General features: G+C 48.3%; 2 protein-coding genes across 9 annotated transcripts in view; one reads left to right on the forward strand and one right to left on the reverse strand.

Moving 5' to 3' along the window:
* The window catches only part of SLX4IP (SLX4 interacting protein), a 189,727-nt gene extending 178,384 nt beyond the window's left edge, over nt 1-11,343 (forward strand). For all 8 annotated transcript variants that reach the window (XM_025876005.2, XM_073878397.1, XM_073878394.1 and 5 more), the window contains 2 exons: nt 5,191-5,291; nt 6,453-11,343. In XM_025876005.2, coding sequence (XP_025731790.1) covers nt 5,191-5,291; nt 6,453-7,173 — 822 coding nt within the window. In that variant the 3' untranslated portion in view covers nt 7,174-11,343. The remainder of the gene's footprint in view (nt 1-5,190; nt 5,292-6,452) is intronic.
* Nucleotides 11,344-21,140: 9,797 nt separating this feature from the next.
* On the reverse strand, nt 21,141-56,660 carry JAG1 (jagged canonical Notch ligand 1). Its single transcript, XM_073878393.1, has 26 exons — nt 56,073-56,660; nt 55,337-55,642; nt 46,673-46,724; nt 41,105-41,359; nt 39,304-39,364; nt 35,365-35,495; nt 34,973-35,092; nt 34,414-34,527; nt 33,067-33,180; nt 32,343-32,456; nt 31,878-31,924; nt 31,360-31,533; nt 30,772-30,922; nt 29,775-29,939; nt 29,195-29,308; nt 28,512-28,625; nt 28,286-28,399; nt 28,006-28,122; nt 27,492-27,519; nt 26,935-27,020; nt 25,699-25,812; nt 24,977-25,086; nt 24,636-24,869; nt 24,308-24,439; nt 23,969-24,119; nt 21,141-23,126 (listed from the first exon to the last, which is right to left on the reverse strand). Exons 1-26 carry the CDS (start codon nt 56,151-56,153, stop codon nt 22,669-22,671), a joined length of 3,657 nt encoding a protein of 1,218 aa, XP_073734494.1. The 5' UTR covers nt 56,154-56,660; the 3' UTR covers nt 21,141-22,668.
* Nucleotides 56,661-70,958: the final 14,298 nt, after the last annotated feature.

Raw genomic sequence — 70,958 nt, forward strand, 5'->3', positions numbered from 1 at the left:
CATCCCAAACAGGCTTCGGTCCCAGCACTTCACCAAAAAGAGCCTTTGTCAAGTCGCCTTCCTCTGGTCAGTTCTCCCTCCTAACTGCTCAGCCACATTTGACGTGGTTGTCACTTTCAATGAAACACTTTGTTCTCTCATGATCTCTTTTCCTGAATCCTCCTCATTTTCTTGACTTCTTTTTTTCCTCATCCAAACTCACCCTGTAGTGGAGTTATCCTGACTGATGACTTTCTATACCATCTGCATGGACTTCCCAGCTTTGTGTCTGTAGCCCAGACCTCTCTCTTCCTGGAACCTGTATCTTAACTTCCTGCTCAACATCTCCATTTAGATACCCAGGAGGACTCTTCAAGTTTACATATCTAAGGTTGGTTTCTTGGTTCCACTTCCCCAAGGCTGTCCCTCCCCCAGTACTTCCTGTGTTGGTAAAGGCTAACTTCCTTCACCCACTTATTTAAACCACAAATCTTGGAGTCATCCTTGACTTTTCTTCTGACCAACTATATCCAATCCATTGACACATTCCATGGGGCCTCCCTTCAAATTATATTTCCAATCTAACCATTTCTTACCATCACCAGCTCCTCGTCTCTGAGTGGACTATTGCAGTAGTCTCATTACTGGTCTCCCCATGTCCATCTGTCCCTCTGCGGCACCCAGAGTGATCCTTTTAACATGCCAAGTGACTTTTCCCCTTAGAACCTTCCAGAGGCACATCATTGTCCTTAGAATAAAATGTGCCATCCTTATGAAAGCCATATGTGATTTGCCCCCCTCACCACCACCAATACACACACACCCCTGCTACCTGCCCTCCAAACCCCTCCCCTGGATTGCTGTCCTGTTCTTCTCCCCCCAGGCACACACCATCTCCAGAGCCTAGGTGTTCATGCTTCTCCCTGTCTGAAATGCACTGTGTTCACATGGCTCACCCTCCACTCAGATCTCTAGGTAAAGCTCATCTTCGTACCTACTACAGCCTTCCCCCCCCAACGAACATATCTAAAACAGACACTTGGGACGTTTATTTCTCCTCATAACATCACAACCTTCTGACGCATCATATGTTTATTTGTTTCTTGTCTTCCCCATGGGATGGAGATTCCGTGAGAGCAGGGATGTTTTCTGTGAGTCCACATCCTTTTCCACAAAGGCCTCAGAACAGTGTTCGGTACAGAGCTCAGTGTTGCCTGATTGGATGATTCTGCCGGACTCTGCTCAGTTATCAAGTCTGTCCGTGCCCCATTAGAGTGGGCAGAAGTTCATTAACTCTGCTGGGTATCAGAATCACTGGGGAAATTGCTTAAAATGCATATGCTTTGACTCTACCCCCTAGAGATCCAAATGCAGTAGATCCTGGGGTAGAATCTGGAACATTTTTGAACAAGCTCCCCCGATAATTTTGATGCCTGAGGTAACTGGACCACACTTTGCCAAACAGTGCCTCCAGTGGACTGGTTTACATTTGTTTATCTGTTGCTCTGTTCTGTCAAGTATTATTTCATGTATATCAGCAGTGCTTGAATCACCTGGGAACCTAAATATAGATCTCATAGCCCCACCCTAGGTCTGGTGAATCAGAACTTCCAGGGATGGGTCTTGGGAATCTATATTTTTTGAAAAGCTCCCTTGGTGACAGTCTTCCCAACAGCCTGTGGGAGCCTCAGCTGTGTTTTACAGGCTCCTTGAGGAGGTTATAAACTCAAGAGCAGGTGTTTCTTATGTCTTTTTAGGCCAACTTCTCTTCCCATCCCTCATTAATCCAACAGTGTTCTACTCTAAACTGGTATTCAGTAAGTCACCATGGAGCGAACACCTTGATTTATCCACAGTTTCTATTTGCCTTTGTAACTTGAACATCAGCCAGTATTTCTAACTATATTTAAATCCAGCCCATTCTCTGATTAGAGGCAGGAAGCAAGTCTTAGCTGCCTTGCTAATTCTGGTGGGGATTCTCTTTGCAGTCTTTTCTATCCACAATTTAAGATGTGTTTCCCAAGTCAGACCAGACAGCATTGAGGTAACATCACTGATCTTCATACTTAAACATTCACCCATTCACCCTTCCTTTTGGACCTGTACTAGGGTGCACGTCCTTAGCCTCAGGGTGCATCCACTAGACTCCACAGCATCCCTGGGGATGGCGACAAGACCTGACCCCTTGCTCTGGGAGCTTTCCTGGGCTGCTCAATCTGCCAAGGAAGGTGTCCCCCTGGATTAGATTCCCTTTGGGGCCTGTGGCCCTGCCCTACTTCTTTTTGGTTTTGTCCTGGAACTATATATAGACACTCTTTGTTTAAAACTAAAATCAAAGCATTACCAAAAATTAAAAAGTAAATGGGTGGGGAGTGGACGGGGCAGGTGATGATACTTGGAGGATTTTATTCCTTGGCTAGACTCAGAGCTAGCTTCTAGGTTAAGAAGAATCACTGATGAAGGCCCAAAGAGAGCCCTTTGGTTAACCTGTTTCTTTTCTTTTCTTTTTTTTTTTTTTAGTGGTATTTTGAGATTTTGAGATTTAAAAAAAAAAGATTTATTTTAGAGAGCGAGCAGGGGGAGGGGCCAAAGGAGAGGGAGAGAGAGAATCCCATGTGGACTGCCCGCTGAGCACCGAGCCTGATGTGGGGCTCAGTCCCACGACCCTGGGACCACGACCTGAGCCAAAATCAAGAGTCAGATGCTTAACTGACTGAGCCACCCAGGCGCCCCTTGGTTAACCTCTTTCTTAAATAACTGAGTCCCCGTGGAGTGTGCACTCTGGACTTTGGATGGCCAACTGGTAACCTTTTTTAATATATTGAGTTTGTGTGTCTTCTTTGCAGAAGATGTCTGGGTCATTATTCAAGGCAGAATCTAAAAAGGAGTAGTGTCATTTAGGTAAACCCAAGAAGCACTTCCGAGCACGCACAGTCTGTACCTTAGAGTTTTGCCTCTGGATAAGCCACAGATTACATTTTGGTGCCAGATGCGAGAAGCCATTAGTAATCAGGACAACTCCCCTGGGAAATCCTGTTCCCAGTCCCTGTTCCAGAGGATCACTGCTTCCTCTGGAATATTTCTTTGGGGGGCTCTGGAGGCTGCGATTTAGTGACAAAGGGGAATGACTTGACCCTAGAAAAATAAGAATGAGAGATTTCTAATGAGATCTGACAGTTCAAGGACTGAAGAAGGAATCTAAGCTTTTTTTTTTTTTTCCTGCCCACCCAGTCTTCATACAAATGTAAATATGCCTCCTTCAACAAATTGCCAAATGTGGTTTTAATTTGTAAGCAGGAGACCCTGCCTTGCCATTTTCTTTTCTTTTTCTCTCTTTTTTAAACCAAAGTCACAGGTTTTGCCCTTTTTGAACTGGACATTTCCTTATGTCACTCCATCATGTTTTCTGTTGTCCTTTTCCTTCCAAGGACATTTTCCCCCATTGTTTGTGATCAGGGGAATTTGGGACGAGAGTCAGTTGTCATGTTTCTTAAAGAAGTTTTTGAAGTTCCCATAGGAAATACATAGTGCTCTTTAAACTGAGTTTAAAAAATAAATAAATAAAGGCAGAGATTGGATCTAGTATGAGATTTGAAGAGTGTCACTATCGCGGCATCATACTTTATGTGGTCTACGCAGTATCCATTGTTGTTATTTATGACCCTGTCTGCCTTCCATTGTGGACTTCTTCAAGCCTTGGGGAATTTACATCATTCCTAATAGCAAAAGGCTTTCTGGTTCCCACAGAGTTGTTCAAAGCCTGACTCATGCTCCTTATGTTAATTGTTCAGCTCTGAAAATACAGCACTTACAGGGTGTGGTCGTAAGGGGAAAATCTACTGTACTTATAGGGCATGTTTAGAAGTGTTTCACACATAAATCTCAGTCTCTCTCTCTCTCTCTCTCTCTCTCTCTCTCATTTCTCCCTCTCTCCCTATACCCCTCTCTCTCTCCTCCTTCCTTCCTCCTCCCCTCCATCTCTCTCTCTCTTTCTCTCTCTCACTTAACTTTAAAACTGTAGCTCTATTTAGTCGACTAGTAAGTCTTATGGGGAGAAAGGGAGAAGCATCAAAATGCAGTATAATCCAATAAAACCTACAATATCCTGTTCACTGACTCTTAAAACTGACTTAGGTTATAACTGGATATGACTATGAGTGACATTGATCCAGGTCTGAAACCATAGGCGGGATTAGCGGGAGCTAAAGACTCATACTCGGGGCTGCAGGGTAGTGATTGCACAAAGGTCAGAGCACCGGCCTGTGGGGCACCCAGGCATCATACTGATGGCTGCTGTCTACCAGACATTCTGGGACTGCCATTGTTAAATTCCAATGTAAGTCTAAAGCAAGGGACCTACTGATAATTTCCCAAAATTGTTCCTCATGGCCTCAACATTTTACTGTGGAATTTGGTGGAGAAGGGCACTTACTGTCCCAGGAAATGAGAAGAGTTAACACCTTGTCTGGATTATCTCCTTAACAAAAAGGAAATGATTCCAAAACTATGAAATAGGTCAATGTTGGCAAAGATTGGGAGTTTTTGACATTTTATGAGTACTTCTGTATGAAGCTTCCTTGGGAACATATAACGATAGATACACAGATAATCTCTGAATTATGTAAAAACTGTGGTAGTGCTGTTAGGTCTAAGAAAAAACTCCCAGTTTTCTGGAAGCCAAGAATCACAAACTTCAGTTTTCAAAGTACCAGTATTCAAAGGCTTAACTCACTTATGTAGCCTTGAGTTTTGCAAAGGCCGCGTTCTATATTTTTGTAAATAGAGAAAATGTGTGGAATTCTTAGGCTAATCAGGGTACAGACCACAGTGCCACCAGGTCTCTCTGGAAGATCAGAGCTCACACACATGCCGCTGCCTGGCACCGTGATTCTGGGCTTCAACACACTTGGGGCCACAAAGTTAGCAGATATTGGCCAAGAGTTCCCAGATGGTTTGGAACCAACATCCTTTCTCTTACAGTCTTTTATGTCTGTGGTGCAGATTAACGTATGAACTGCGTTGGGTAGGGGTCCAAAAAAAGTGACATTTACTGAAAAGTTCTAGATTTAAAAAAATTAAAATAGCTTAACACTAAGTGGTTTCATCTAGTCTTCACAAAAATCCGTTCACTGGGGCATTCAGAGCAGAACTGTTTTTTCTCATGTTCAGCTAATAGATTTCTAGTTGAACCTTTGTTATCTTTTGGAGTAGACGGAAGGAGCTCTCCACGGAGCGTCTGATTATTTTGCTGAGTGTGCGGAGAGTTCACTTCCTCCCAGTGCAAGGCGCAAGAGAAACGCTCGGAAAGAAATGTAGGTCCGACAAGTTTTCTTTTCCTTCTTTTTGATTGTGTGTGTGTGGATATGTGACATGAAGTCTGGAACTCAACAGGAGTTCATGGAAATTAATCACAAACCCCCTCTGGCACTGACCTTACCCTAAGTCTTATGCTTACCCTTCTGCCTTCCTGACTGTCTCTTGCATTCTGGACAGTGGGGAGCGAGTCCTTTCTTCACAGGTGTGTTGCAAGGAGTAATTAATTACAAGCACTTTGAAGATGAAAAGCACCTGTTTGGTGGTGTGTTTCATACAACTTTCCAAGTGACTACAGACCCATCTAAAAAAACACATTCCTTTGCTAAAATGCAGGTTCTGATTCTAATAATTATGATAATTCTCATGCCTCTGATTAGGAACAATAAGAAGGTGTGTGTGTGTGTATGTGTGTGTGTGTGTGTGTGTGTGTGTGTGTGTGTTTCCAGACTAAAGCTTAGCCAAAGTAAATATTTCAGCTTCAGTGTTTTGAGTTTGGTGGTTTAAGAAATTTCTTGTTATTCACAAGCCTGCAAATCGGTGTTGAAGTTAAAGTCTCCAGTCTCTCAATTCTCCCCATGCCGCTCCTGCCCTGCCCCTCAAAGTGAATTTTACAATTAGACTGAAGTTTGCATTGCCTTTTGTATGTGCTATAGAAAAGGTGTGTGTATGTGTGTGTAAGCACATCCTTGTGTGCACACGTGCTCATACACACATGCGCGCGCATGCACGGCCTGTGCTTTGGATGTATCTGATCATTTACTTCTGCAGTAATAAAAACAATATATCAAATTTAGGCAATGTTGACCCTTCACTTCTGAAATGAACACCTGCCTGCCTTAGTTAAAATAGATCCATCATAACTCCAATATAACTACATTGCCAACCCAGTGATCAAGAAACAAAGCCTGTCCTCGTGTATCTTAATAACTAATACTCGTGTGTTGGAAAATGTGATGGCTATTGCTTGATCCAGTCTGAATTTAAACATAACACTAAGGGATTGTTCTAGATTTGCCAGGGAGGTAAGGGAGAAGGAAAGGTAGCACGTGCCTCCTTTTTGAGGTCTAGGAAACATGACAAGGGGTATAGGAACTGGAGGGCAGCATGCCATTACAGCTTTACAAAATGAAACAAAACAAAATCTTTCTTTGTTTTAGTGCAAAAAGAACTGAAACAAAAGACAGCGTTGTGAGCAAATCATGGAGCAGCAGGGACATTGTGGGAACTTCTAGTGACCCAGTGATGGCGGAGATAACGAGGAGGAGGGGTGACAGTTGGGCTTCAACCAGTCCCCCATCAGAGTCCACAGGACAAGCAGAAGATTACATAAAGGCAGCCAAGAGCCACTGGGGGCTTCCTGTTCAAAAGCTGGAAAATGTTCATCAGACCCAGCCAGAAGACACTAGCAGCCAGCAAAAACCTCATTTCGGGGAGTGGTTAGAGACAGGGCTTCTAGGCAGGAGCCCTGTCTGTAGCTGTGAGTCAGCATCACCAGGTCCAAAACAAAGTCCACAAGGGGCCAGAACACAACAGAAACGCAGGAACCGGGGCTCTGCAGAAGACGTCGACCACCACAAGAGAGTTTCTCTTGGAAGTGATCGATTAGTCCCAAGAGAAATAATAGTGGAAAAAAGCAAAGCTGTCAGGGTTTTGCCAACCTCAGAGCTGTCAGATCCGGGGTTACTTTTGAAACAAGGTTTGGCAAAAACGGCATCTAATGAAGAGTTGCATGTTGGGGAAAATCTCTCCTCCGGACATCTTACAAAAAATCAGCCAGGGCAGGCACAGCAAACCGGCTCAGCCACAAACACTGAAAGATTATCTGCAATCCGGAGCAGCCCAACCAAGAAAAGAAAGAAGTACGAAAGAGGCCACTAACTTACTTAACGGGGATTGCAGACTTGTAGTTGGGTATATAATGGCTGAAGGTGCGGAAAGAGAGCGGTGTGTTTAGCTGTCCTGATGTTAAAGGAATTAGAGTGATGATTTTGTATAGAAAGTAGAGCTCCGTGTGAGGGTTAATTTTTAACGCATTCATCTGCAAGAGGCTATGTGCTTTTTCTAACAACATTGCTACTTTCTCATCATACTTTTTTGTCTTCAGAGCCATTCACCTTGTCAAGGTTGACCCCATTCTTGAACGAACTGCATGAAGAAACCAGGCATGTGCCTTTGTGACTCATCACTGGGCAGACCATACAATGGGCCACATGAAGACAGTGCTGTATCTAGGGGTACAATTTCTCCTCCTGTTCCTCAGCCTGAGTTGGGCAGAAGTGAAGGAACAGGTCCTCAATATCTGGTTCTGGGCCCAGCATCACCGTCTGAAAATGTGTTAGAAATGCAGACCTTGGGCCCCACCCCAGATCTACTGAATGAGAAACTCTGGGCGATTCTGAAACATGCTCAAGTTTGAGAACCACTGGACTAATTGGAGACTCCCTAGTGTTTGTTTCCTCCAGCCTGACTCGCATGGCCTCCAGCTCATCTGCCTGAGGCCCACATGTGGACAGGCACCCCCTCGTGCCCCCTCAGACTTGTAAAACACCTGGGTTCGGCATCTGAGCTGCTCTGTTCCTGGTTTCTCTACAGCATGGTGGCCACAGCACCCACAAAACTGTTACTTACCCTAAGAAGTGCTAGAAGTTTATGGGTAATTTGACTCAGCATTAGAGGAAGACAGTAGAGGGAGAGGCTTGTTCTCCCTTGTAGCCCAGGCATGTCCCTGTCCCTGCCCTTGCCCCCACCTCTAAGATTTTGGTTAGGTTCAGGAAAGATTAGAACCCAAGGGGAACTCAGTGGCCAGAGTTTCCAGTTTCCCAGTTGGAAGGCATCACAAACAGTTTGAATTTCAAAACAGGAGCCTTCCATTTGCAGTATCACCCACTAATGTCTCCAGTGGGCTTGCTGAAATGTCACAGAGTGAATCATTGCAATGACTTATTTTGGATGGACACCTACTAAAGATTTTCTTAACCCAACTTCATTCTAAAATAGGGGAAAAACCATATTCAAAGGCCACCCATCAAATACATCTTTTTTTTTTTTCTGTTCAACATTGTGTGGTCCTTTGAAGTAGCACCTCCCTAGTAACAAGGAAAATCAAGTATATTCCCAGAGTGTTGGAGTTAGCAGAAAAATAACCCAGAAGAGGCCCAATGAAATAAAAGAATATGGAAACAGACACAGTGTAGGTGGTTCAGAATGCTTAAAACTAATTGTGGTTTTGTTTCTCTAGCTCATTCTATACTTGCCTCTGACTTCTTTCCCACTTGAAGGGTAGGACTCCTTAAGAGGCAACCATACTCCCTGACACCATTTTGGGTCATGCAGTTCAGTGTTGGTCACTACCCTTGGCCATGAACGTAGATGCTATTCCTTTGCTGTTCCCCACACTGCCTGGACACCTGTCCCCTTCTCGTGGTCCCAGCCTCACCCCCCCCCCCCCCCGGAACATGGCCTGCCCACCGGTGACCTTTCCTCTTCCCGCAGGTTTTTCCCTGCTCTTAGCTGATTCCAGTCAAAGCATTCTGTAGGAGAAGAGGGAGCCCAACAGAATACTAACCACAGTCGAGCAGATTGTATTCATCCATTTGGGAGTAGACTGCACAGAATGGAAATGCTCCACTGTGGGCCCCCTCTCTTGGAGTGACAACTGTTCTAGGTGTGCTCTTCACCGAAGTCAGGGGCAGAGTGTGTCACTGAATATTCTTGAACAGAATTCTTGGAACAGTTTAAACAGAGGGGGGCCCAAAGAATAACCCGGGTGATCGGCCAAAAAACAATAAGCTCCCTGGAACGGAATCTCAAATAAAAAAGACAACCATTTCAGAACACTAGCTGTTAACCCAGCACTAGAAGGAGATGTTTGGAATGGAGGCACCAGAGAAAAGCTTTTAATTGAAAAGTTTTTATTTCATTTATTAACTGGGGCCTGCACAGTGGGTAAAGCCAATCCTTGTGATTTAATGATTTTCTCTCAAGAACAGCCTTGGCTTTAGAGTTTGGTGTATTTGTGGAGATAACAATTACTGTGACCTCAAAGGGAAAATAGCACATTTGGTTGTAGGTTGATAGGGTCTTTCTCACAGCGCACATGTACGTGGGATTGTGACAGGATTAACGGAGCGAAGAGCTCTCTGGTTCTGCACTGTGGCCTGTGTCTGAGGAATTTTGCCTTTAAGCATTTTCTCCCACATGTCTGAAACACCCCTGGATCTCTTAGTACTGGAGTGGTTGTGTAATTCTTTGGATGTTTGAAAGTACAAAGGGGAAAATGGCTGCCAGGTTTTATTGTTGCTTATTAGCTGGGAAATGCAGAGTTCTCCACGACTGGGAGTGGTATGTGTGTTGACATTCTTAATAATCTTATTAATTACGCATCTGAAAATCTGAGAGCCTATCAATATTCTTAGACAAAAAGAACAAATTCTTCAACCACTTAATAACCCAAACTCAATTTATATTCAAGTCCCTGTAATTCTGATGCTTGGAAGAAATGTGGGTCCAATTCTGTTAATGTTACAACTTTGAGCTCCCTATCTCAGTGTCATGGCTTCTAAGTCACATCCATGTGCTTTCAGATGACTTTTTAATAGATTGATGTTGAGTGTTGTGTTTTTGTTGTTGTTGTTTAATGTCTATAAACAAATCTCTGAGAACAGTCAGTGTGATTTTTCTTACACTTTTTTTTTTCTTTGCCACTGGAGGATAACTGTTGTCCAGATATGCATGTAAATTGTTAAATGCAAAGGAGCAACTATTTGGGGAGAGAGGCGTGAGTGCTTTAGCTTTTTTGTTTATTTATGTTAAAGAAGTAAGAAAATGTATTTCATTTTATAAAAAGCAAGAATCATTAAAACCTCTATAGTTTGATTTATGGAGAATATAGCTTATTTCTTATCTCAATATATGTCTTAGGGGTAACAGTGGGATCCCAGTTAATTGTTTGCTTCTGGTGTCATGTTTGGATTTTAGCATGAATTGTTTTGCATCGCACGGTCTTTGATTTTAGCAAGAGCTTGGTAAAGGCAAAGCACCTAAGGGAAGGAAACCTCTACGCCCAACAGTCGGCCTGGGATCACAGTGCTGCCATTCCCAGTTTCCTTGAATTCCTTCTTGGCAGGCCCCACTGTCCTATTTCCACAGAATTTTAGTGAGTGGCCTTCCTTTTGAGGTAACAGATGCCTCTCCTAGGAGCCAAAACTCCTCTCTTCGGTGTTCCATGACTTGAATATGGAAATCATTTCAATTTCTTCTTTTCTCTTATGAGGAAATTTCCATGTTCGTTTTGTTAAGACGATAGAGTTCATTCCTTGTTATTGAAACACTAATGAATTGAAACACGGTGGAGCAAGTGAAAAATCGAAATTATGCTGATTTCTGTTAAGTAGTTTAAAATCTTCCTTAAGTAAATTAAGCATTATAAAATGAAGTTAATGCAGATAATTACTCAGGACAGAAGTAACTATATAGATCATTGGTACTGCAATTTAATGATATAGTTAAATTCTCAGAAATCTGCAGAACTCCTTCTAATTTGGTTTCTGTATTTATTTAACAAGACAAGGAACAAATGTATGTCAATGTGTGTGCTTAACAGAGGGGACTTGAGTGGATGAAATTATTACCTTTAATTGTGGAGAACTAACTCAATACTGGACTTGAATCACATTCAAGTAAGTTTTGTACAGCATAATATTGCCATGTATTACTTTATAATTGCCGTTAGAATTACTTATCAAAAATCTTGATTCTTAAGTTAAACAAGAATCAGGAAAACCATACGTTTGGCCCCAAAGCATCTGATCAGGTGACTGTAGTTGTGGATTTGACAGAACCCCAGAAAAAGTTTTATTAGTCAAGTTAGGAAGCCAGACGTTGCAGTCATCACCGGGAGAGTTCTTTTTTCCCCATCGCAGTTACCCTGTCGTTTGTTTTGTTTAAACTGCTTAAATAGTTTAATGTGTCTGAAAGTACATGGGTCAAAGTAGTATGTAGAGGAAACGAACCTGCTTTATAAATAAAAAGTAAAATTGTTTAAAAAAATTAAATGAGTGTGTATCACTTTTCTCCAAAACAAGTGAGTTAGCCCCAAAGAATATACATCCAAAATGCCCTTTTCTGAACATGCGATTTAAAATTATATTCTCTTAGAGATTTTTTTTCCTTCTTGAAGCAACTCTGAGGTTTTGAGCACTATGTTAAAATAATCCCAAGGAGCTCTGCTTCTGAACATTTAGGTCTGGAGAACCCTGTGTGGGGTGTTATGATTAAATTGGCCCATAAGATTCCGGGGTGGTCTTTACAATTCAGATATGTTCCCATTTCTTCCAGTTGTGAGCTAAGAGAGATCCCTCTTGTGAGAGGTTAAAGTATGCAACCTTGACTCCTTTCCAGAAAAACCTTGATATTTCCCAAGTGGATTCATTTCCATTTTCTAAGTGGATCTAGTCCTTGTTCACCACTGAATGAAGTCCTGGGCCAACTCTTTGTCTACACTGCCTGTTATGATGGGATCTCAGGCCCCTTTGATTGCTTGTATGTGTATCTCCCCTCAGATCTGTACCTAATCTTTCAGAGGCATTTCAATATGAGGTTGGGATAATACATTTGAAAAGCTGTGTGTGAAATGCTGAGAACCACTGCAGTCGATGAAGCAAAGCGCCTTTCTTAGTGGTTTGCCCCTGCCGGCATGCTGGCTGGCCTGGCCCACGGGGAAGCTGACCTGCCCTGGGCCTGGGGTTTGGGCTGGGGATCCATAGCCTGGAGATGGCGTGGTGCTCCAGGCTGCAAACCCCGGGTTCAGGCTGCCGCTTTGCCACTAGTTGGTTTGTGTGTTTTGGGACAAGTCTCTTAAACTCCTGGGCCTCAGTTTCTTCCTTTGTCAAATAAAATTCTCTCTCCTATTTTAAGTGCCACACTGAAGGTAAACACCACTCCCATGTGGTAATTTCTATATCCATTTAAAAAACAGGTTCTTCCCACTGGCCGCACTTGGAATTACCTGAGTAGCTTCTAGTTAAATCAGAATCCTTGAAATTTGTCCTGAGTATCAGCAGTTTTAAAAACGCTTCAAACACTGATTCTAGTGAGAAGCCATAGTTAAAAATTGTTTTAAAATGTAGGGGGTTTGGTGGGTGTGTTTAAATAGTGGATGTTAAAAGAGGCAGGGTGTGCTCAGAGCTGAGTGTCCTTTATAAGGGGGGCGTGTAAGGAGTGTGCCTACTTTCAAATGAATGAGAAACACTTTGGTGACAAGGTGTCAATAGGCGTACATTTTAATCACACAAAGAGATGTGTTTTGTTTTTCCCTTCAGGCCCTCTATGTCAGTACTGCTGCTTTAGACCCAGCACATCAGAGCAGCTTCGTCTTTGCCAACACTGAGAAATTGTTGCCCTCATACAGAAGACGGGTTTTTAAAGCACCTAAGTAATTGTCTAGGGTTTGCCTTTGATCCATGATCATTAATATCACTAATAAGCTCTCGAAAAGTGCGTGTGAATCTCAAGTTCACATTTGGCAGGGCTGTGGAAGAATGAACGCTTTTAAAATAGTTTGGCTCAGAAAGCACATCTGAAATAACCCTGTGGGAAAATCAGGAGAATTTCTCATCCTCCAAAGGATTACCTAGGATGAGATGCTGACCTTGTATTTTAAGTTCGGTTACATTTCTTAAAACCTCATTCATTACCCAGCCTGATTTATTTTAGTGGGCGAAGTAGGCTGTGGGAGGGGACTCCAGTGATGTACAGTGTTCTTGTTGGCCTTTTGTTTTCTCCACAGTTCCCAAAAGATCATCACGTAAATATATTTCTTTAAAACACACATGCAGACCAGCTTCCTCACGAGATTTACTACAGCTTTTCTCTCAGAAATTAGAGCTGAAGATTCTCTCGTCTTCAGGCTTCTGAGGCGATCAAGCCCCAGAAGGCCGAGTGTGTGCAGGGTGAGCAGAGCGCTGACCTCTGCCGGGGAGAGGTCAGCTCAGCACACAAGACTCAAAAGGGAGGAAGAAAAAGCAACTCCTCAGCAGGGAGTTTGACTTGCTTTAGGGCAGAAGAGATTTTATAAATAAGTTCCCAGTCTCCCACGCCCTCTCACCGGCTCTTCTATTACTGGTCCTGTCTCCGCGCTTAGATACACACACACACACTGTCTCTCTCTCTCTCTCTCTCTCTCTCTCTCTCTCTCTCTCTCTCTCTGACGTGGGGACACAGACACACAGCTCTTACTTCCACTTGCTGCCTCACATCCCTCTCTCCACCTGCCCCGGGAACTGTGCGTTGCACTGCAGACCCTTCTCAGGAGGAGGCAGGTGATGGATTGACTGGGAATTTTTCTAAGCCCAGTGGCTCATAAGGCCTTTTCTCTTCCTCCTTAACAGGCTCAGCTGGTGAGAAGCATGCAGAAGGCTCTTTCCCAAACCCACTGTGGGTGCCTGGGAGGATTAATACCAGCCCATCCATTCCTGTTGTCACAGGGAGAAGGTGGAATGGTGAATTAGGGCGACCTCCAGCCTTGATGTGGCAGACTGGGTGTTTGGGATGTGTCCCAGTAGGAGGAGCCCAGAAGGCCCTTTTGTAACAATGCCAGAATGAATCGAGGCTTGTGAAGCTACAGCACTGCTTTGATTTGTATGTTCCCCTTAAAATGCTTCCCTGGTGAGCCTTTTCCCAGTGTCTTCTGCTTGGTGCGGTGACCATCTAGAGCAGAGTGGTGACTGCATGGGCAGACCCCGGGACAGCTAGTAAAGTGTCCTCCGGTGGCTCCCCAGTGAAAAGTGCCCATCAATACGAAGGTACTTCTGGGAGAAGAGCTCTCCATGTCAAAGATTCAGGGGATCTGCTATTGGGGTTCTTGTTTTGCTGCTAATTATCTCTAGCTAGAAGAACCTTCTGGATCTCAACTAAAATCTCTATCCAGGCTCAAAGACAAGAATACTGTCCATCTGTGAATTTTCCACATCAAATTGGCTTTGTTTTCTCTTGAAGATAGTATTCCTCAACACCGGTTTATCAAATTGCGTGTTTTGGATCCTGGTTGTAGAGACGATTTTGGCTGTTGTTCTGCAAGTTTATAAGGTCTCATTCTAGGCCCTGGTAACATTTTAGAAAACCTCGCTGAACTTAAGAGAAACCTAAACTTTCTGTCACTGGCTATGCATGTTCACCTAAGCCAGCTGCCCCTCTGAGGGCAGGCTCAGGACAGAGCAGATGGTACGAGAGGAAGTTGGGCTTGATATTTAGCTCTGACTCAGTCCAGAGCAAATGGCCACTGCGCGGTGAGGACAGCCGAGGAGGGAACTTCCTTCTAGGGAAAGGCTGCTTGGTGGGAGGGGGCCATTACCAGGTATTTCTGGGATGTCCAGTCCTCTGAAAACCTCCTCAAGAAAATGAATCAAACATTATCACACAAGGAGAGAAAACTGACCCAAGACCATGTGTCCTGGAGTCCTGCAAGGCCAAGCACCTGGGCTTACCTCATCTGGCTCTAACTGTATAAAAGGGTAGGGAGGTTGGATGTGGAAGACAGAACCATGTTCTATTACTTTTAGAGGCTCTCGAGAGCTGTCTACACTGGCAGACCACTCACTTTTGTAGAATTTAATTGGGAACCAAGTTTTTTTGTGGTCCTCTAGTTCATTCTTGTCTTGAATGCACTTTTCTTTCTGCTACACTGTTAGGTAGCAGGCACTGAACTGATTGGGGAAAAGCTGATGATTTGTATAGCCAGGACCCACACCACCACATGATGGAGCCTGGGACAGCTCCCTTTGGAGGAGGACTTTGCTGTTGCTGTATAACAACCATACGTTTAGCAGCTTGCAACAGTGCAAATTGATTATCTCACAGGTTCTGACACTTTTTAGCTGGATCCTCTGCTCTGGGTCTCATGAGGCTCTGAGACCTTAGGGTATCAGTCAGGCTGTATCTTTATCTGGAGGCTCAACTAAGGAAAAACCTACTCCCAAGCTCCCTTGGGCTTTTGAGAAAATTCAGTTCCTTGCCGTTTTAAGACTGTGGGCTCCATTGTCCTGTTGGGGATTGGCCAGGGGAATTCACTCAGCAACTGGAGCCCATTCTCGCTTCCTTGCCACATAGCCTCCTCCATCTCAAGAATGAAGAAATGTCCCTTGTGCCGAATCTCTCACATTTTGTATCTCTGACTTCTCCTGTGACCAGCCAGAGAAAAAACTCTGCTTTTAAAGAGCTCCTGTGATTAGGTCAGCCCCACTTGGAAAATCTCCATAATTTAAGGCCAGCTAATTGGGGACTTTAATGACATCTGCAAAATCCCTTCACAGCAGTACTTGGATTAGTGTTTGATCAAATAACCAGGGCCCAGGAATCTCTGGGGGCCATCTTGGATTTCTGTCAACCCCCAGATCCAACAACCCTTCCTTAGCTCTTCTCAGGCCCGGGGCCCAGTTAGTGGCGAGAACAGAGACTGTCATTGGAATCTAGCTGGATTCCTTAACCTTTTAGTGGACTCTATATCCTATCCCACAGAGCAGTGTTCTTTCTTCTTCCCGCAGCGCTTTTCATGAATACAAACAGTGGCACACATTTATTATCACCATTTCACGGATGAGGAAACTAAGATGCAAAGAATGTCAGAAACTTTCCAAAGTAAGTAGCAGAGCCTAGAATCCAGGTCTGTCCAACCCCAAGGCCAGAATTTCTGCTGTTGGGCTGCAGCTGTGTGAGGTTAACACTGCACAGGCAAAAAACACCATGCCAGAAATCGGGAAGGAAGAGCTGTGATTGGAATCAAGGAAGTCTGGCTCCAGAGCATATGCCTTTGCCACTCAGCAGACAGCCTGGCTTTGCACACTGAGAAGGTGAAAACAACAGGCCACCCATCAGGCCCATGTGGAGGCACAGCGCCCTGGAGGAAATGTTCAGGACCTCTTTTGCTGAGTGTTGTGCCAAGAGCTCCCAGGAAACGCAGAAATTCTGGGGTCATGGCTGTGTGGGGAGAGCCCAAGGCTGTGGTGAGGCCTTGCCCACCCCCTTCAGGCCCCTTCCCACTGGCTTTCCTTTTGCTCACAGACACTTCTGTAGTTTTGTGCAAACCTGTAGCTGTTTCACATTCGTGCTCTCCCTTTTTGTGTTGGGCCTTGATTCCATTTAAAAAACACTTCCACACACCAACCGGCAGAGCCAGAGAGAGCCCCCAGAGAGAGAATATCTGTTTGTTAACATCCTGAACTTGGAGGGCTTACATTTTGGTCTCCAGGACAGGGTTTTTCCTAGTCATTCAGTGTGGGTGCCTCAGCACATGGGAAATTTTTGCATAATGTGTAGTTCTGGCCTACCCTGACACGACAAACAGGTTGAAGATGACTTGTGGGATATGTTCCTAATCCCTCCGTGGTGGGTGGGGAGAGCACGGGGGAGTAGGCTTTTTGGGGTGTTGGGTGGAGGAAGGAGAGCTGCCCACAGACAGTGCCAGGAACTCCCAGATCTGCCTGGGCTGGCCCAGCTGCACGCTGGACGGGGCGAACTGCATCGCATTCAGGCTACTAGGATGTTAGTATTTTTCAATGCTCAGGTGATTTTTTTCCATGAATAACCTGGAAGTAGCCTGTCGGGTGAAGCAGGAGTGTTTAGGGAATGTGGGATGAAGCCGAATCACATTGGCATAACCTGACACTGGCCAGGACCCTCCCAACTCCCTTTCATACACCGAGAGCAGCACCAACGCCCTGAGAGGTGTAAAGTGTGCGTGCCTGCCGTGCGCGTGCGCAGAGGAGTAGGCTGTAGTGAGTGGGGCTGTCGATTTCCTTTCTGAGCCTCTTTTCCTGCAGGCTTATGTTCTAGTTCTGTGAAGCAGAAACTGAGAAGGAAATCTGAAGCTGCCCAAGAACAAAGGAACCACCTCTGAAGGGACGGGGCTTAGCCTTTGATTCAGAAAATACCTGTTGCTGTCAGATTTATAAAGATGACACTTTCTAGGCAAAACCTGCAGGAGGCACCACTCAGACTGGGGACAGTGTCTCTGTGGCAGCTCTCTGCATCCTCCCTTGAGGCTTTGCAGCCCCTTTTCGTTAACCGCTGTTTTCCCAATTCTGTACCTTTGAAATTCACACCAAAGGCAGGATTGGGACATAAATCTGGCAAATTCCCAGAAACTGCAGCAACCGAAGCAGCAGGAGCCCGAGGTTCTAGTTCCGGCTGTTGCTAACCCTCTGTGTGGCCTTAGGCAAGTCCTCCAACCTCTCTAGGCCTCAGTTTCTCCTCCTGGGTTGGAGCCTTTAACGGGTAAGGTCTCCAATTGCAACCCTGTCCAGAGAATCTTAAGACGGAGGCTTTTCAACTATGCATGTCTCAGCACTGATGAAATGAAGCAGCTCTGCACTCTTCAGGGGCAGAGTGGGAGCCAAGCCATTTGGTTGCCTGAGTAGTCATTAGGAAGCCAGCTGCAAACTTGGATTCCCCTCAAGGACCACGGAGGAGCCCCACTGGCCGTGCCAAGAGAGCTTCTCTTTAAAACAAAGCTGTTACTTTCATGTTGCTGGCATCTGCTTTTGCTCTCAGGATAATTCAACCCTCGGGTGCCCTGGTGTGGATACTGCAGGGGAAGGGGCGGGGGTGGGGTCCGGGAGGCAGCAGGCAGGCCTCAGGTCCAGGTTCTTATTGGTTTAAGAGCCTTCACTCTCTCTAAGGTAATTTTCCCGACTTGCGCGTATCACAGGTTAATACCAGACCCATGCCTAATGATACATAATTTAAGACTTGTAAAAGCTGCCTGGGACTTGAAAGAAACACACTCTAAGCCAGGAAGGTTGTGCCCGGCATGCAAGAGCAAGTAACACAGGTGGAATTTATGTCCAAAGCAAGGGAGCCGCGCCCTTTTGACACGCTCTCAAAAGGTGCCATGCAGGAGTGTCATGAGACCCGGGGCCCCGTGAGCAGCACCTCCACTTGCCCTTACTCCCTAACCACCATCGGAAGGCAGCTGTTCACAAAGGGAAATTCGTTATTTTTAATAGTCCCAGAAATATCTCATGGATTCGAAGTGATGCAACAAGATTGCCCTAATGGTTTCTAACCTTTGTTTTTAACACTTCTGGGGCCGGCACCCTATAGAACTGCTGCAGGGCACCCTTCTGCCTCCAGTAACCAAGCTGTCTGTTGGCATTGTTGGAGACTGACATAGCCCAGGCCGGGATGTTTAGCTGCTTGTGGGGTTGGAAAAAAAAAATGTTAAGAAAAATAATTGTTGTTTTTGCAAACTATCTATTTAAAAACAGAACCTCAGGAAGCAGATTTCTGTTCCAATGCTAGGATGAATCAGAGCTCACAAAGTATAAATACACATTAGCAGGAGGAGGCTTCCCATAACCCAGTGCTTGTGTGTCTTCCCAGACCAGGAACCTCTGAACTCCTGCTTCTCATTCCCAGTAGAGGCAAGGAGCCGCAGCCGAGGCGGAAATGATAGAACATTGCCCAGCCCAAGTTGCAAGCTTCTGTAGGTCCGTAGGACCTTTTTACTCTTTAAAGGCAACTGGCCTTTAGCTACACACTGGCTCACCTTTGGATAGACAGGTGTTCACCGTTGAGGAAGGTGGGAAACCCATGCTCTTGTTCCTTGGGCTCTTGGGCATCTAAGAACTCTTACCAAATAAGTTAACTTTGACTCACTGACCCCTCAGATCAGCCAATAAACATGAAGCACTTAGACCACAACTTGCTCAAGGGGCAGTATAATTATTTTACTTAAAAATGATGTCAGGTGGCAATTTAGCAACAAACTGGCTTGTAGGCTACTTAATTCAGTTTAAGAGGGAAGAAAAACATTATAATTAATGAAGAGCTTATACTTTAGTACTTTAGTAGAGTTGTTCTTAAATTTTACTATACATAAGCCAGAGAGGAAGGGGAGGGAGGGGAGAGAGCTTGTTGAAAATACAGATTCCCTGGCCTTGGACTCTTGGACTGGGCCTGGGAATCTGCATGGAGAGAAACCTGCTTCCAAGTTATGCTTCTGAGTGTTGTCCAGTCTCACTGGACTTGTCATCAATTAAAATAGAGCCACCCACCCCCTTTTCTGATTTTACATTGTCTAAGTCTGGAATCTCAGCACAGTCAGCTTCAAGTTAATTCCTTACTGGAGTTTTGTGGTATGGTCTAATGCTAGGGTTCGAGTTGGTCAAATTTCTGGACTAAAAATTCTTTGTCTTCCAGGGTCTGCTTAAAGAGGGCCCAGGACATTGATGGGGAATAGGAAAGGTGTGGAGTCCCTTCTTTTCCACCTCGTCCCTGAGATAACCAGGGCTTCCTTGCCCGATTACCTCTACCTGGAGAAGGGGAAAAACTGCCCTTTACAATTCAGGGCCTGGCTTTGAGCCATGCCCAGAGGAGCCTGATCTCTGCCTTCTCACTACTGAGAAGACTTCTTAAAACAACAAATGTGAATCTCAAGATCACTTCCCTCCTGGAATAAAGAATTGCAGAGGCTCATTAAACTTTTTTTTCTCTTGGCACAAAAGCACTTGGCAACTACCCAAGGAATTCTGGGGTCCTGAAGAATCCAAGTTCACAAACCACCGGAGCAAGATATTGCTTCAGAAGGGTGTTTGAGTTGAGCACTGCTAAATCGGACGGTGCCCTGGCTCACTGGGTCTGTACCGGAACACTTCTCCCTGTCACCCCACCTTGCAGAAACCAGCTGTCCACCGGCAGAGATTAGGGAAAGTACTGCTATACCAGAGCAGGGAGATGTCGTGGGAACCCAGACTCGCCAGTGTCCAGGTCCTCCGGGCTGCCTTCCCAACAAGCCCAAACGGACTGCTCTGGATTCTGACTCCTCAGTGCTCTGCTCATGCACAGGAAGCTAGGGATATTTTTAAAGCCCATTGCCCCTTCTTAAACAGACGCCCATCAGAGAACATAGTTCCTAGCCTGGTAGAAGAAAACTTTCCCAAGGAAGAAAAAAAACCTATGCAAACCAGAGGTGGGCAGATGGCCCGACTGTGCAGCGCTGAGGGACAGTTCCAGGGAAGGTAAGCTTTGGCTTGCTCATCAACAGGGAACTCCTGGCAGCTTCACACAGCTGCTGGAAGCCATCCATGTGCCCGTCCCCGTAGCTCATCCCTGGCTACAGAGGTGCTAGAGGCAAAGCTTCCCCAACCCCACCTGTGATGTGGGGGCAGGGCCGTTTTGGCCTCTGGAACCTCCTCAGAGGCCGGCTACCTGGCACCCACAGCTGCAATGGTGAGGCCACCCAAACACGGACTCCCTGGGCACAAGGTGATGAGTAGATGGCTCTAACCCCAGAAGCTTCTACCTACCACCTCCTGTGCAGCGAGGAAAACCACTCTGGAGGTGGAAGCGTGCACAGAAGCCACAAGGGTGTGGTCCAGAATGATGGCAGAACATTAATATTAATCCAAGTAGCCGGGGAGGGGGGGCTGGGGGGGGGAGATTGAAAGGACCGAATCTCCTTCTTCCTCCCCCAACACTAATTCCAAGCTTTTTAAAAACCCTTTTAGTGTGGTGGGCATTTCCCGTGAGTGCTCACAAACAATTCACCTCCACACTACAGGCCATTAATCCAGTGGTGTTTATTCAAGCAGTATTCACACTTGCTGTTGAATAACAAGGGAATCAATGCCCCCAAGATGGGGCTCTCTCACAGCTCTGGCTTCACAGCAGCCCATGGTTTTTTGAGAACTTCAGCTGAATTTTGTGGCTGAAAAGGCTTTCAGGTTTTCTTCCTTGCCCCTGTCAGGCGAGGCCTACTTAGCACACCCCGCTTACCAGAACAGACTCGGTGGGGTGGCAAAGAGCAAGACAGAGCCAAGCAAAACTACATAAGCTCAGAAGAGGCCACACTGTTCCGTCTTTCATACAAAAAATTTAATAAATAGTACTTTTCAAAATTTATTGCCAGGAACAACACATCAAAGATGCATTTTTATGTTCATAACACTAATAGGACAATACAAAGTATCTTCACGGTCTCAATGGTGAACCAACAAAATTAACTGTTTTATAAGCCTTTTTGATCTTCAACTTTGTAATAGCATTTTGATTTCCTCATTTAAGGCAGGCAGTGTACTCTATGGCAAATCTAAACAGTGATCTTACTGGACATTTTAAGGTTCAAGTATTCAACTAGCTTATAAGAATACTCCCTAAATGCAGTAGACAACAAAAAAATCAAATCTACAAGTGGTTCAGTATTACATACGAATGGTGAAAAGAAATCAGAATTTACAAAATAAGATTGTGTGAAGTTGGAAGCACACCAATTCGGTATTTTTAATGATATTCAACCACTCACATTTTGGCTACGTAAAGTCGAAGCTCAAACTTGTTACCTTAAACTGCTGTGTAGCTGATCACCTGCCTGTCTCTTTTCAAGTCTAAAGCAGACAAAAAAAAAAAAAAAGGAACCTGCTGTTCTAGACTAATTTTCAAACTGCCTTAGTCAGTCCTTAAAACGTGTTTTAAAGTGATGCTATAGAAGGTGTTTTAAACATCTGACGTCGTACAAAAAAAAATTCCACCAGTATTCCAGGCACTGAAGCCCATCCTATTGTTTTAAACTATTTTCAAACACCTTAATTTTGGCTTATAGGCAACACGTAGTAAGAAAATAAGTTCAAAAAAAAAAAAAAAGCCATACACTTACAATGCTATCAAAAACCTTCAACTCTAAACACGTACATATAAATAAAAAGGAATGATGTTTTAAGGCTCTTGATTATTAAGTTAATAAATCAAATATACACAGTGATTAATAAAAAAGAATTATTTACATAACTATACAAAATTCTACTTTTGACACATTTTTCCTCTTTAAATTCTTCATTTTACCAGCAACTGCTGACATCAAAGTCCCCCCTCCCCCAACAACAAAATACAATAAAAAAAATAAATAATAAACTCATTTGTGATAGTTGCTGTGGTTCTGAGCTGCAAAGGCACTTTCAAATACAGAACTACTTGTACGTCATCATAAAACCAATATACACAAACAACTCAAGAGTCAATAAATATAAATAAAAACTATGATCCTAAGACTGCATCACCATCGGGACATCTGGCAGAAGTTGGGAGCTCAAGGCCCAGGGGTCGGGCGACCTCCGGGGAGCCTGGTCCGAGAGCTGGCGGCTGTGGGGGGACGTGTGCCGGGGCACTTTGGACTGGTTTTTTGCATAGCTGTGAGATGCAGCATTTGATTTCCCAGCCAACCACAGAAACTACCATTGCCAGTGTAAGCCAGCTTGTCAGAACTTAAATGAACACAGGGTTCTTAAGTCAGCGACAGCCTCCGCCTGGACTAGGATACAACAGCTGGAGAACTACAAGCCCCAGCACCCTCAGACTCTACCTAGCGGCGGCAGCGCCCGCTGTCTGCTATACGATGTACTCCATCCGGTTTAAGCTCTGGGCACTTTCCAGGTCTCTGTTGTCCTGTTTGTTTGTCCAGTTTGGGTGTTTGGCTGGCGTGCCGTTGGGGGGCTTCTCCTCTCGGTCTACCAGCGTGTACGCCGGCTGTTTGGCAAACCGGGCTTTCTGCTGGTGCTTGTCCATGTCATCCTCCTCTACCTCAGAGTTGTGTGTCCTGATTTTTGACATTTTGGAGTTTTTGTTCTCATAATCCTTGATGGGGACCGTGTTGGCCCCGTGCTTCTCGATGGGGTTTTTGATCTGGTTCAGCTGCTCCCGCACGTTGTTGGTGGTGTTGTCCTCGGAGGCCGAGTGAGCGTGGCTGCCGGGCTTCCGCCGCTTCCGCACACACCAGTAGAAGGCCGTCACCAGGCAACAGATCCAAGCCACAGTTAAGACGGAGCTCAGCAGAGGAACCAGGAAATCTGTAAGGCGGGCACGAAACCAATTAACTCTCCAAAAAAAAAAAAAAAAAAAAAAAAAAAACCCACAAAAAAAAAAAAAAAAAAAAAAAAAAAAGCCATCACACGAACAAAAGAATACCAGCAGTGGTGTGCTCCTGCCCGTAATTCCTAAAAGGGGTGCCATGGGGACAAGTCCCTTTTCACAACCCCATATTGTCACTTCACAGCTTGATAAGTACAGAACCAGGGCCCTTGGGGACCCTGACACCTCTGTCCCCAGAGACCAGGCACAGCAGCCGCTCAAGGCTCCTGGCTCCTCGGGCAGCAGCTCATTCGAGGATCTGGTTTTCAGCATTACAGGTGACCCGATCTGAGCATGCATAGCTCAAATGTCCCATATTCTCGCCTAGCTAGAACAACGGTGGTTAAAAGGGGAGTGTGGATGTCCTGCAGGGCCATCGGGCTGCCTATCCAACCTGTGTCTCCGGTACTTAGGCCGGGCTGTCCCACGACACCGGAATGCCACAGCAGGATTTGTCCGGCCATGAGCTCAAGGTGCAGCAATGCTCTGCCCTAGGGCTTTGCAGTGGATCTAGAGACAGTGCATGTTCTACAGGGATGCCAGCTTCCGAGAGCACAGCTTGGCACCAGGGAAAAAAGGTACCTCTACCCATCATCATAGGACCTTGCACATAGCAGCTGGCCCGTTTTTTTCACCAGTTAAATGGTGGGGCAGCTGGAGAGGGGGGAGGGCGGGGGTGGTCCTCAAGAGGGGAAACTGTCAGCTAATGCCCCACCTGTTGAATGGTGAGCCGAGATCGGATAGTTCTCCCCCAAGGGGACTGTCCCCACCTGCCACCTACCCGTTCTGTTCTTCAGAGGCCGCCTTTGCACTCGCACTTCGGCCACGGCAGCGATAAGCGAGCTATTCCCATCACGTTTACTAACGAGATCTATGATTTTGTCGGTGATCTCCTTGATAGGGTTTCCATCATCCCGTATGTCTTCGGCAGACTGGAAAAAGGAGAACGGTCAGATGCAGGGGCCGGGCGACACTCTCCACAGTAGCCGTTACTGAAAGTTACTGAATGCATGTGCCAAGCTCGGTTTCAGCGTCCTCCCTCTATTTGGATAGTGGCTAACTGAAGTTTGTGAACCACCCAGCAATCATGTAATGGAGTGTGACTGGGCCTCATACTTACAATGGCCACGTGTATTTCATTGTTCGCAGAAGGGGAAGGCTCACAAGCTATGTAGATTGAATATTCGGCAGAAACATTCTTTAAAATGTTCAAATTCCTCAATTCACTGCAAATATGCTCCGTGGTGAGACCCTAGAATCACATTTAAAAACCATACATGTAAGATACTGGAAGAAGTAAGTCGGGGCGGGGGGGAAGGCTGATGTTTCCTTGGAAGTTAGGAACTTAAGCTAAGGAGAACAAGATCCTAGCTGGGGATGCTCCTGCTTTGGAACAAGCAGACACACATCGCCATTCATTCCAAACTAAAAAAGATGTTGTTCCATACCGGTGACATCATCTCCTTGTTGAAGGTGAACGTGATGTTGGCACAATTCTCCTGGTAGTAGGGGTCAGAGGTACACTTGGTCTTCATGGGCTGGAGACTGGAAGACCGACACTCGCCCACACCCGTGCAGGGGCGGACGAAGCACTGGGCATCCAGGATCGGGATGCAGCTCTGCCCGCTGGGGCACTCGCTGTGCCCTTTGTGGAGCAGGCAAGGTCGAGGGCCACACCATACCTGGAGAGGGAGAGGGGGAGGGAGGGGGGATGGAGCACACAGCTCAGGAGAAGCACCTGGCAGCAACTCCAGAAAGCAGGTGAGCCGCGGAGGCCCTCCCGCTGTACCTTGGAGCAGGCGATCCTTCCATTCAAGCACCGGCAGGTGTTGCAGTCATCGTCCCACTTGGCCCCGTCCGGTATCACACTCCCCATAGTGATACAAGGTCTCCCTGAAACTGAAAGGTAGGATGCCTGAGTGGAAGGGGTTTCCTTTTCTATAGACCACTCTCTCTTCACCCCCTCTGGGAGTTAGGGAAGGATTATACCTCTGCCCTGTGCCATGGGACAACAGGTCTCCTTCCCTCACCTGCTGCCTTTGCACGTGGCCACATGACCACCTGGCTGGGCCAGTGCAGCCTTTGGGGAGGTGATGTGAGCAGAGTCTCACAGTTGGGCTTGGCCTCTTGCAAGCCTGCCATTTGCCAGATACGGCTGCTGGTCCAGGGAGAGTGAGGAAGCACACAGAACAGACCAGAGCCCAGCCTGCAGCACATTCTCACTCTGCCTGCCCTGCATGCCCACAAGCAAGACAAATCAATGCCTGCTCTAAGCCATGTTTTGGGATGGTCTGTCACACAGCAACACTGCCCAAGAGCTGGACTGAAAACCGCTTCCCTCTTTGTAGGGGACCCCTTCAATTTCCCCAGTCCCCGTGGCCCCCTCTGCATATCCCCTCCATGTTCTCTCCCTTAGCACAGTGCCCACTCAGGATCAAAGGGTAACTGTAGTGACTGTAGTGCCTGCTCACCCCACAAGACCCATTAGCAGCTGCAGCCTAACCCACATACCTTCCTGGCACTTGGCACCGCTGTGCCCTGGGGGACAGATGCACCGGTAGCCATTAATCTCATCCACACAGGTTGCCCCAAAGGCACATGGGGAAGACTGGCATTCATTGATGTCTAGGGAAAATGGAGATCAAGTTTAGGCTCCGGTGGGAAGCAATGATGTTTTTTCTAAGTTTTTACTCACCTCATATAAGCCAGAAAAGCATACAAACGGTAAGCATAAGCTTGATGAATTATGTAACCAGCACCCAAATAAAGGTACCGATCAGTACCCCAAAAACCCCTAGTCACTGCCCCCACCAATCATCATTAGCCTGACTTTTGAGCAGCTGAGAGTCAGTTCAGGAGGCAGCAATATTTGATTAAATAGGCTCCTTTTTATCAGATAGTACAACTTAGAACAAGGGCTGGCAAAGTTCTTGGGTCAAATATTTTAACCTTTGCGGACTATGTGGGCTTTGTCATGACTACGGAACTCTGTTGTAGCATGAAAGCAGCTTTAGACAGTACATAAAGGAGTAGCTGTGTGCCAATAAAACTTTATTTACAAAAAGAGGCAGTGGGCCAAGGCAACAGCTTGCCAACACAATTTAGAAACATGGAATAGACCAAATCTACCCCAACTTAGTGCCGAAGACCAGTCAGTCCCAGACCTAGGGATCTCAAGCACTAGTAAAATTTCAAATAACTTGGGGATGAGAACAACAACAAATACAGCTATCACTTACCCCCCCCCAAACTAAAGGGCATATAAAAAAAAAAAAGTAGGAAAAGCCTCACAATAAAGACTTTTTAAGCACCCTGAAAAACGATATTGCATGTCTCCTGTTTTAATCATTTCACCAAGGCCTGATCAAACCTTTGGAAACCACAACCCATCCTATCCACTGCCGTTAGCTCTGTTTTCTGGGGCTAATGTCCACTTGCCCATAATTCCAGGGCAGTCATGGGGAAAAGCATGGTTTCCTTGGGGCCTCAGAATTAGATTAATCATCCAATTCTGTGGCTGGTACTCCCTCCCCTAGAAGAGGGCTGGCTGTGCCACGGGGGGAAGGACCAGCAGGTACCTGGGAGGTTCCAGCCAGGGCTGTTTTCAGCCCAGCTGAAAACGGGGTGGGAGGTTATGTGCCTCTCAGGCCTAAAGGGATCAGTGACCTTAACCATTTTCAAGATGAAAAAGTGTCAGAGTTGGGGGAGAGAACACCACTGGCGAAACCAAATCGGGCTGCTCCTTACTTATTCTGCAATCAGGTCCAGCAAAGCCGGGGGCACACTCACACCGGTACCAGTTGTCCCCATCCACGCACGTGCCACTGTTGTAACTAAGAAGAAAGCAAAGACCGTTACTGACCTCCCAATCCACGGATCCATGACTCCACAACTCCACCAGCCAATTCACCACAGGGAGCCATGCCAGTTACGTTCGACGGCTCTCACCCTGGCTGCAATCCCCATTGCCTGGGGAGCTTTAAAAATAATGGTGCCCGGGTCCCACCCCCAGAGTGTCTCAATCACAGGTCTCCATTGCAGTCCAGGCACTGGGACTTCTAAAAGCACCCCCAGTGATCCTCGTGCACAGCCCAGGTGGAGAATCACAGCTTGCAATGGAGACACAGCCGGCTAATTAAAGTGTGGTCCACGGACCAGCATCACTTGGCGCTTGTTCGGCAGGCAGGATCTGCAGCCCCACCCAGACCTCCTGTAGCAGAACCTGTGTTCTAGACAAGATCCCTGGGAGATGCCCATGCACGCTGCGGCCAACAAGGGCTGGCTTCGAAGGTAGTGATGCTTACCAGGGATGAGGACTGCAGTCATTGGTATCTGCAAAGTAAAAAGACAACTTAATACAATGAGGCCTTCACCAGGCAAAGCAGTTTTAACCCGAAGAAGAAACCCCCCTTATTCCCCTAATACCCATACGATAGAGCTGTAGTTTATACGAGCAAAAGGCGCTGAAGGCTCTGTTCAATTGGAACCAGGCCCGCACCACCCGTTTGTTCCCTGTGCCGTGGGACACTACACAGGAAGAGGCCCCGCTCAGGGCGGGCAGGGGCTGTGAGACAGGCTGCTGGTCAGACCCACGCTGGGAACCGAGACACCATCTGTCTCCACTTATCTCCTCGGCGACTTTCTCATGCCCAGGTCAGGGCTGCAGTCCATCAAGTGCGTTAGAACAGACCCAGGTGATGCAGAAGCAGACATCAAACAGCTCTGCTTCTGGTTTCCATCGCCAGTCCCTGAGGCTGTCAGGCTGTGCTCCTGCAGCCCTCACAGAGTTCAAGGCGCGTGGGGCAGGGGGACACTCACTCTGAGTACAGATGGGCCCTTCCCAGCCTTCTTTGCAGACACACGTGAAGGAGTCCCCATTGATCACACAGGTGGCCCCGTTATGGCAAGGGTTGGGCAGGCAGCTACTGTTTCGGGCTACAAGACAAGAACAGACAGGACCACCCTCCCTGAGGATCCAAGGACAGTTCGGGGAGCCAAGGACAGTTCGGGGAGCCAAGAACCAGACCCACCACGACAACAGTCCTAGGTGTTGAGATGGCCATGCCCACAGCCAACCCCGCATGGGACAGAAAGCTACCTATGTTGCAGGTCGTCCCTTCCCAGCCTCCAGGACACATGCACTTGAAAGCGTCCCCTTCATCAGAGCAGGTGCCACCGTTGTTGCACGTGGCTTCGTCACACTGGCTGTCACCTGGAGGAGGGGGACCTCTGTGTAAGCCCCTGGCCAGCCCCCCTCACAGGAGACAGAGGGTGGGGGGGGGCCCGTGGGGGGGGGGGGGTCCTCCCAGCCAGCTACCACTTACGCGAGTGGCAGGTCTTTCCTTTCCACCCGTTTTTACAGTCACAGTAAAAGTCATTGACAAGGTCACGACACGAGCCCCCGTTGTGGCAAGGATTCTGGCTGCAGTCATTAATATCTAGGATCAAAGAGGAGATGCCCAGCTCAAGAAGCTTCCGGAACTGTTCACGGCATGTAAGAGCCGCACCCTTCCTAAGGCCACCTCCACCCCACGGTCCAAGACCAGCTGAGCAATCCCAGGACTTCAACCCCTTCAGTCTTCAGGAGTAAAGGAACCCTCAATCGGGTTATTTGTGACACCCCAAGGTGGCAGGACAGGGACAGGCCTCTGGCGCTCCCATGGAAGTTAACGTCAGGACAGGCACAAATTACGATCACAACAAAAAGAGGACTACTTTCTCTGCACGCGGGGCTCTTTATCCTAATTACAGCCTGCTGCCACAGCTCCTGGGCAGAAGCTCCTCCCCCTGGCTGTCCTCGGCATTCGCACGTACTAACAGGACGCAGGCACTGCCGTCCCATGCCAAGAACGGTTGGGGTCTCACGGTCTCATTCCCATTAAAAAAAAGACAAGCCTCCCATGAGGATTCTCTCCCCGCACCCCCCCCCCACCCCCCCCCCCCCCCCCCCCCCCCCGCCCCCACCAGCATCCCAGAGCTGTCTGGCCCAGAAAGAGCACACACTCACTGGTTTCGCAGTAGGCCCCCTCCCAGCCGTCACTACAGATGCACTTGTAGGAGTTGACCCCATCGATGCAGGTGCCGCCATTTTTACAGGGGTTGCTCTCACAGTCGTTAATATCTGTGAAATGAAGACACAAAAGCTGGTGAATAAAGGACACCCAATGCCATAGCCAGGCACTGGTCCCAAGGCCACCTCCTGAGAAAATGAGGGGCCAGGGGGCACCTCAACACTCTCCGTTAGGACCCTTTCTCAAATTCAACAGGCAGCTTATCAGGCAGAAGCCTCCAGAGGATGCCTTGTCTGTTTTATTTAATGCCTTGTAGGCTAAGCTACTTGGTGGGAGTGGGGAAAAAAACTCCTACAGAAAAGCAGGACCACCCAAACTAGTAAGATTCCAGAACATAAGCGTGCCGAAGGGTCAAAGTGTCAGTGATCTCGTAACTTAACACAATTCAGTCTCAGGTCCGAGCTGCAATGGTAAGCCTTCACTGGTCTCTGACTGAAATGACTCAAGCTCAGACGAGCTGGGCAGAGGCGGGGGGGAGGGGTGCACCCAGCCCCATTCCCCGAAGAGGGGTCTTACTTTCATGGCAGTACGTTCCAGTGAAGCCTTTGTTACAGTCACAGGTGAATTTGCCTCCCGACTGACTCTTGCACTTCCCGTGGGGACCACAGACGTTCGAGGAAATATACCGCACCCCCTCGGGCGTGTCGTTGGAAGCCATGGCCACTGTGCAGCTGTCAATCACTAGAAGACAGACGCGGGATCAGATCACGGCCACGGACCCCTAAGACACGGCATTCCTAAGCCAAGGACCTATGCCAAGCTTGCTTTCCTAGAGACAGGCACCCTTTGGCTAAGGAAGGTAAGAAATCAAGAGGCACCTCGGGGGCCAAGACTCAGACAGTGGGCCACATCACACTGTGACAGGCCAAGCTGAGACTCCAGGTAGACAGAAGTTTTCTTTTTTTCCAGGCATTTTCCCCCTGGGTGGCTAAGAAGCCTGCGTGTCTGTGGGCCCCTCTCCTCCTCCCTGTGACATCTCAGTCGGCAGAAGCTTGCTAAAGGAAGCAGGACCAGCTATACTCTCTACGTAATCAGACTTAAGCAGGCGGGAAGGCGGGAAGGACACAGAACCTGTAAAGCCACGTCACCTAACAACATCCATGAGACACGTGTGGCTCTTTGATTTAAATGAATTGAAATTAAGTCAAGTCACCCTTTCTCGTCGTACCAGTCACACTGAATGCTTCTGTGGCTACCATACCCGACAGCGCAGAGAGCAGACATTTCCACGGCTGCAGAAGGTTCTGGCAGCACTGCTCTGAGGAATGTCTCAGTGGTGCACATCAGCCCACCCCAGATGAGGCATGCTCTCCCCCAGGCTATGTGTGCACATGGTTCTCCCACCAGCGGGCCTGAAGAGATGGCTTCCACATGCTCTGGCTTCCCTCAGCGGTCAGGTTAGGGGCCTTCAGTCTCACCCACACGGCTTCTGAGAATATCGAGGGGGCAGTGGCACCTGGGGCAAGAGGAAGGCGCCTTGGAGGCCAGCCTGAACGGCAGGTGGGGGAGATACCTTCACAGGGGGTCGTGCGGCAGTGGTCTTTAAGGTGGGAGCAGTTCTTGCCCTCGTAGTCCTCGGGACACTTGCAGAAATAGTCACTGGCACGGTTGTAGCACTGGGCGCCATTCTGGCAGGGGTTGGGCTCGCAGTAATCTATGTCCAGCTGCAAGGAGCAGGGAAGGGGGAAAGGAAACAGAGGTGTGACTCGAACTGCTCTGGGGGCAGGAGACACTGGAATTGGACCCCTTCACCTCCTGCCATCAGGAGAACACCCTACATAATACACAGTTATGTCCTGGAGACCGTCCAGGGACACATGGGCAAAACAGGGCAGAGCGGGAGACGCTCGGAGCCGGGGGCACAGAGTCAAATCGACAAGCTGCTGACACTATGAGGAAAACCACTCCTTGCTGTCCTTCCACCTGCATTCACCTAGCAGCAGTCCCTGGTCCCTGGATGTTAACAGACTTTCATGGTGACTCCACAGAGTCAGGAGGGGACGGGGGTGGGGGGAGGGAGGGGGAGGTGGGGGGCAAGAGAAGGGGGAAGAGGGGGCTCTGCTGTAGAAACTTGGCCTTTGGACGTTCTAGCACCGCTCACCTGACAGAGGTTTCCAGAGAAACCAGTGGGACACAGACACTGGAATCTGTTGATTTCATTCTGACAGTGACCCCCATTCAAACAGGGGTTGCTGGCGCATTCATCGATGTCCCTCTCACAGTGATCGCCTGCATAGCCAGGTGGACAGATACAGCGATAACCGTTAACCAAATCCTGCAAGAGGGGAAGGAAGGGGGGAGAAACACATGCTTTTGTCTCTGCGCTCCACAAACACAGGGCTGCGACAGTCCAGCAGGACTGCCGGGGTTCCGCTGATCCACTGAAATCGCTCAGTGCCCAGCCTCTCGAGAAATGTGTGAGAGGAGTTCCCAAGTGCATGCCTCTGGGACGGCTCCCAGGAGGCTGGGGGGCGGTTCACAGGAGCCCAAGTGAAACTTCCAGAGAATCACTTTCCACCTGCATTTTTTTAATCTCAGAGGGACAGAGCCCTCCCAGGGTCGCATACACAGATTCATGTCAATCAGTAAGGTTTTCATTTTAAGCGAAGATTTACATACCCGACAGGAGGCGTCATTCTGACACTGGCCAAGGCAGTCATTAATATCTGAAAAATAAACAAGTCATCATATTAAAGAGGCAATTTACCTTGAAATTGGGCTTAATTGAAAAGCGTTCTCCACTCAGGACAGATAAAAGCCTCAAATCAGATTTCCTGTGTGCTTCCCCTGACATAAGGTTATTACACTGGGTGGGACCCCTCCCTCATCCCACCAGACTGAGCGAGTGAAATTTCACAACATTGTTTTAGCCACCTTATCAGTATATGGCTGTTTTACCGGCTAATGAGCCTGATAAAGTGCCATGTTTTCATTTCTGCACCGATCACTCCCTCTCCAAAAACACTGCCTCTCTGAGGTTTTCCTTTTACCACTCAAGTCTTCGAGCTGGAGCTGAAGTACGGGCTGAGAAAACCTTCAATACCCAAGTTCCACAAAAATCAAAATCGAAACAAAGGTACTCACTTATGTCACAATTCTGACCCGTCCAGCCCGGGAGGCAATCACAGTAGTAGCTCGCAATCAGATTCTTACAGGATTTGGCATTTACGCAAGGTTTGGCCTCGCATTCATTTGCATCTGAAAGAAAATGTGGAGGGGCAGTGAGAAATGTAAATTTACCCCCACTTCCCACACATCCCCCCCCCCCCCCCACAAAATACCCTATCGATAGTTTCTCTGAACCAGGAGACATTTTAATAACCTAGCTAAATCACAGATACTAGGTTCCCACTACTTTGAACAGCTGATCCCTCTCCCTAGCCACTAGCCAATAAGGAATGCTAATTGATAACTTTCCGGCTGCTGGTTAACAACTGGCCCCCAACAGGAGAGCAGAAAGCCACCAGGCATTGCTGTGCGAAACTCGGTGCAGCCTAGTTGCTGGGATTTAAATGTGGCAGGAAGAATGCAGACAGCTCATTCCTCATGAGACCATCCCCGTTTGGAACCCAGCTGAACACTCCTCGGACAGACGATTGACATGGTTCAAGGAATCCCACGACTTTCCCACAGGGCCTAAAAGAGCTAGGCCATTTGTATTCGAGTTCTCTCTCCCAGGCCCGCTGGACTCTTGACAATAAATTACTTTTTAGTAGGATGGTGTGCAAACTCACACCACTAGCCACATGCTCATCTTCCCTAACAGCTCGGATCATCAAAGCCAACCTCGGTGCAGGAATTTCCTTACCTAACTGGCACGTTTTGCCAGTCCACTGGGGTGGGCACACGCACTTGAATCCATTAACCAAGTCCTGGCAGGTGCCCCCGTGGGAACAGTTATTTGGAGAACAGTCATCAATGTCTGTTGGACAAAAGGGAAAAGGGCTGGCAATTTAATCTCTGTCCGTTTGACAATTAGATAATTTAATGCCAACCCTCACATGAGGGGCCTTCACTTAAGGGCCAGACACCTGCTGTAAGTGACTGCTCTGACGATAAGGCCTGATTTTAGCTTTAAATCCTCCGCTGCCCCAGTTCATTTAATCCCCGACCTAAGCAGCAGGGAAAGCCAGCTGGATCCCCAGAGCATCGACCCACTGGTAACATGGGACATCTTGCTCTGCCTACTCTATTTTTTAAAAGAAAAGTTTCCGCATGGCTCAGGAGTAGCTAAAGAGGTAAGGAAAAATAAGTCTTCTTTACTGGTAGAAAACTTCATCTCATTTGCTCACAGTTTTCCCCAAATTACATAGCTGGGGTCCCCACCCCCGCACGGGACTAGAGTGGCCTCTTCATTCATCTGCTGCCCACTTACAAAGGATCAGGCTCTCTCTGTGAATCTGCTCGTGGGTTCTTCACAACCGTAGGGGATGGCAATTGCTCCTGCCCCGTCTAAACAGGGCCCGGGGAGGTAAAGACCAGTCCCCCAAGAGGCAGGCAGGGCGACAGTACCAGCCCTGGTGCCCCGACCCCGGAACCCACATTCTTCACCAGGCATGCTGCTCTCAGGGTGCTGCCGACAGTGGTCCCCAGGCCCGCCTGCACCTCAGAAGCCCAGGTGCTTGTTACAGAATGTGTACTCCCCAATCCCGAAGGGAGCCTGTGGGGACCCCACATCTGCACTGTCCAGCACCCCGGTGGTTCTGACGTGCAGCCAGGCCTCGCAGCCATGACAACTCCCTAGCCTAGGTCCCTCTTTCGGGGCCACCTACACCCCTGACCAAATTCAGGAGTGACCACCTCCCCTGCGGGCAGCCGAGTCTCCATGGCGGCCAGGAGAAGAACTAGGACTCGATTCCACGGAGGCAGAGCTCCAGGGAGCACACAAAAAGCACGCAAGAGGGACGGGGGTGTCCCACGGAGAAGCTTCTCCCAGTAGCCACCACACGTACTAACTTAGCACGGTAGGGGGAGCGCACCCGGAGACTTCCAGTGTAAAGGCTGGAAGCCCAAGCCAGACCCACCCGACACCCTTCCCATCAAGACAGACCCATCACGGAGACCTGACACCGAACCCGGCCCAGGTCCCCGCCCCCACCCCAACACTCGACACAGTGATCCTCTGGAAAAGACCCAGGCCAAAGCCCAGACTTACTTGTGGAACACGTGGGGCCCGTCCAGCCGGGAGAACACTCACACTCAAATCCCAGTGAGGTCTCCCTGCAGCTGCCTCTGTTGTGGCAGGGGTCAGACAGGCAGGCGTGCTCCGCTGCGAAAAACCAGGAGGGTAGTCAGCAAGGGACTCCCGCTTGTGGCTACCTATGTCTTCTCCCCGCAGCCAAGTCCCAACGCCTGGGCCACCACCAGCTCAAGCTCGCTTCGATAAAATGAAAGCAAGCATGTGCTATAACCCTGCCGCGTCTAGGGAAGACAGGAAGGCCTCTTTCGCACCGAGCGTCTCCCGCCACATTCCAGGGCATCGCCGAGCCCGGGTCACCGCGCGGCAAACACCCCACCCCCCACGCTAGGCAGCATCGCCGGAGAGCCTCGCGCTGCTTGAAGGAAGCCTCGAAGACCCACAGAACTGCTGGGATGGCAAGTCTTCACTCTGGAGGCTATTTTCATCGTTTTACGAATTCTTAAGGGTGTTATTTTTTAAGCTGAGCATACCCAAAAATTAAACGAAGGGCTCTCGGTCTGCCTGGACCACTTACCGATTTCACAGTTGGATCCTGAGTAGCCCTCAGGGCAGGAACACTGATACTTGTCGGGACCCGTGTTGCTGCAGGTTCCCCCATTGAGACAGGGCTGGCGGGTCCCACAGTAGTTGAGATCTGCCAGAGACCCCGGGACAGCGGTGGCTCAGAGTGGATGGTATAGGCTGCCGAGCTGCCGTGTTCCCAGCGCTGCCCCCACCCCGCCCCCACCAACCAGAAAAAAAGATCCCAAACCACGGCGTGAAAGGCAAACTCTTAACAGATTCAGAATGAATCTACAAATAAAAATAAAAAGAAAAAAGCCAATTACGGCCGCCCCACCCCTTAAGGTCTCAGGCGTCTCCCACAGCCCCTGTCCTGCCCCAAGGTCCAGTCCCCGAGGTGCGTACCTTTGTCGCAGAGCTGGCCGCCCCAGTTGGTCTCACAGAGGCACTGCCAGGGCTCGTTACAGGTGCCATGGACGCACCCAGGGTGCGGGATGCACTTGTCACAGTACAGGCCTTGCCAGCCATACTGGCACCTGGGGGGGACAGACAGCACACCCCCCCCTTTAGTCCTTACAACATTCGGGGAGATCTGTGCCCTTTAAATGCAAGGCTAAGGAGCTCAGGCCTTTCTGGTCTTGTTTCGTTTTCGGTGACAGGACAGTCAGACTTGCAAGGTTTGTGCGGGGGCTCCGTCTAAACAAACATTTTCGGTGGTTGGGCCGAGGTCCCCTCCCAGGCAACTCGCGACAAAAGCAGGGCTGTCTGGGGAGAGGCCAGCGGGGGCTGCCCTCACAAAGCCACTCTCTTCTCAGGCTCACAGGGCTGGGCGAGGGTGGGGGCGTGGAATAAATCAGTTCAGGGCCCAGCCGGCTACGGAGGCCACGGAAGGACTCTCGGGTGACAATAGCCATGTGACAGTCTTCGCAAAGGCGGCCTGGCTCTTTGTCTAAACAGCAAGTCACGACCCCAGTGCTCAAAAAAATGCAACAAGACACCCAGGGCGGCAGGAAGCCGCCTCCCGATGAATCAAACGAGGGAGGGGAAGGGGGCACCCTCCTCTGGCAAAGAGGCGGTGAAGATCTCGGAACCCACTTCTGCAGGAGAGTGAGGGAAGCCACGGCACTTGGAACCAATCCCATAGATAATTTATGACCCACTACCGGGGCTGCTTATGCTAATTCATTTTATAGTTATTTCTCACTTTGGCAGGGGAAGGTCAACTCGGTTTATCTAGTATCGGGGAACAGAGTCGAGGTTCCTTTATAAGCGCCTCATTAATCGGATTCTTTTGAGGCCAAATGGTGCCTCTGATCCCCAAACAAAAACACAAACATAAACCTTCACCTGGGGTGGGTGAGAGGGCAGAGCCTCTGCCACCCTCCCCTCAAGTTTCAAGCCCTGGGAAACTCTAACTGCCCTCTCAAAACTCGAGCTTTGACAAACAGGAGAAAGCCCGGGGATGGTGGGGGTGAGCCTGGAACAGGGATGGGCAGAGCATTTCTAGAACAGGACCTGGGAAAAGCCACAGTGAGAACCACCAGCACCCTCCCCCAGCCCGAGCCACTCAGCTGTAATGCTGGAAAACAAGCACCCTCAAGAAGGGAAGGCTTTCCGTTTCCAGGGAGCCAGAGGCAGGCTAGCAAATCCTTATCCTGGGAAAATTATAGGGATCCAGCTAATAGCTAATCACCCACGGCCAAGAGTCAACTTAACCCCTGAGAACACTGACTAACCACTTCCTAACTTCCACAAACAAGCCATCCACACCCCAATTCAAAGAACCCCCAGAATGCGTGGTTTAAACTGAATCAGACAGAGGGTTCGGCTTTATGTAAAACAGAACAGCAGCCTAAATGACCATGACCATTCAGAGCAGTAAGGAAAAAAAAATTTTCTACCAGATTTTTTTTTAAATAGTGGGGCTACCCAAGTTAGTGGGACTTGGGGGAGGGGGTTTCATTCAGTAAAAGATTATCTTAGCTTGAAAGCTATTAAGAGGGAACTGATTTGGAAATAGCAGTATTCTTACTGTGTTCTCTAATTCCCTTCCAAATTATGGATGGCTACACCTCTTCAACTTGCCTAATAAAAGCAAGAAAAGGCAGCTGAGGACCCAACCTCACCTCTTAATTAATGAGAGCTGGATCCCCAAGCATAAAGAAGAAACCACAAGAGGCCATGGATGACTTCAAAAGAAAACAAATAAAAATACTGACCCTAAAAGAGGCATCCACAAAGTTATCCCAGTTTAATAATGTATGATTAAGGTTCTCATGAGAATTTGAAGTGACTTTCCTCATACGATGATTCATCATTAAGTTTGATATTATTGGCAGGCTTGCAATAAAGCAAGCATGTGCACCCAGGAGAAGGAATCTAAGTCTACTTGGGAACAACAAAACCAGTGAAGTTTTCTCATGTGGGATCTTAAAAAAAAAAAAAAAAACAAAAAAAAAAAAACCCTGCCTCTGTAATACATAATCCATAAGACAACTTACAGGTAACTCGCCATTCAACTATTTCTGGAGCAGGACACAACCTGAACTTCCTCGGCTAGGAGGTTCTGTTTTGATTTTCTTTCAAGGTAGGCAGAACAAGATGGGCTGGGAGACTATGCAAATGACGTGTGGGAAAATCGCACCTTAAGTAAATAAGGGCACCGGTGCGTGTCTGGGCAGGGAGTGGGAGGGGAGACTTCGAAAGAGAAAGGGCTAAATTCTGGAAACAAAGCCTGCTGTTCTGGCTGGGAGGGCCCTCCCCTGCGCAGTGGCCTGCCCATTCTGATGACAGTAGCAGAAATCGCGGTCGGCCAACACTGATATTCATCTGAGCGGGGAGCAGGCCCAGAGTCGCTAATAATACTGCCGATCTGACATTCTCTAGAACACCCTTAATTAAGAAGGGTGAAGGTAGGTGGATTCCTGCTCGAACTTTGACAGCAATGCTGTCAAATACGACGCTCAGTGGCCACCAATGGGGCTTAGTAGGCAAACCCCCACAGCCTTCCAGAAAATAAACTTCTCTCTCAAGTGGAGGAAGAGACCATTCCAGGTCACCCTGGTTTTATTTTACTTCCAGCTGCCTTAGTTCTTAGTTCTTCAGTGTCAGGCCTCAGAGCTCAGTGCCCCCCACTGCACAGGAGGGGAACAGATGCGGTGGTGGAGACACAAAGTAAAGACCCCAGAGAATTCTCTGTAAAGCAGCAGTCCTCCAGATACAAGGAGCAGCACGACTCTTTGGTGGGCTCGCCAAAATGCAGATTCCTGGGCCAAACCCTGGCCTGGGTTTCAGTGGGTGTGGGGTGGCACCCAAGAATCTGCATTTCGACAGCTCCTCTGTTAAATCGGGGAATTACCGACGTGGGCACTGAGGTTTGGGGCAGCGATTCCCAAAGCATGGTCTCACCAGCAAGAGTGGCGTCACCGGGGGGCTCGTTAGCAATGCAGAGACTCGGGCCCACCCCGACCTGTGGACTCAGGCTCTGCATCTTAAGAGCTCCAGGTGATGTGAGTTTGAGATGCACCGGTTTAGACGGTTTTGTAGGCCTCCTGTGGCTCAAACCAGGGTGGCTTCTGGGGCACAAGCGATAGCCCCAAGGAGCCTTTCAGTGTCACACTAGATCTGCTAATCCTTCAGATCTGGGAGGAGGGAGAGTAAAGTGTGAGACTGTGTCAGAATGCCATGGACACCAACGCCGTTTCCTGAAACAAGCCTTTCCCAAATGGGCATAATGTACGTTTCAAGAAGGTTCCAAAAACTGTAATCATGAAGCAGTCGGGGTGGGTCTCTGGCTTCTGCATTGTCCGGGACCATAAAAGACCAGACTTCAAAGGCCAGCAGCAAAAGTCTACATTCATCAGGCTCAACTGACAAGATTCCAGCGCAGCCATTAACCTCTCAGCACCGGCCGGCTCCCGCCTGCAAAGGGGCCAGGAGATTGTACTAATCCCATTCTAAAGAATGCTCCGCTGTCCCCTAGTGATGGGAAAAGTGGGGGAGGGCTGGGAGACGGAAAACCAGGTTGGGAGAGGAGACAGACTCAAAGAAACCCACATCCCTCCATCTCATCCATTAGCACTTTAAGGGGAAGATTACAAAAACGTGTTATCAATTTACAGAACAGTTAATACATGATGTCACCGACTATGCCCATAAGAGTTTTTTCTCTTCCAAGAGAGAAGTGCGCACATTCCACCAGACAGCTGGTATAATTTAATAAGCTTTGGATGTGCCTATTTAGATTTTTTTAAGCTTTCTTGTCCTCCAAAGAGGCATATTCACAATAAATTCAGTCCCCCTCTTGCATTAAAGAATTAAAAAAAAAAAAGTTTAGTCATTTACCTGCAGTCACCTGGGAGTTTGCAAGACCCATGCTTGGGACTACAGCCCTGTCGGCAAATAGCTGTAAAAACAAAACAAAACAAAACACAAACACACAGATGAGTCAAGCACACTGTTTCTTGCACCACCACCATCATGAGAATGGCCTAGCACATTAAGCCTACAAAATCCACAACTTTCAGAGATCTCATGACAAGTCCATTGTAAGGAGAGGAAGATGGGAGGTGCCCAAACAGCAAATCCAGCTTTAAACTTCAAGGCCATGCTAGCAGATCTTCAAAACATGATACTACTCAGGGACAAAATGCAGGCAAGTCGATGGAAGGGGCGGGGGGGTTCTTCATCCAGTCTCTCTCAACAATAGCTACCCTGCTCCCTGTCAATTCCCACCCTCTCCAAAAGAACAGAAGCTGTGATCCTTCCTCATCTCAACCGCTCTGTCCCATGAGGGGCACATTCAGAGGAGTCCCAGCCTCCTTAACCCCCACACCCCCACCCCCTAAAAACGCCTGATGGCTCAAAAATCCCATGGGACTAACAAAGCCAAGCGGGCTGACTTTATTTGGCAGGCTAAATCCGGAGGCCAGATCGGGTGGTACTTTTGCAAAGTATCCTCACAAAGCAATTCCGCTTCATTTAAAAAAAAAAAATTTTTTTTTGAACAGATGGTAAAAAAATACTAAACATGGTTTTTAAGTAATTGTTTCTGATTTTTAGAACACCAACTACTTTAAGTATGTTTGCCAATTCTTTCATTTGGATCCCAGAAATGCCATCCTTTTAAAACTCTAGTGATTTAAGAAAAGCTCAGGAGACCTGCAAATTCCTCTTTGTCCTGCCCTTCAGTCACAATTCAAAAACTCCCTTTTTAATTTGAGTGCATCCTGAAGGAATTTACCAAATTAGGTGAAATAAGCAGAGTACAGTCATGTTTGGAGGGCCTACTCTGGTCAACGAGAACTACCCATTTACTAAGAATTAAAAGCTTTGTAAAGGTACAAACTACAGATGATGCTGTGAACATCTGTGACTATGCAGTGAAGTCCCCGAATCCCAGAAGGGCTGGGACAGTGGACAGCACATCTGCAAGCTTACACTGCTGTCATGGGTCCACCTCTCCACGAGTCTGAAAGCCCGGGTTCACCACTCAGCCCTTCACCTTCAATGCCACGGCCCCCGAGATGCCCCGTGAAAGCTCACCACAGGCCACACTGAGCTCAGGGGTGTCATTTCCTACAGGATCACAAGTTCAGGAGCAGAGCTAACCCTGTCCCATTTGGCATCTGTTTTGGGTCAGGTTCCTCAGAAGCAGAGCCCGAGACCAGGATCTGGGTATAGGAGAAGGGGGCTGAAGGCAGCAGATGGAGCAGGGGAAGGAGCCAAGCAGGGGGTCTCAGCTGGAGTCTGGCTTCCACTTGATCCCAGGGGAAGCCCTGGAGTGTGAACTGTAGCACGGAGTGCAAGAAGGTGGCGAGGGGGGCTGGCCTTTGTACCCCCATCCAGTCATTCACAGTCTGTGAATGGGAGTCCAGCTTTATGACTGAAAGAGGCATGGAGTGGCTGTTTGGCCAAGGCCAACGCTCTAGAGAAGGAACAGCTGTGAGCTGTTAGCAGCCAACACGGGGGGTGGGTTGGGGGGACACCAACAGCATCTTTGTGCCTCAGGCCTAGAAAAACAGCCCAAACATCTCTCCCTCCCCCCACCTGAGACAGCCACTTGGCTGGGTGGGGACAGAACTGGACCCCAACGGCGACAGCCCCTCAGAGCTGGTAATAACCCAGCCAGCACAGGCCCACGCACCTCTGTTACACTCCGGGCCCATCCAGCCCTCCATGCACGTTTTGTTGCCATTCAGATCGCAGGCATAGTGTCCAAAGAAGTCATCTCGGGGTCGGCAGAACTTATTGCAGCCAAAGCCGTAGTAATAGTCATCACAGGTGACACGGATCTGATACTCAAAGTGGGCAACCCCTGTGTTCTGCTTCAGCGTTTGCCACTGCCTGCTGGGGTTTATCATGCCCGAGTGGGAAGCCTTCTCAATAATGCTGTCAGGCTCTAGAGGCAAAAAAATAAATAAATAAAAATTGAAAAGCATTGACTGCACTGACTTCTCCCCTGGCCATTTTGCCTATTTTACATAACGAAAACAAAGGCACGTGGTACAAAATGCAAACAGTATTCAAAGGGGCAGAAAAGTGCAAAGTCTGTCCCCCTCCCCACATTTATTTACCCTTGTTAATGGGTGCGTAGTATTTCCCTGTCCAGGAATACAGTGAAATACGTTCACACCTAGTTCCTGACAAAGGTGCATGTAGGTTGTTTTGACATTTTACAGGTCAGCCAAGCCACAACGAACATCCTTGAACCCATCAGCCCGTGTGTGTGGTTCTAGCAGTAAAAGACCTTCTAGAAACGTAAGTGCACCCAATCCACATCCGTCCACAGCCAACCATGAACTACTGCGAACGAAGCCCCATCAGCCTGTTGTTCCACCTGCACAGGAAACTGGGTTTCTCGACAGCAATGCCAACACAGTATAGATTATCCAACTTTCTGATCTCTGCCTGATAGGTAAAGAAGTAGCTCTTACTTTAATTAGCATTTAATTAAGGGATGGTGAGCACCCTTCCACGTGGTTACCAAGCCATCTGCAGCTGTTCCTGCGAACTGTGACCTGTTTCTTTCCTTTGCCAAGTGTTCTATTGCACTGCTGGGCATTTGCAAAAGCTCTTTACATATTATAGAAAGCACCTGATTCCAGGTAAAGGTTAGCAAGCCTGCCCTTCTGGTTTTTAGAGTCTCGGATCTTGATTTAGAAAGACTTGGTCTACCTTCCAAACTCTTCACTAGAAGCCAAGGGGTAGAGTTAGATTTTTAAAAAATGATAAACTTTGCCACCTTGTCAGCAACTGGCCCTTGTGCCACGGACTTGAAGCATCTCACCTTTCACCTTTGCCCAGAAGGCAGAGGGGGAAAGGGACGCACCCCAGTTTAGAGACAGGTAGCTTGGGGGTTTTTCTGAGCCAAGTCATGCTCCTGAAAAGGCGCCTATTGGAAATGAACACGCCCAGAGCTCGGGCAGCCAGCTCTCACGAGGAGCAAGGAGTGGTCCTGCCCCCAGGTCACTTATCATCTAGTCTGAAAGAACAGCCAGGTACCAGGTGCCAGGAGTCCAGGGGAGGGACGTAAAAAGGAAGCGAGGCACGGAGTCACACCGCAGCCTGATGTGGGGTTTTGTTTTCTTAAACCTGCTGGCACCAACCCTTCACCACCTTGTCAGACGCGAGGCCACCTCGGAGAGCCCTGTATTAGGACCTACTCGCAACGTCTGTGGTTCTTACCCACCCACGCCCCTGTTGTTCTAGGCCCAAGGCCTGCGCTCATTTACAAGGTTATGCAAAGCCAACAGGTGACCAGAGAGGAGGAGCTGAGGGGCTCCTTCCACACGACTTCCAGCTTTGCCCTAGTGTTCACCCTCTGGCTTTAACTGTTGTGTGGGCAGGACAAGCCTTGAACAAGCCCACATACCTGCAGACTCACACCCCAGCACACACAGAACCACTTGCAGATAAGGCTTCACTAACATGAAGTTTTACAAATAAACACAGGCCGAAGAATGACAAAAATGTCCCTCCGTTAACTGTGTGTTTGCTCTGCCGGTTCAATTAAAAAGTGAAGCGAGCCATTACCATGTGATTACGAGACCTTAATAAAGGAATTATTTAAACACATGGCTCAAAGGCCTCCAGCATCTCTGGGGCAGGTAGCAGCCACAAACAACTCAGCCGAGAGTCCGGGGCAGTCCTAAAGGCACAGGCTGAAGGGTCTTTTTCAGTAGTTCCGTAGGCTTTCCACCCAGGTCTAGAAAATATGCAAACGATCATTCTGGAATCCTCCATGTGGCTAACAGATCAGGAGAGCTAACTTTGCAGCTGTGGGGCAGGTTTCTCCCAGCAGGGCCAGAGGCAGGGAGTTGGGGGTGTGCGACATGCTCTCTGGCATCTGGGTTATAGAGATGTCTGCTGCCTGCTTCTTCCAAGCTGCTGCCCCTGAATCACACTTCCTCTCAGCTTGGGGCATAGAGGTGCAACCGGGGGCGGGGGGGGGGGGGGGGGGGAGGGGGATAGTTCACTTGGGAGTCCAGCTTTATGACTGAAAGAGGCTGTTAGCAGACCCTCCTGTGATCTTCAACTGTGTGAAGATGGAGCACAAAGCCCCCACCACAGCCTCGCAGGCCAAGGTGGAGGTAATGAGGCAAGTCAGAGCACAACCCCGGGGCCACACCAACCCACAAACCTAGGACGGGAACATCGTCAAGATGGCTAAGCTAGGAGGAAAACCTGGTCTGAGTAAGCTTATTTGTGTTGACGTATCTCCAGAGCAGTCCCATAAACTGAAATCATTTGCACTGGGGGAGACCGAAATATTTGTACCCTTATCTAGTGCAGCTCTGAAACAGAAGAGAAAGGATCTCAGAGGACGGACGCCAGGAGGGCCAGCCTTAGACAATACTCTAACACACAAACAGTACCTGCGCTTCCTCTGGGCCAGCCTCTCTCTGCAGAGCCCAAGTGAGAAGGAATTCTCCGTCCTAAAACTCAGGGCTCGGCCTCTAAGCAGAAGCCAGGATTTCGGCAACTTGTTCGGCCCCCAAAGAGCAGCCAACTCCATCTGGGTTGCTCCACATCCTTGGCCTTTGCCCTCATGGAGTACCAGTCCCATGGGAGGGACAGAGGGTAAAGAGAGTAATAAGCAAAACATTCCAGGCAGTGCAAACAGCATATGCAAGGGCCCTGCGGCAGGACAGAATGAGAGGATGCATCGGAGGACAGAACGGTGACTGGTGGCATAGGACCAGAATCCGGATATGGTAGAGGACAACATGGGACAGAGTTAGCAGGGAGACAAGACGGCTGTGCAAGGCCTTTTGGGCCACACGAAGAGCTGTCCCAAGAGCCACAGGAAGCAGCCAAGTGGCTCTTAGTGAAGCTAACCACCAAATCGAATCAAGATGTACACCAGAAACTAACAGAGGACACTGTAGGTCAATCCTATTTACATTAAAAAAGAAAAAAAATGCCCTGGAATGGAGGATGGAGAGGCAGGAGGATAGAGAACGCGGTGGAAGTGGGCCAGAGTGGATACGGATGGACTAATTCGGCCACCACCATAGGAGCTCAGGCATCAGCAGAGGGTGACCTGGACCAGCATAGTGGCAGGTGACATGGCAGGACGTGGCAGGACTCCAGTGCGGCACTGAAGATTTTTCAGAACCTGGAGGTGGATTCGATATGGATGCTCAAAGAAAGGGAGGTACAACAGGGTGTCCTCCAGATTTCTGGCTCATGGTACTAGGTGGAAATGCTGCTGCCAGTCATCCATGAAGGGCCCTAGGCAGGATCTCGTTTGGAGAGAGAAGATGCCAAATACGGTTCTGAACGTGAATTCAAAATCCTTTGGAAGCACTGTAAAAAGAGAGGCTGAATAAGCCAGTGGCTTATCCACTCCTCTTTGGGGTTCACTAAGTGAGCTTTAGTGACGTGCAGTAGGGCATTCCAGGACTTTGGGCCAACTCCTCTCTTTAAGAGTAGAGGTCTGAAAACTCCTTCTCCCTACATCAAGTCTTCCTTGTGCCCTTCCAGTGACCTGGTGGCCCCCTCCCCAGCAAGGAAATGCCCCCAAACCCCAAAACATGGCTACCCTGAAATGCAGACCGCCGTAGGCAGCTCTGGAGACGCACCAGCTTCCCAGGGGCACAGCTACCTGACCTGTGGGGTGAGGGAAGGCCCAGGAAGGGCCCTGCAGGGGCTAGGTGTCCCGCATGCCCTAACAGGTGTCCTGAATCAGCTCTTGCCACAAGCCAGGATCCATCTCAAGGACGTTCACTCTACCAGACTCTTAACATCTCAGCAGGAAGGGAAGGAGAAGCCACTTTGGCACCAGAGTACCTGATGAGTCTATTTCCGCCCCATACCTACCCCCCATTTTCCCAATGCTTAGTTACCATTGTAACCAGGTCACAGTGACACCAGGCTCACACAATCTCCAATGTTTGTAGCAGGGGAGGGAGGAGAGAACACACAGGTGTCTGTGACCCTGACTGGCATTGGCCACAACCACCGCTGGTTACCCCCCTCCCCTCCCACCACACCACAGCCGGACTGGGGATCCCCCTCAGAGAGGAAGTCCACAGATCTGGGCTTCGATGATGTCGAAGCAAGAGGAGGGACCCAAATGGCCTGCAGCCTCAGGCTCACCCGGGCTCAGCAATAATTACGTGGCCCTGGGGGGCCCCAATGAGTCAGACTCAGCCTGAAGCAGCCTGCCTCACAAGTACCAAGCCCTCACTAGGCCCACTCTGGGCACTCGCCATTCTCAGATCTGCTTGAAAAAAAGAAGGCATGGTGAGAAAACAAGGGGAAATGTTATCAGCAGCAAAAACAAAGAAAGGGTAAGGTAGAGAAGCCAAAGGAAGGAGACATTCAGAGAAGGTAGGGCAAGGACAAAGAGTTGGATCACCCCTTCCTCCTACGCAGACTAAGGGATTTCAGCATGAATCAAGTTTTCCCAGGACAACCCTCCAGATCCTGCCAGCAAAAAGGAAGCGCACAGTCTCCACACGTGAGGGAAATCGTCTTTAAGTCACATTTAAAGAGCAAAGACTACCCCGTGTAAGCCAGGCTACTGCCATGTTCAGACATACCCTCTGTGACTTCCCCACCAAAAGCCACCCCTCACAGCCCTGAAAAGCAACCTGCCCTGAAACAGTCCTCTTTCAGAAGGGGCCGAGGCAGCCATGTGAGGCTCTGGGATTCCACTTCAATGAAAGGTGGGTCATGCCCGGTGTGGGAAAGAAACCCCGACTGACCGGCTAGAAGCTCACCTGCCCACCAAGTGAAACTCAAGGTCGGTCTTTAGATTTAGAGCCCAGCTCCACCTTTGCGGGCTTTATCTTACTGATGAGAGATTAAACACTCACTTAAAGTTTAAATGGACTTTTTAAAAGTCACTACTTTGATCCTTTAGCAGCCTACAAGGTTTTAAAGTTGTAAAACCATTAAGATTGCTATCCCAAAGATAATCTAGGTCCCATATTCAGGAACTCAGTTAACTGGGACTCTGTCCCAGCCACTTAATATTCCAAGAGGACATTCTAGGGGAGGTTGTAGAAAGGACTCCATGGAGCAGTTTGCCCTGGGCTTGGGGGGGAGGGGAGGGGAGAGGAACGGGGTTGGTGCAGACAGCAGGGAGTGGTCCAAGTCCTCTGAAGCACTCAGGAGACAGATCCAGCTCCGACACTACCATACTCCAAGCACTGCGCTTCCAGAAAGACACACCTGGAGAAAAGCCCATTGCTGTGATACTTACGGAGAGTGTCGTTACTGGAATCCCACGCCTCCACAAGCAAAGTGTAGGACCTCTGCAACACAGAACGACAGCAGCTTAGTATCCAGAAATAGGGATCAGCTCCCAAATGTCCTACTTGCTTGGCCTCCCCTCATACCTCACCAAACAAAACCGTAAAGTCAAAATGAAAACTCTGTTTGCCGTGGAACTGAGATCCCTCCCCTCCCTGGCACCCACCCCCAGGCTGGCTCCTTCCACCTGGCGGGGGCCCACTGCAGGTCGGTCATCGTCCTCTTATGCAAGCAGCCCAAAGTCATGATCAGGAAATACCACCTCCCTATAGGTGAACACTCTACAGTTTTCCAAAACTTTCCAGACCCCTAACGCTACCACATGAGGAAAAAAAAAAAAAAAGAAAAAACCCACAAAGAATTTCTTCAAGCTAACCTAACCAGGTATTTGTATGGGGGGGGGCATCCAGGGAGGAGGGCCGGGTATTGCTAAGGTTACACTTTAGGCCCTGGTGGGGCAATCCCTAGGGAGGCCCCCTTTTCCTTTTCAGAACCCCTTTGAAAGCCCTGTCAGTGCGAGACCATCTCGGCTCCCACAAGTATCAGGTGACTCTAGGAAGCAGGGCGGGGGGGGGCAGGGGGGGAGAGGTAGGTGCAAAGAGACTAAGACAAAGGCAGCGACCCAACTTGGGGTGCTTGGGGGGCAGACTCTGGGGACGAAATTACAAAAGGGAGAAATAACAGCACACCCATGGGTTATAGCTATTGATGGACTTATCTGTCAATAAGATCTAACATTCCAGGAATAATCAGAGTCCACTAACTAAACAAATTCCCTGGACACTGGCAGGATGCCAGCTATTATACTGAAGGCACCTTTTATCTTCTAGGCTTATCTCGGAATTCTACCCCCCCCCCATCCAAGCCATTAGCAAATTCCCGCTTTTACTCAAATCTTCATTTGTAATTTAGAATGAGGTCAGTCTCACAAAACACCAGGGTTTAAATAAACCTGCTATCTTGGCGCTGGAGAATGATATCGGAGGGGGGTGGGGGAAAAAGGCCCTTCCTCCTCTGTATTCCTCTTGTCACAGACAGATACCAGCGCATCGGAAACAGCACATTGAGCACGTCGCTCAAATAATACCCTGCGCCAGAAACACCATTACCAAGAGAAGGCACCTACAAGGGGAGGCGAAAGTGGAGCAAAAGAAAAAAAAAAAAGGCGCTTCATTCATAACTCTAGGCAAGCTTACTGCTCACACAGACACAGCATGTTGTCTCTGAATATAAAAATATCTTGTGATAGACCCTGCCTTGGAATTCAGCCGAAATATGTTTCATACTCAAAGCAGAGCAGGATTCCATTTCGTTCACTGATAACTGTGGGAAAATGCTCAGAAAAGCAAGCAAAACCAGGCAAGCCGGGGCACATACCCAGCCCTCTCCTGTTTGGTGGCCCTGGGTCCAAATTCATTGTTGTCATCATTAATATTTTATTAGTAAAAGTTACACCTTATTTACAGCCTCTAAGTTTCCTGGGACTAACTACAAATTACAGGACTCTTCCCTGAGAGCAGCAAGAAATTACATTTCTCTATTGATTGGAGGGGAGAGCCAAGTCCAAATGAGGCCAGATGTGGGGCTGATTCTGTATAATTAAGCCCTTCGGTCGCTGGCCACGTCGAGACTCATGTTCTCTACTTCCACGTATTGTTGTAATTAATCCTCTGATTAAATGCATTGATACCCGTAGTTCCGACAGACTCGCACAAGTGCTCAACATGTCGTTGCCACAAACCCCGCAGAAGGGAAAGGCGTGCCAAGCCTGAGCTGGCATGACAGTATTAACTTTGCCTCAGGCTCAAAGGAGGAGGCATCCTTCCGTCCTTGCACAAGAGCCTGGAAGACCAAGCTGTGTCCCAGGCTCCTCCTCACCGGAGCTGGGAAGACCTCGGGAGGTGCTGACCAACACTGCCCAACCTTGAGGGAAAAGAGTCACGCAGAGCGGCACCAGAGCTCAGGGACACCAGGTGTCATGATGGTCCTTGAACTGCCTTCTCAGAGGTGGACGGGGGGGGGGTGAGGGCTGGGGGCTCCAGCACTGGCACCAAGGCCTTGCCAAAAATAAATAAGACGCTCTGGACTGTCTTGCTCTCCCTGGTTTCTGAGAAGGGCCGAAGGTTCTGGGCCTCACCTCCCGGGGCAGGAGGATTCCTCCCACCCAGCCTTCAGCAGATAGGATTCCCTCCAACGCCCCTATTAGGAGGCCCTCTTACTTCCCACTCCATCCCCACACTATAGATCAACAATCAAGATAATTTGGTAATGATTATTTGTTGCTAGGAACTTTAATTTTTCCCAGGCCCACGCTTGACCTCTGTACATCCCAGAATATACATCCAGACTTGGGCAATCCAGACCATGCACTTTATGTCATCATCTTAGGCCAGTACCAGGCTAAAAACCGGATGCAATCTGCTAGGATCATGTCACCCCCGATCTGTCACTGCAAATCTGACCCCCAGCAGAGGCCAAGCCCCTGGGCACCCCCCCAAGGGCTTGGAAAGAGGGTGCCAGGCCAGATGATGGGCAAGTGTCCAACTTAACAAGTTCATACAAAAATACCACCCGCAAGAAACAGAAATAGCAAATACCTGGATTTTTCTTGGTCTTACACTACAAAAGTAAGACTAGGAAAGTCCCCTTGCTTTCTTCTTTTTTCATAAATCTCCCCAGAACGATAGCGGGGGGCGGGGAGGGCAAAGCAGGAGGGAGGGGGTAGCTAACAGAACTTGGGTGTGGGTTTGCGTCTCCCCCTTCCCACACCTCCAGGCCCAGGGCAATCTGGCCACAGAGGCTGGTCCTCGTGCTCGGGGAGCAGAAAAGAGGAATGGCCAGCTCTCAGGACGACCTTCGGGGAGGACTGCTGTGGCCTTTTACCTAGAGGAGGGGCCTGGCCTCCAACTCCCCAGGCGTCCCAGGGCTGCGGCGGGTGGTGTCCTGCGCCCATCTGACTCCGCAGTGGTTACCTTGGCACCGGGCACAGGGCTAAGCACTTAATTGCCACATTAAGAAGGGGGATGTAAGAAACAAAGGTAATTGTGTTGGCAGCTGGGAACTTCCTTTTCCTGGCAACAGTGGCAGCCAAACCAAGCCCTGAGAAGAGGCTGCTTCCATTCCTGCCAAGCTGACGGACACAAACAAACCGCCATCCAAACGGCACGCGAGCAGCGTCCAAAACCCCAGGCCCTGCGCTGGGCGGCCGGGGAGCCCACACTCTGGGGATGCCTGACGTGCCCACGGGGGGGGCCATTGTGCCAGGCAGCCGGCCCCGGGGTTGGTCTGGGGCCCTGCGCTCTGCTGACTCAACTGTCGCTTCCTGTCGCGGGCCCTGTATTAGCAGTATTTTTTGGAAAGGCTGCATTATTCTCTGTAATCCTCATTTCAGTCAATTCGGCCACACTATTGTCCTGCCTGCGTCTGGGTGGCCACGGTATAAAATATTCCAGTCACAGACATATTAAATAAAGGCTTCGGAGATCGCATGTGTGGGCACACGCACGCTCGCACGAACAATTCACGGGTCCCACGGCCATGGCAGGGGGAGGCTTGAAGAGAGGACAACTGCCCCACAGCGGCCAGGCTAAGACGACTTCAGCCGGAGACAGCAATTTAGTCTGCGGGGCTTGACATTTCAATAGAGTCCTATCTGGTTACAAAGGGTGATTTTCTCATGAAAGCCCACCTCAAAGACTCACCAAGTGGGCCCCACAGCTCATATCCAGATTGGAGGCTGTCCATGAGATGCCCCCACCGCCTTTCCCATCATTACCCTTACCTGTTTGAAAAGCATCCCACTGATAATTAAATGCACCAGTTACAAAAGGGTGGCGAGGTTAATAGATAGAATACCGAGAAGCCAGCCAAGCACAACCGTCCGGTTCACACAGAGCAAGCCTGAACAAGAAGCCTTTCTACTTATTTACCAAAAGTGCATAAAAACTGGGCTGAGCTGGTAGAGGACTCTGAACTATTTATGTACCACCACTTTTAACCACTGGGAGCCACGTTGCAGAACTTCTTCCCTGCACATGCACTGCCCCAGTGACAAATGTCGCGGGCACCATGAAAACAAGGGCCACAGGGCAGGGCAGTCCCTGCTGTGGTCAGAAACCAGCAAGGAGCTCACAACACAGCCACTCAGTGCCACGAGCCAAGATAAAGGTGGAGCATTTCTGAATGTGGAACTCTGTCCCACCTCTGCCACCGTTTCAGGAACCGCAAGAATCATCACTTCCCGTGCATCCTAACAGATCTTCCTAAAGTTGAAAAGTAGGTTAAATGTACTTTTTTCTAATTTTTTAAGTGTACTTAAAAGCTGGAGCCAAGTGTCCCTTCTATCAGAAGGAACACACTTAGAGAAGTTTACCAAGGGGGGCTGCTCTGGAATATTTGCCTTTATGGGTGATACACTAATTATATACACATCCAGAGATTAGTTACAATATAAGAATGCATAATCTGGAAAGCTGGACATTGAAACCAAGTGCTGGCCCTTTACAATGGGCTGGTGGCGGCTGTAAATTCAGCCACGGCCTCTGTTTGCATCCGTTTTCAGATCAGGAACATGAAGACTCCTTATTGCCTTGGCTGCATTTCTTCATGAAGAACATTTTTCCTCCATGCTAAACTTCCCACACACCTTTTACCCAAAAGGTCCCTTACCGCTCTTTGCTATAAAGATTTTAGGCAGTATTCAGATTGCTTGTTTTCAGGGGAGTGACACGCCTGTAAGAGGCTGATGCTGCTCCTCCTCACCCCAACTGCCTTGATGCCAAAACTTCACTGTTCCCCACACGTTTGAAGTCCCTGTAGAATTATGGGTGTGGAGTTGGTGGGTTGCAAACTCATACAAGTACTGGAGGTTTGAATAAGTTGCTAAGAAACAAGACAATAAGGAGGAAGAAAACACAGAGCAGTTTACACCTGAAAGAGAAAAAAAAATTAGAAACGGAGTACCTTGAATGGGGATTTCATTTGGGGAACGGCCATTCTGCCGACACTTAGCACAAAGTGAGCACAGGTTCCCCCTCCCCCCCCCAGCCTAGTTTTGCAATGCAGACATGTCATTTCATCACTTTAATTTGACACAGGTGTCAGAGAAGAGGTTTTCTCCACATGAGAACAATCCCTTGCTCTGAGCACTTACACTCATGGGCGCTGTTTGTCTGCATGCATGGTGGCCACATGGGTTGTAGATACTGGCTGCAGAAAGGAGCCAGTTCAAATGAGAACCCCATCCCTCCACCCTCCACGTGTCCACACCACATCTACAGAGGTGCAGGGACCCAGAAACGCAGCAGAGGGAAGACAAGGACATGTCAATTATATTCTGTGATGAACCTTGGAGCATCTGATTTACCCAAACCCCTGGCAGTTGTTCAATCAGGCCCTAAGCGTGAAGGGGGCCAAAGCTGGCGTCCCTCTGGTATGCAAGAAACACACTTCACTGGATTTCCCTCAAAAATTCAGTTGTTCTCAGCAGCCTTTTAAGACTGTCAATGACGTTTAAATAGGAGGCCAAGAAGAGACCAGATACGTCAACTTCTTCCCCCCAAGTTTCTCTAAATGCATTTTACTGCAGGGCCTGCAATGCATCAATTCAGCGAACTGGGGTTCTGGAGTTCCTAAAAAGCTTCAGGGGCTGGGTAGTGGTAAGTACACTAATGGATTTTTAATAAGCAAGTACTACTGGGATTTAGCACTAATTTTGGGAGGTGCGATTTAACCATTTCAATGACTTATAAATGGTTATTCCCAAATCACTTCCTGTTGAGCCCAATTACCTTCCACAATGTATGTTCTTATCACTGGGTCCCCCTGATTGGAGGGTCATAAATCAGGCCAGTTGCTTCAAGTCAAAACCCTGTGAGCACAGCACTGGTATGGGGATTAGAAGCCACCAATGAGAACCACGAGCCTGGAGCTGGGGCAGCAGACATCCAGTGGAACATAACCAGATACTATCCAATGGGCAGACCCACCTCTACAGAGGTCCCCACGTGGACACTGGAATGTGGACTAGATTTCAAATGTGACCGCTCATTTCCTCTTCTTCCTCTCTAGAACATGAACAGTTTGAGTTTGTAATTCCCAACAAAGACATGAATTACACCACCTTCTAAACTGACCTTCTACCGTACACCCTGGACCACAGCTCTTCCGTGGTCAGCACATTTGGGAGGACCCATGCGAACGGTAACTGGGACTGCCTACGGGTCTGGGGCGCAAGTGGCTGAAGTCCAAGGTGGTTTGATTAAAAAAAAAACCCATATCGTCTTTCCATCTTGAATTCTGTACCAAGTTCAGTTATTACTTATTCAAGAAAGTCAGTCTTAAATAGACATGCTTATTAATATTTAATTGCCAAACTGAATGAAACTGCTCTATGTACTTCAATACCTAAGTGTTTCACTTCGGTTAACACTTACCCTGGAATCATTCTTGAAAGTTACAGACTGTGGTGTTTCTCTAACCACACTCGGGAAAATAAACTAAAACAATACACCTAAACGCCACTTTCTCTTGGGAAGTAAGGCTTATATTTCACAGCAGGCCTTTTAGGGGGGCAGGGTGGAGACTCATTTATAAGTGATACATGCATTTGGCCCAACTTCAAAAGAACCACACTCAGTGTAGCCCCAGCGGTCTCCCTATTCTAGAAAAGCCGAGAGTCTATTTCATGGTTGGTGACCCGTGGGCCCTGAAACCACAGAAGAGCACCAGCAAATCAATCGACTCTGCCCCACACACCGCTTCTGCTCATTCCCCATCTAGGACTCTTCCAATGTCAAATGGGGACAGACATACCTTCTAGGTCACTTTTCCAGAGCCAGTCCAGGGAGCAATGCTCCCTTGTTCTCATTCAAGCGGTCCTCTGACCTTACTCTCCAAAGTGAGCCTCAGCCAGGCCTGCAGCTTTTCCACATCACTAATAAGATTCCTTTTATGGTCTTGTGAAAAGCAAGGGGCTCCGGACAGATCCTCAGGAGGGTGGAACCACCTGCAGGCCCCTTCCCCCTAAACTCCAAACACAAGTTCAAGGGCGGTCAGTATTCACAGTTAACTTGGGCACAGTCAGATTAAAAAGTGGCCAGCCTCTTTAAAGTTCTCCCTAGCAGGGGATTAACAAACAAGATAAACACTCTTTGTAAAACTGAAATCCCACAACAGACGCAGCCCTCCATTCTCAAAGAACTCTACATACCACGGGTTTTTATAAGTTCCTTTTAATGGCATGTTTCCGATAACTCTTATCTCACTCATGGCAGAGGGCACTTTATAATGCCAGCTCCGGTAAATGCGGGCCTTGAGAGCCACCCCAAGATACACACACACACACACACACACACACACACACACACCCACACTCACCCACCCAGGCACTCTCCTCCTTCCTCCCCTCCCGGCGATGCGAATCACAGCCCCAGCCCGCGGATAGGAGGCAGCAGAGTGCACCCCATCAGAGCACGTGGCGGAGAGTATTCCCCTGGGCACCAAGCTTTCCCCCTCCCCCCTCAACGCCCACCCTCGCAGCACGGGCTGGGCCAAGCCCCAGTCCTGGCGACGAGCCACGCACGCCTCCTGGACAGCGGGAGCGGAGCAGAGGGCACCAGCATTTTCCCCTTTCCTCCCCTTCTGCAATCACGCTCATCTTCCTTCTACCCAGTTTGGGATGTTGCAAGGGCCTCGTTGCAGGGTCGGTCAGCGGGGCCCGGGGCCTCAAGCGGCACCCGGGGCGGGGGTCCACGCACTTGGACTCAGCAGCCACCTCTAGTGGGCAGCCCCTTCCAGGCCTTGACACGCCCCCGGAGGCTAGCGGGGGCCGGGCGCCCGCCGGACGAGGGCGTACCCCCGCCCTTCCCGGGGAAGTTTGCAAACACAGCTGGTTCCACAGCCCGGGAACCGCTGGAAGTGAGGCCACAAGGGCTACACCGCGCGGGGGCGAGGGCAGGAAGGGGCCGGCAGGGGGCGGAGGCTCTGAAGCTCTCAGGCTCCCAACTCCAGCAATAGCCCAGAGACACCCCCCACACACACACACACCAAGCGGCCGCCGCCCCCGCGCCCTCCCATCCAGCCCGGAGCGCGTCCCCGCACGCCCCAAAGTCTCCCGGAGAGCAGCGGGAAACAGGCCCCCCCACACCCTCCAGGAAGGACACACCCGCCCTCCAGGCCGCTCACGAGAAAGGGGAGGGTGCCGATTTGGACCGCGTTCGAAGGCCAAAACTGCGCCGCGTCGCTTTCCACGGCGCATCAGGTTTAATCGGTTAAGCAAAGATCGTCTATAAGAACTCCCAGCTCGGGGATTGGGGGGGGGGGTCACTCAAGGGCCTTCAAATTGCAAGTTTAAACCGGCCTTCCTGGGAGCTTTGCCCCACAAACCCCTAGGGGCTCCCCACTTTTGAGCGCTTAGCAAAAAGCCTCTAAGACGGGGCCTGCTGAGATCTAACTACAGAGTCTCGGCTGCTTAACACCCCACCCCGCAAGACTTTTCCAGTTAGCGCGGAGTTTCAAGCCAAGGCCCTTTAAATCCCTCTCGCAAGAGAGAGCGGGGCTCGGCAGGCGCGGGTGCGGACCTCGGCGGGCTCCCCTCACCGCGCCGCTCACTCACCGGCCAGGCGAAACTGAAAGGCAGCACGATGCGGTTGCGTTCGTTGCCACGACTGGCCTTGAGATTGAAGGTGTTGCCCCCGATGACAGGAGTGGATCCCGAGCCGAAGCTGCAGGGCCCCCCGGCCGTGACGCGGGACTGGTACTCCTTGAGGCACACTTTGAAGTACGTGTCACACTCGTCGTGGGAGCACTTGCGGTCCCCCGGGTTCCGGACGCCGCCGCAGCAGTTCCCGTTCTGCAGCTCCCCGTTCACGTTCTGCATAGACAGGATCTCCAACTCGAACTGGCCGGAGGCCCCGCACACCTGCCGGCGAGGGAGGGAGGGAGGGAGGTCAGCGCAGGGGAAAGTTGTTTTCTTCGAGGGTGGAAGCAACGACTCCCTCCCCGCCCGCCCCGACGAGCCCTCAGCGCCAAGTGAAAATAATTTTGCAAAACCGAGTGCAAAGACTCAACGTGATTTCCCGGGCATAAAATGCACGAGCGCAGGAGAAATCCGACGACTGCCCCCGGGGTGAACAGCGGAGGGAACGCAGCCCCCTGCCCCACCTGGAGGGTACATTTAGGAGGTTCGGGGCTTCCCAAGCCCAGGGGCAGCCTCTCGGGCGCAGGACCCGGCCGGGGAGCCGGGCGCCCAAGGGCTCCCGAGCCCGCTCCAGGCGCTCAACCGCAGGCGTCCAGGGAGCTGAGAGGGAAAGGAGAGGGCGGGCCGGGGGGGAGGCCCGGCGGTCTCCTACCTTGGCTCTCAGGGCGCAGAGCAGAGCAAGCAGGAGGCTCAGGGGGCGCCCGAGCCGGCCGCGCGTCCGTGGGGACCGCATCGCTGCGCCGCGCGCCGCGGACACTCGGGACGCCGCCGCCGCCGCTGCTGCTGCTCGCGCTGGTGCTCCGGCCGGTGCTGCCGTCGCCGCTGCCCTTGCGGCCGCCGCGTCCCGGCTCTAATATACTCCGCCGATTGGAGCATGCACGACTGGAAAACAACACCACTTTTCAAAAGCCCTTTCAAGAGCGGCGCGTTCCAGAAGGCAAAGGGCCCGGCCTCCTTTTATTATTCTGATCGCTTCTTTGAGGCGCTCCCCCTCCTCTTCCACCTCCCGGCTTTCTTTCCTTCTCTCGCGCTCCCCTTCTTTTATTATTATGATTATGCGCAGCCTTTATATTCCCTTTCAGATCAGCTGCTTAAAAAGAAGAGAGGGAGGGGAGGAAAAAAAAAAAAAAAACGAGCCCAGCTCGCGGGCCGGCTGCAGGTAACACAATGACGCGTGCCCGCCCGGCTCTCGGAGAGGGACTCGGAGAGCCCGTCTGGGAGCAGCGGCCCGGGCTGGCCACCTCTACCCAGCGCGCCCGGCAGGCGCATGCGCGCTTATTAATATTCATGAGGAGGCGTGTCGCCCGAAGACACGCCCCTTCCCTCTGGTTGATGGGGAGGGGGAGGACTGGGAGGAACTTGGAAGGGGCTGGGGGCTCAGGGACTCGCGATACAGCGAGACGTCCCAGGGCCCAGCGCGGACCCCTGCCCTCGGGAGCTTTGGGCCAGGCGGGAAGGGGGGTAGCGTGCGGCGAGGAACTTGCTAGGGTCCGTTGCTCAGGGACGCGCGGCGCCTCATTGCTGCCCGGGAGCCCCCTCGGACGCCTCGGGCCGGGCGCCTGTGCCCGCCCGTCGGGGCCCCAGGTGTAGGCGCCGCGGCGCTGCCTGAGCTGTCGGAGCCGGGCAGCTTCCGCCTTCCGAGCCGCCTGCGTCAACTGCGGCTTTCGCCCCAGGAGGAGGGCCTGCCCGCCGGGAGCCCGGCCCGCTTTCCCGCGAGCGAGCGAGCCGCCCAGAGCGCGCTGCTGGCAGCGGTAGTGGCAGAGGCGGCGGCGGCGGTGGCGGCGAGGCTGGCGTGCTTGCCGCCGTCTGCTCGCCCGGCGGAGGCGACCTGGGCAGGCGCTGCTGGGAACTTTGAAAAACTTTCCCGGAGCCAGGCTTGCCGCAGATTCTAGGGGAAGCGTCGGCCGCGCCCCACCCCCTCCCCGATCCGAGTCTGCGAAGTCTCGGAGGGCTCCCAGCGTCAGGGTCCAGCGTCTTTACCAAACCGTGCCAAGGCAGGGTCTAGGGAAACCGGGAAGGGGAGGGCGGCGGACACACTGGGGTCTGCTCAGATTTGGGGAGGGGCTGAGCGACATGCTGATGGGCTTGGGCTCCCACTGTCCTGGTCTCGCTGCCCAGGCCGCAGTGCCGGGATTGCACCTGTAGGCGGCCTCCGAGCAGCTCTCTGGGTGGCAAGAGAGGAGCCTGGAACGGACCGTCTCCCCGCCATCGCCCTGAAGCAGAACTTGGCTTTCTGGTGTGGCAGTGGAAACCGATGCTATTTTCCACCTTGAGGCGAGCCTCGCAGTTTACAGCGACACTCCTGGTCATAACCAAGGTCAAAGGAAACCTGCGGGCTGGCCAAAGCCTCTGCCAGCCCCTCTCGCAGCAGACATGCTGCTGTGTTTGAGGGGACCTCTTGATTTCCCCTGAAGGATAACAAAGTTTTGGCCCTCATATTGGGCATGTTCTGCGGAAAAGCGCGACTATTCAGGGGCAGGATCGTGGCTTGACCCCTCTGGGACTGTGGGTCATGATGGGCTGCAATGGGTCAAAGCAAAATAGTTTCCAATATACTGAGTTATGAGTGCATAGAAGGTTGGGTACATCATGGTTATTTACTGCATTTAGTGGCAATGTTTTCGGTGCCAGATCTCAGCACTCTGGGGAATAAGGCAGCCAGCTGACCTCTTTACATTTGTTCAAAGCCACCAAAGGTGGTTTAGCGATCTTGGCGTTTTAACAGCTCAGGAAATACTCCTAAGAAAGGTACCTTCTTAGTGGCAATGTGTCCCATCTTGACCATCATTGGTGAGATGATCTGTGGCACAGGCAGCAGCAACCTGAGCATTATGTCTTAATGTGCCCTAGTCCCTGCAATTATCCTAAATGCAAGGCAGCCAGTTGTCAACTGTAAGTGCATCTAGACTTTTCTCAAAGTTTCCAAACCAATCTCCTCTCTTTCCTATCTGCCTCCTTCTCCCTTGTCCTCCCAAATGTCCATGGGGGTGCTAAGTAATGGTTTAAAGGCAAAATGCTTGTGCTGGGGATGGGGGGAAACAATTCGTGAAGGCTGATGAGGTCTTCAATTGCACACTCCTTGGAGTTCCCCATGTCTGAACGTGTTTTAATTCTGTGCCCTGTGGCTGGTCCCCCACACACTGCTCAGGAAGGAGGCTGAGGCCTTGAGTTGCGTTTAGATCCAGCCACCTGGGTTAACCCGAAATGGCCACCTGAGATTTCAGGTGCCTCCAGGTAGTAATCTGGGCTGCATGTAAGCTGGGGTCAGCTCCAGGCCACAGTTGAGTTTAGCCCCCTTGATTCTTTTTTTTCCTTCTTATTAAGAAAGAGAACGTAGGTTTCTGGGGCTTGAAACTCTCCAATGAACCCTGACAGGTATGTGAAATCACTAATAAACACAAAATTCATATGTCGAAAACGACAGTGTCCCTCACCCTTCCTGAGCTTGGGAACCCACTTTTAGAGAAGACAGTTGTGGGCTAGAGGGGATTCTTCTGAAAATTTTCAGCTGGGACTCTTCCAGCTAATTGGTACTCCCCCAAAAAGCCAGTCACGTTTACCGCAACAGACACCAACTGGAAGCTCTGCCCTCTACTTCCTTGCTGCTGGCTCTCAGCCTCACTCTCTGTAGAAGGGGGAACTTCTTCGGAAAGAGCTCAAGCACGCAGATTCCCCCTTGGCCAAGTCACATCCTGCCTTTGGGTACAGCAAGTGAACATTCCAGAAAAAAACGTTCCTGTGGAAAGTGCCCTGTTTAGCCATCACACCTACACCTGTGAGAAGGGGAAAGGTTTGTGGTCAGTTCCTGTCTGACCCGTCTCATGTGCTCCAATCATAGCCATCCTTTGGTATCTTTCTTTAATTTTAAAGATGTACTTATTTTAGAGAGAGAGCAGAGGGGAGGAGCAGAGGGAGAAAGAATCTGAAGCAGACTCCCCACTGAGAGCAGAGCCCCACATGGGGTTCGATCTCGTGACTCTGAGATCATGACCCGAGCCAAAATCAAGAGTCAGATGCTCAACCAACTGAGCCACCCAGGTGCCCCACTTTCTTTAATTTTAAAAAGATGCCTTATTTTACTTCTTCCACAAAACTTGCCCTGTTTTACTGAGTCATCCACAAACAGCAGTCTTGAACACCCCCCCCACCAAAGGCTTAATAAGAGACATTCAAGCTATAATAACTGAATGTAAATACATTTGGTCACTTGAATCCCTCAGCACTATGATAAAAATCAGCAAATCAGTATTTATTGAGAACTATATTACACCTAGCAACATGGATCTCAAAAACAACCTACTGAATGAAAGAAGCCCGACACAGAAGACTACATACTGTATGAAACTGTTTATATGAAGTACTAGGGCAGGCAAAACTAATTTGCAGTAAAAGAAAATGTCGATGGAAGGATGGAGATGAACTGGGATTGTCTTGAGGCTTCTTCCAGGGTAGGCATAATGTTCTGTGTCATGATAAGGGTTTGGACTACCCAGGTGTATGCATTTGTCAAAATCCTTTAGTGCGCTTAAGATCGGTGCATCTCATGTGTTCAAAAGAGACAAAATCGTAATAGTCAACTTGAGTTAATTATATGGGTGCTGAAGTATATAGAGGGAAGTTAAATGATATTTGCAGCTTGGAAATGCATTTAAAAATGAGATTATGGGGGTGCCTGGGTGGCTCAGTCGGTTAAGCATCTGTCTTTGGCTCAGGTCATGATCCCGGGATCCTGGGATCGAGTTCCTCCTCCCTCTTATGCTCTCTCTCTCACTCTCTCAAACAAATAAAATCTTAAAAAAAAAAAAGACTGTTTCTCATAAAAATGAGATGATGGAGAGAAACTGGCTGGATGGATATATGCTGGAGCAAAATAGTGAAGGGTTAAGGATAGGATCTAGAGGGGACATATGGTGTTCACATACAATTCTTTGAAATGTCTCTGCCTGAAATTTTTCACTATAAAACGTTGAGGAAAATCGTTACCTGAATATGCCAGGTATTGTGTAAGGTGCCAAGAAGAATACAGTGGATGACACCAGAACAGTGGACTTAAAGATTACAGAGTGGAGGGCATTCCTGTAAGGGATGATGATAGCGTAGATTGTTGTAATGAACAAAAGGGAGGTCCTTATCCCCCCCCATTCTTTGTCTCCCTAATACCTTTCTTCTTTCCAACAAATAAGAGAGGAAGGTCCAAATATATAAAGGGACCTGTAAAAAAGTCATTTAATACCTTCCTTTTTCTTGTTTGCACCTTGCAGAGAAGTTAAGGCAAGTTCAGGAGCCCTCTTCTATAGAAGAGCAGATGGTGATATCTTTCTGCTCCTTTCCAGCAGAACCAAAGGATGCTTATGTCCTACAAGCTCTTCTTTCCTTCTACCATGGTACCACCTCAGAAAATGCAAACCCCTGTAAACTCTGCCCAGCCAGCCCTCCGAGGAAGCACGGCCTCTGAGCAGACAACCACCTTCATGGATGATTCTCCTTCTTCCACATCACAAGCAGTTCCGAGAAAAACCTATGGGCAGCACATAAGACATTAAAAAATTCAGGATAAAGTTATAGCTCCCATGGCAACCATAACCAGGCCACAAGTTTATCCATTTAAGCATAAACTGAGTAGATCCAGCCCTCTTTTTTCAAAGCTTCATTTTACATCCACAAGAGAGCTGAATTAATTTTCTTTGGAAACCAGAACTACGAATTTCTTGCATTATTAACAGTAATTTCGTATGAGCTTTCGTTTAAAACATTGTTTTGGTTTGGCCTTGAGCTCAGGCATTTATAATTTTGCCTGTCCTGCCCCGATGCCGTCTCGCAGGCTTTATGCGGAAAGCTCTCAGGACAGAGTTTCATGTCCACGGCCCCTTTAACAAGCCAGTGATTGAAAGTCACAAAAAACCCAAGATGCAAAATCTAGGAACCGGGGGACTGATTTCCTCATTTTACTCCTTGAGTTTAAATTGAAGATTCTGTATGACCTTTCATAGTTTTATATAGTTCTATAGTTTCATAGTTTACTGGGGAAAAAAGTTCTACTTGTAAAACATACCCTTTTCTTATGGCTGAGAGCCTTTTTGAAAATAAAAAACATCTTGGGTGTCAATTTTTGTTAAATTGACCTTCTCAAAACAATTATAAATGATTCATTCACCCTCCTTTTTGTGGTGATGACGTAGTGAGTTTTCTGTTCTGTGAATGACACTTGAACAACTTGACCCATAGATATTCTGGGATAGGATTTTAAACAAACAAACAAACAAACAAAAACCCAAATTGGTCCATTTGTACAGTTGACTGATCTAAATGCAACTAATAATTTTCTGTAATTGCAAAGTGTGACTGAGCTCTTACAAATCTTTTCATCGCCTAAAAGGCTCTGGAAATTACACTCCCAGAAGCAGGTAGCATGTGGAAACTACCACAATACAGTTCACTCTGCGAGCACCTTTTCGTCTGGTTTGCATTCTGCTTTTGCAAATAGGCACAAACCCAAATCTGCCTCCAGGTCTAAAAAAAATTGTTGAGAATTAAAGTAGTTGTTGGAACTTGGGAAAAGGAGAACTAAATATATTCAGTTATCTGAGAAAATTTCAAAACTACATAAATGTGAGAGTCAAAGGAAGGTGATTACACCTGGCAATGGCACGAAAGCCATGCGCTTTCCACTCACGGTATTTCATGTTTCGGTTAATGGTTCTCAATAAATTACAAGACTCTGTCTGCGTTTGACACTTTTGTTCTCAAGCCAATGGTGCCTTTACTGATGCCTTTCTCTAAATTGGAAGTTATGAAGGACATGAAAAGAGGATGTTTGCAATACTTAAGTTTAGTTTTTCATGTGAAATGTAAATAGTTGTTTTTATTATTGTCTTTATGCCAAGAGTGCTCAAGGATGGCTAAAGAAACATTCACTTGAACACAGAAATATTGGCACAAGTACTACCTACAAACTTCTAGATCCCTAGGTATCAGCCATAACATACACAGATTTTTACAAGCATCATTTAAAAATGATTTCAGAACATGTCAAAGATTTTTTTTTTCTTTTTGGAAATGAACTTAAGGCATAGAAAACTTACAATGACTGTAAAGGAGAAAGTTTAGTTTCCAGAAGATGGCTATGGCATCCATGGTAATATTTTTTTTTTTCAAAGGCAGGTAACAACTAGAGAAGTCAATTACATTATCTTAGGATAGTTTGGCAGTAATTCATGTGACGAGGAGCTGGGGGGTTTAATAGACCACACGTGGAATATCCTGTAATGGTGCAGTGCATAAAAATACTAGGGCCACATTCTGAAGCTGCATTACTAGAAATGTAGATTAGCAATCAAGGAAAAATCATAGCCCTAGGATATTCTACACTAGCCTTAACACAACTGAAGTGTTTTGACCAGGTCTGGGCACCACTGTTTTTAAAACTGTGGTAAATAGACATAACATTTGCCATCTTAACCATTTTTAAGTGTACGGTTCAATAGTAAGTACATTCACGGTATTGTGAAACCAATCTCCAGAACTTTTTCATCTTCCCAAATTGAAACTCTGGACCCATTAAACAACTCCCTATTCCTCCCCTCCCCCTCCCCTGGCAATCACCACCCTGCTTTCTATGAATTTGACTACTCTAGCTACCTCACATAAGAAGAATCATACAGCATTTGTCTTTTTTTTTTTTCAAGATTTATTTATTTGGGTGGGGGAGAGAGAGTGTACCAGGTGGGGGTAGGGCAGAGCGAGAGGAAGAGAGAGAATCTCAAGTAGACTCCTTGCTGAGCTTGGAACCTGATGTGGGGCTCCATCCCACGACCCTGAGATCATCATTTCGACCTGAGTCGAAATCAAGAGTCCGACACTTAACCAACTGAGCCACCCAGGTGCCCTTTATTTGTCTTTTTGTGACTGTCATTTCATTTAGCATAGTGTCCTCAGTGTTCATCCATGTCATAGCCTGTGTCAGAATCTCCTTCCTTTGTAAGACTAAATAATATTCCATTGTACATAGACACCACCTTTTGCTTATCCACTCACCCGCTGGTGGACACTTGGGTTGTTTCCATCTTTTGACTCTTGTAAGTAATGCTGATATGAACATGGGTGTACAAGTATCTCTTCTGGCTGCTTTCAATTATTTTGGACATATGCTGGGCACCATTTTTAAGAGTCATCTTGACAACTGGGCCATGTTCAGAAGAAAGTCTGCATTTTCAGACCTCTCAGCCCAGCAATTGGAGGACTTGGGAGCATCTAATTGAAGGAGAGCAGAAAGGAGGCATTGCAACTGTCTGCAGTACTGGAAAGGTTGACTTGAGTAAGAGCAGACTTGAAATACTGCAAAGAGCAGACAAGATTCAGTGGGTGGAGGTTACCAGAAAGTTGATTTTGACTCAGTGGAAAGACAAGCTTTGTTTTCATAAGAGCTCTTGCTTAGTGTCATAGGCTGCCTTAGGGATGGTGAGTCCCTGCCAGTGAAGGTAATCAGAGCTTGCTGGGACCACTGGACAGTGGCAGGAGACAGGGAGATTCCCTATCCTGGATGGGAGCCTGAACCAAGTGGTTTCCTAGGAACCTCAACTCTATGAGGCCATGACAGGATTAACAGGTAGGATGGCGATTCAGGTGCATACCCACAGAGAGAGTCTAGGAGCCAGTTTTCGACCAATGTGATGTTGATGCCACTGATTGAGGATTAGCAGAGCCTGGTGTGCAGGGGTGAGAACAGCATGGACCTATCTGCTTTCTGAAGTGACTTCTCAAGAATCCATCACACACATATTTACCAAATGGCTGCAGCAAATAAGTCAAATCTAAATGTTGCAGAGTTGATTATCACAACCCGGGCTCATTATTACCCTCTGTCCCTTGCTATTCTGAATAAGGTCTGAGGACCAGCAGCATTGGCATCACCAGGAAGCTTGGTAGAAATTTGGACTCTCAGCTTACCCCAGACCTTCTAAATCAGAATCTGCAATTTCATGAGATCCACAGGCAATTCATATGCACAATAAGGTCTAAACTGCACCTAATACAGAAACAGTCTATGGTTAGGCAGAAGCTATCAAATGTTCTTTCCAGGAATGGTTGCAAGACTGTATCATTGGGGAGAAGTGTTAGTCAAATCTATGACTGGTTGTCCCATCAGGGGCTTAGTGTCATAATGGGAATTCCTCACTGTTATTTATCCAAGAATATGTTTATATACTGGTATATTCTTCTTTTTTAGATCGTATTAATTTATTTGAGAGAAAGAGAGAGAGAGAGTGAGCACAAGAGGGGGGAAGGGCAGAAGGAGAAGCCGACTACCCGCTGATTGGGGAACCCAACACAGGGCTCTATCCTAGGACCCCGGGATCATGACCTGAGCTGAAGGCAGACGCTTAACTGACTGAGCCACCCAGTCTCCCCTCTACTGGCATACTCTTAAAAAAATTCAGGAGGCTTTCAGGTAAAACACGTACATAAATAAATATCAGGACCTGGGAAAAAGAGCTAAAAGAAGACCAAGATCAGGGAGGAAAAGTAATAAGTGGAGACAAGCAGATTGTGCATAACTCCTTGAATTGAGTTGAGAATTGGATGCTGAGCTCGCTGACAGCCAAGCGGACCAAGAAAACAGTCAGTTTCAAGATTAACTTTACCTATGCAGAGCCCACAGGCTAGTCCCTCGGGTGAAGTAGAGCTTTTCCTGGCATTTTGTGATGAAAAATATCCACGTATGTGTGGGTATATTGTTATAGCTATTTGGAGGATTGGCGTCTTATATGTATGGAATGCTGAGAAATACAACAGTTTTCTGAGAATGATGTAGGCTGGAAATTGAGTGCCTGACACCAAAGCACTGCTCAGGGAAAGCAGGGTGGTGTGGGGACAGGGATAAGGGAGGAATACGTCTTTCTGAAAGTTTTGCTTAATCCAAACATGACCCCTAACTATCTAGTACCATGGCTTTTTTTTTAAATAACTGCTTAGCAAGTATTTATCGAGTCACTGAACAAATTCTCATGTGTAAGAAATGATTACGGATGAATTCCTAACAATTTAATTGTTCATATTGAAAAAACGTTCACAAATCGTCCTGTCGAAAGACCAACCCAATATGGGCCCTTACAGCACAGCTTTTCTGAGGTAACTAATCTTCCAGTTTATATGGTTGTGATTATTCAGCTCAGTAACACAGTGGGTTTTTTTCCCCCAATTATGTAAATTTCCCTTTTATATAGATGTGTAGATTTTGAGGAAACTCAGTAAACTTTTTCTGGGAAGTAAAACTATTGGGATAGAAGCCCTTCCTCCCCCCCCCCCCCCCCCCCATGAGGTAGGGTACTTGAATTAAAATTAAAAACTTAATTTAAAAAAGCAAAAAAAAAAAAAGCCTTTTATGAGCACCGAAGGAGTGAAATAAGCCATTTAGCTTTCTCAAAAATGTAAATTTTACAAGAATGGTAATATGGCTACTCTGATATCAAAAAGCACTGCACTTTGTTCTTTATTTCTTTATTTTTTTGTTCTTTAAATGCCTTGATTTCTCCCAGACCTCTACTCCACACGTAATAGTAATAAGCTTATAAGCTTAGCTTCAGGGAGTTTAAATTTACGTCTCAAGCTTTCTTCAACTATCCTTTCCGGCTCTCATAATTACAGATGCATCTGTGATTAATTCAAAAATCACCCCAACTCTTTACCCCCCAACCCCATATCTACACGCCACTTTGGGATGTGATTTCGGTGGCTCCTCCCACCAGGGGGTGTGGACTATTCCCCATCCTGGAACGTCTGCGGACCTCCTGACTCGCTTTAGCTTAGAGAATGAAGCACAGGTGCCAGTGGGCAGGCTGAGAGCCTCTGCCTCCAGAGATGGTGCCCATTTCCATACTCTCTTTAGCTTCAAGACTCTGCTATTGCCATGGGACAAGCAAGGGTAAGCTGCTGGAGAACTAGAGAGTGTATAGAATAGAACTGAGTGACCCCAGCAGAGGTCTTCCTTGCCCGGTCAGCCTCCACCCGTTGACTGCACACACACCACGAAGCCCAGAGGAGATCAGCCTACTCCGTCCACTTCAGCAGAACCTCCCAGCCGGTTCATATAGACTCGTGAGAAATAACAACTGGTCTTTTGAATCTATAGGTTTGGGGCTGGTTTGTTATGCAGCACTACTGTAGCAATAGATAACTGATATGACCTGAGTGAGCGTGAATGAAATGTTAAAGGAAACAGAAACACAAAAATGGCGTGCGAGTCTGAAATAAGTGATAATTGCCACTGGCTAAGCATAGCCTGGGGTAACCAATCTTACAGGCCTCCACTTGAGAAAGGAAGCCCACAGGTGAGTTAAAGTGGCTTTATTATAGGAATCTTGGCTCTGCTCAAATTCTCTTAAAAAATAAGTTATTTTAGCCTCCCATAAGACAATCATGACAGAGACTCTTGTAACCATAAGGTACTTAAATGTAATCACTGGATTTCTTCCTTCCCTTCTTCCCTACTGACTGTTACCCACAGCACGGAGAACTTTTGCAGCTGATAGACTAATTCTTGTCCCAGAGAGGGATGGGATGTTACATTCTCTAATAGTCAGTTTGGATGGTTCGCAAACCAGTATATGCCTGTCGTACTTGTTATTGGAATACATTGTTTAATTCACTATTCCATAAACTGGTGGAATAAGAATGCTAAAAAAAAGATATCACTTCTTTGCAAACTAAATTGCATATAACTTGATGAGAATAAATGTGAGTAGCTAAAAATATATTCTTGTTGAATGAATGTGAGAAAGACAACTTGTTTCCCAAGTGTCTTTTAACTTTCATTCCAATTTAAAGAAACCAAAACTGAACATTATAAATGAGGTGCTGTGGATGAAATAGGATGCAAGCCTGGCCACTTGAAAAGCTTTGTCTTAGACCAGAAGCTGGGAAAGTAAATAACCTTTTGTGGGATCCATGTGTGTCATGTTTTATGATTCTGTCTTTAAACATTTTTGATTAACCAATTACTGGTCATGATTGCATCACTTAAGGTTTTATTCTATTAGTAGAGTATGGAGTAGTGCCTGACACATAACAGGAGCACGAGAACTAGTTGCTGAATGAATCTGTTGAATGAATTAGTTGCAAATTGCTGACAATATACATCACAACCAAACCAGACGTGTCTCCACACACCAATGTGTTTCAATACTGTGTGCAAACCAGTACCCTAGAAGCTGAAGGAATGGCTTACCTTTCCAGTAAACCTGTCTAAATATAGATTCTTTTATACCAGGTCATTGAAAAAGGCTGAAATTGGAGGGGTTTGGTGTTACCTAATGAGGTCCCACTAGCATGTACCATATTCACCTGGACGAGTTGTTAAATCACAGATTGCTAAGGTTTACCATGGAGTTTCCATTTAGTAAATCTGGTATAGGACCCTAGAATTTGTATTTCTTTTTTAAAAGATTTTCTTTATTCATTTGAGAGAGAAAGAGGGAGAAAAGGCATGAGTGGGAGGGGCGGAGGGAGAGGGAGAGAGAATCTCAAGCAGACCACGCTGAGCATGGAGCCCGACGTGGGCCTCCATTCCAGGACCCTGAGATCATGACCTGAGCTGAAACCAATAGGCTAGACGATGCTTAACTGACTGTGCCACCCAGACACCCCTGGAATTTGTATTTCTAACAAGCTTCCAGGTAATACTGTTCAGTGATCAAACTGTTAATCACTGAACTAGCATAGCCTGAAAGTAGGCAATTACCAAGGTCATCTGGCCCTCCCCCTGTCCATCCACCTTCCCCAGCCCATTTAATTCTTTCAACAATTACTAAGTTGGCCAAGTAGGTTGAGAACTGGGGTGGGGCGACCGAGATATATAAACTTATGACATATGCTCAGCAGCGTTGCCTTCGTGTATTACATAATTTAACTCCCTATGGGGGTTAAACACTATAAAGTTGATATTAATATCTCCATTTTACAGATGAGAAAATAGAGGTTCAAAAAATTATATACTTTTATAACTACTCACCCAAATGGGGGACATAGAGAGAAGGCAGTAGGGCTAAGAGTCAGGGTACGCCAAGACCAAAGGCCCTGTTCTTTCCACAACAGCTAATGGGCATCTAAATGATGTCATTAGGATGGACACTTGAATCTAAAGCAGGGCTACATGGACTTTAACGTGTATGTGAATCCCTGAGCGTCTTGTTAAAAGGGCAGATCCTTATTCTGTCTAGGGTAGGCCTGAGAGTCTGCATTTCTCATAAGCTTCCAGGTGATGTCAAGGCTGCTGGTCCCTTAACTCAATTGGAGAAGTGAGGCTCTGAACCCCATTGGCATCGCTGCAGAGTCTGGGATGTCCTTTGGCAGGAAGGGGAGGTCCTGAATGGCCCTTTAATCTTGTCCTACACACAATACAATTTGCCTTTCATTGTGTCAATGTAGAATTTGAAGAGGGATCAAAAGGGGAATCTGTGTTAAAAGAATGCGTTCAAGGAGGAATGCCAAGGCCATACATTCTTCTCGAGAATGCATTTAGCTGAGGGGAAGGAACTGGGTTCAGAGTAAGAAAACCCACTGCTTGTGTCCTACCATGATCCCTGGGAAGCAATCTGGGCATCAGGTCAGCTGTTCACAAGCTGCAGAAGCATCTGATGGGAATCCACTCCGTCCTCCTGGTTACCACCAACAGGGAAAGGGAGTGTGAATTATAGTGAAAGCAACTACAAGGGCTGGGAGTTTAAAACCCTCTCTTCACACCTCTCGTGACATAACTGTGACTAATTTATTTTCTTGACTTCCCTATAGTAAAATTCACCCCTATTGCTGTATACTTCTGTTAGTTGTGACAAAGGCAGACAGTCATGTAATCACCACCATCAGGATATAAATTTTCCATTAGCTTGCACACCCCTTCAAGCTGCCCCTTTGTTCTCATCTCCTCCCTCTGTGTCCTAGAGCTTTGCCTTTTCTAGAATGCTACAGATATGGAGCCAAACAGTGTTCAGCCTTTTGAGTCTGGCTTCTTTCACTTAACATAAGGCACTTGGGATTCATTCATGCTGTCCCATGTATCAACAGTTTGATCCTTTTTTATTGCTGAATGATAGTCCATCATAGGGATGTACCACAGTGCATTTATCCGTTCCCAGATGAGAGACCTTTGAGTTGCTTCAGTTCTTGGTGACTATGAATAGAGAGAGCTGCTATAAACATTTGCATACAGGCTTCTGTGTGAACATTAAGTTTTCATTTCTCTTAGGTAAATACCTAGGAGTGAGTTTGCTAGGTCATTTGGTAAGGTTATGTTTATAAGAACCAAATTGTTTTCCAGAGTGGCTGTACCATTTTGTGCTGCCCCTTGCAATAGGTGAGTAATCTTTCTGAGCTGCATGCCACACACTGCCCCTAGACTCCAGACACATACGGTATAGACAGCGTTCACTGTAAAATCTTAGGGAGGTAGCTGCCTCCCTGGTGGCATGGGCCACCTGGAAGAAGGCTGAGGTCAGAGGTTTTGGGAAAGTGAGGGAACGTGGGCTTACCTCCCCTAGCTCCTCCCAGCTTCCAGACCCATCTGTTGAGGCCTGCATGCCTCCTCCTTGAGGGAGGCTTTGAGCCCACCTCTCTCTCCTGCAAGTGTGCAATACCCCAAAATGCCACCCTCCTGGGTCAGGCTTTGTTGCCAGATAATGTGACTTCGAAAAGAAGCCCTTCCCCTCCCCTCAAAAGGAGGCTAAGAAAGGCTCTCAGATCAATCCTCAGCAGATACACCGAGTCACACAAAGCTCCAGCAAATCCTTTATTCTCTTCTTGGAGCAGCTGCTGTGGCACTACCCCCCACCCCCTCCCCGACTCTGCCCCCAGTGGAAACCTGAAAGCTATTCATATCATTTAATCCTGTTGAAAATCCTCTCCGCTGTCTCTCACTGAGGTGCGGTCGGCTGGAGGTAAACCTGGGCTTAATTCTTATGCTGGAAAGGAGATGAAAGGTGTCACATGATTTGACATCCTATTTAGGAAGCTGATTCTTCCCTAATCTAGAAGCTTCTACTCATAACCCCTGTTTGAGAGTGGTTAAAATAAGGTCTTCAGGTGGTTAAAATAAGCAATTGTGTAAAATGCTCAGTTCGGTGCCTGGCAGATGGATTTTCTTTTAATCATGCATTCACTTCAGAAAAGATAGCAAAAGAACAGAGATGGTTGGGTGGGGGGATAAGTAGACCTTTACCCATGGATTGTTAAAGATCTCTACCAAATTTTGTATACTCTGTTTTAGACATAGCTAAAGAAAGCTGAGACTATTTTACTCTACTGCCAAGCACAGCCACAGATCTTTTTTTTTTTTTTTAAGTAATCTTTGCACTCAGCATGAGACTCGAACTCGATCAAGAGTCATATGCTCTACGGACTGAGGCAGCCAGGTGTCCCACAGTCACATATCTTGGATCTCTCCGCTGCCACCAAGAAGCATAAGATCTTGTAGCCAAGTTCTTTAATTTTAAGAAACTTGGTCATAAGATACTGCTATATGCAGCATGAGCACCAAAGCTACTCTTTT

This window comes from Callorhinus ursinus, unplaced genomic scaffold (assembly GCF_003265705.2).
Source record: "Callorhinus ursinus isolate GAN/ISIS: 27379988/994484 unplaced genomic scaffold, GSC_fseal_2.0 scaffold29, whole genome shotgun sequence".
Classification (NCBI taxonomy): domain Eukaryota; kingdom Metazoa; phylum Chordata; class Mammalia; order Carnivora; family Otariidae; genus Callorhinus; species Callorhinus ursinus.

Excerpts from the sequence above, each read along its gene's own strand:
- JAG1 (XM_073878393.1), bottom strand. The coding sequence starts at position 56,153 with ATGCGGTCCCCACGGACGCGCGGCCGGCTCGGGCGCCCCCTGAGCCTC. Across the intron at positions 31,534-31,877 it reads AGAATGACGCCTCCTGTCGG|GATTTGGTTAACGGTTATCG; the intron begins GTATGTAAATCT and ends CCCCTCTTGCAG. Across the intron at positions 30,923-31,359 it reads TCTCTGGAAACCTCTGTCAG|CTGGACATAGATTACTGCGA; the intron begins GTGAGCGGTGCT and ends TGCTCCTTGCAG.